The following is a 52,962-nucleotide window of genomic DNA, read 5'->3' on the forward strand; positions in this document are numbered from 1 at the left end:
GAAGAACCATCAAGCTGCCAAATAGCCGGTCTCTTCACCTTGCTGACTTCAGACAAGCAAGGGAAATCACCTACAAGCTCGGAAGTCGTCAAACACGCGGAGGATCAACAAGCACCAAACACACGTGCTGATTCATCCACCATCAAAAGTCATGCTCGCCACGTGACACCGCTCGTGGTTCAAATCTGATCAAGTTCAAGCCTCTACAGCCCTTGATCATCCGTCGTCTTCAAGTTGTCTTCAACAAAGTAAATCCTCTACAAGTTCTTCATCAAGCTCGTGGAGAATCAACAAGCACCAAACGCACGTGCTGGTTCATCCCCTACCAAAGCCGAAGAACACTCATCACGTGACAGAACTAGTGGCTTAAATCCGATCAAGATCAATCTTCTACAGCCCTTGGTCAATCGTCTTCCTCAAATCGTCAACATAGCAAGAAGCTCACACTACAACCATTCGATTCAAGATCAAGTGCTCGCCACCCTTGGATCAAATCAACGTCAGAGATCGAATCAGAGGAGAATTTTGTGAAAGAGCATCTACAGAGATTGTAACCCGCATTTAAATTAATAAAATTATTATTTTGTACACGTGTCCTTCTTTAATTCGTTGCAGGATTTTTCGTGTTTACAAAAACATGCCCAACAAAGTCAGAAAGCCTCAATAAGTTTATGTGAACAAAGTTGATTTGGACAAAAAAGGCCTAAAAAAAGGAGAAAATTAGCTTTAAACCCAATTTTACAATGATTTATTAGGTTAAACCCAATCACTTTTTCTTTTCAATCTACACCAAATCCACATCATGAAACATTCTTTACTCAGTAGATTGTTCAATTAATACAATTTTCATCCACTTTTGTGTTCCCATTGTACCCTTTAGTAGTTTGTAGAAAGTCATATGGAAAGAGTTAATCATATGGCTTAATTCGTGCATGCTTTGATTTCAAATTTTTATTTTCAAAACTTTTATATATAGCACCATGATTTCAAACTATAGAGATACTAGTTCATGTTCCTTAAGACTAGAAAAATTTCAAATTATTGTCGTGAATTTGTGTATCACCTATGCATTCGTGATCATATTATATTTCTAATTTTTGGCTTTTAAAAGTGTGGTATCTACTAATAAGGTATGTTATTCATTAGATTTAGTTTTTTCAAATCTTTTCTTTTTTCATCATTCTGCCCTGTATCTTGTGGTAAAGTATCTTGTTCTAAGTTTGAACTTTTCCTTTTGTATATTGTCATATTAATTTGATGGTTGTTCATTCCCAATTATTACCTATAGGTGTATGCATATAGCAATGAGTTAGAGATTGAACCTAAGAAATATGGTAAAATCGCAATGATATATAGAATATCTAAGAAAGAGGTTGATGTGAAAAATGAATCATAGGTTGATATGAAAATTCCTATAAGTGAGGTTAGTTAAACATACGCGTCTAATCTTTATGTTGTAATTAGGAAAAAAAAATTCTATTAGCTAGGTTAAAAACTTAAGCCTCTACCTTTAAGTCAAGTTGCAAGTAAATGCATGGATGAAAAACATAAATCTAGAGTTGTGTTGCAAAACACAACAGATAAGAACAACTAATACTAACTAGTTGAGTTTCTGAACACAAAATCTACCTTTAAAATAGAATTTTTTTTTTTTTTTTTTTTTTTTTTTGTTTAAAAAAAAACCCCACCCTTGATGGGGCTCGAACTCCTGACCTCTTATATATGAGACCAAAGCCTTACCACCCCACCAAACAAAAAGTTTAAATTGCCAAAAAGTAAATTCTAAATTCATTTAAATCTATAAAACATTTGAATTAACAAATGTGCAAGGAAAAACTCCATAATTCTAGCCATAATGATGAGTAGAAGGAAAATTGCTGGAATAATGGGACTAATAAAAAAATCTACAATTAAGGTATTTAAAATCTACAATTAAGGTATTTAAAGAGGACGTTAATCTTACTAGTTGACTTATGTTTATCAGATTTAAATAGTGGCAATATGTGTAATTTTTAGAAAAAAAGAAAGGTAATATTTTATCCTAGTTGGCATAATTGGATGTAGATTGAAAAAAAAATAATTGATGGGTTTTTTCCACTGAATTTTATAGGAATTGGGTCTATAATGAATTTCTCCTAAAAAAAGCCCTCAATTTCACTAGGCTCAAACTTTGGACTAAGAAGCCTCAAGTTTTTTAAGTCTTTAATTAAACATTGGGCCATAAAGTCATATACCAGGCATTTCTAGGACATAAACAGTTCATAAGGATCTAGATTAAGTGAGGTATTCTCAAGAGTGAGGCCCAAGGCGATTGCCTTAGTTGTCTTGCCCACGGGTCGGTCCTGTCGGAAACAATACTATTTCAGAACACAGACAAGCACGCGCGCGCAAGCGCATACACACACACAAATGACCTCCTTACTTTAAGAATTAGAGGCTTTAGATTCTCATGCAAGAATTGTGTATACGAAAAATCAACCAAAGCCATAATCATTTGGTCGTTCAAAATTGTGTAAACAAATGTAGTTCGTTAGATAAAATTAAAACGACACTGTGCTTATCGAATGGTTAAAAGTTTTCTGATTTGGGTAGGATTCATATGTGTGTATGTAACTAGAGAACGAATGGTACGGTTTAGATTATTAAACTACATGCTAAAAATAAAAACATCCTTACACTTCAAGTTTAAGGAGGCCCTCTCTAGATCCTCCCCCATATAGAGGCCCGTTCTAGATAATGAATGGTTTATATATGTTATTAAAATTATACTTTTAAATGTTTTACTGTAGTTCGTTTTGTATGGTCAGATTATATGCCTCATGTATGGCTTTGATCATCTTCAGTGTTGACTTAGGGAGATGTCTGAAGCCTCACAAATCAGTTGTTGAGTTAAGAAAATAGATCGTAACTACAGTGTGAGCATGACTCCTTCATTCTCTCTGCCTTTCTTCATCTGTTATCACAGCAATTATCTACTACCGCATTAATCATATTTGTTGTTGTGAAATTGTGTGAGTACAGAAAATAGGTCGTAGCTACAGTGTGAGCATGACTCCTTCATTCTCTCTGCCTATCTTCATTTACTACACTGCATGAAATTATCTGCTACCGCAGTCATCATATTTGCTGTTGTGAAATTGTGTGAGTGCATAGGATCCATCAAGCACTAACATGGTATCATAGCTCTAATATGATCTAAGAGTTTGGGGCTTATTGTGATTCAATTAGGGAGATTTCAAACAGTGAAGTTCTAGAATCAATTTCATCAAAATCATGGCTGGCACAAGTAGCAGCACGTGATATAGGTACTATGATCTTCAACAGTGAGAACTATGACTTCTGGAGAATCAAGATGGGAACAATTTTCATCTCACATGATCTTTAGAGTTTTGTCAAAGAAGACTACATTGTGACTATGGGAACAATTTTCATCTCACATGATCTTTAGAGTTTTGTCAAAGAAGACTACATTGTGCCTGTAGGCGTAGATGCTCTTACCGCAGCAAAGTAATTGGTTTTGAAGAGCAACATCCGAAAAGGGATGCTAAAGCCCTCGCTGTGATTTAAGGTATAGTGACTGATGATGCTTTCCGCATTTCAAATGAGGAGACATCAAACGCTACTTGTAACAAGAAACCAGAGGTACAACAAAGGTTAGAGCAATAAAATTTCAGTTTTTAAGAAGGAATTTTGAATATACCCAAATGAAAAAGGATGAATTTCTTAAAGATTATTTGACTAGGCTCAGTTTTGTTGTAAATTAAATGAAATCATACGGTGAAGTTATCCCAGAGAAAAGGATAGTTCAAAATATTCTTCTCGGTTTGACTGAAAAGTATGAAACGATAGTTGCATTAATCATTAAAGAAACAAAAGATATGAAGACCTTGAGTGAAGAGGCTGTTATAACATCTCTCAAAACTTTTGATCAGAGATTAGAAACACATGCAAAGAATAAAACAAAGAGTGTTTTTCAATATCTTAACAGTGGTTCAAGAGAGAATCAGAGTGGTTCTAATCAAGATATAAGTAGTTTTTTCCAAGTTTAAAAAGAACTGGAAAGGAAAAGGCAAAAAATGGGATAGAAAGACTAATACGTCAATAAAGAATACTGACAGCATTAGCATTAGTAGTTCTTCTCTGCCAGAGTGCAAGGTTTGTAGAAAATACCAAAGTGGTATCTATTGGTTCAAAGGTAAGCCTAAATGCTCAAAGTGTGAAAGGTTTGGGCATGTACAAAAACACTATAACTTCAACAATAATGATTAATTACTTAGAACAAGTAAATGGTGATGGCACACTTTTTTGTGCTTGTCATACAACATCTATTGAACAAAATGACAATGTGTGGTACATTGATAGCGGCTGCAGTAGCCACACAACAACAAACATGTCTATCCTAATTGATTTTGATCCTTTCATGACTTCAACAGTGAAGATGATAAATGAAGAATTGGTTAAAGCATGTGGGAAATGCACTCTCCTTGAGACCAAGAAGGGGAGAAGACTTATCAAAGAAGTGATGTTGGTTTCACGTTTCGATCAAAATTTGTTCAGTGTTGGTGAGATGATAGAGAATGGCTCATATGTCAAATTTGGAAATGAAGTAGTCAGTATGTATGCAGCAGACATGAGCTTCAAGAATCTTCCTGCGAGAGTGGGAGTGCAAGGGAATAGACATTTCCCCTCATTATGAAATATTCAACTTTCATAGCAGTGAAAGTGGATGTGATGGAATCATCATGGTTATGACACAGGAGACAGCTTGGTCCTTTAAATTTTCAGCGCTTAAAGAAATTACAGCAGCAAGATATGATTTTCAGTCTGCCATCGATTCAAGAAGCTGGAGAAGTATGTGATGGTTATGCACTTGAAAAACAACACAGTGAATTAAAAGAGAAGGCATAGAGAGCTTCCAAACGATTCGAGCTCATCCACTCTGATGTGTGTGGTCCTATGCAGGCAACAACTTGTGCCGACAACAAGTACTTTCTGATCTTTGTGGATGATTATTCAAGAATGGTCTGGTTATATTTCCTGAGGCACAAATCAGAGATATTCAATGTGTTCAAGAAATTTAAAATAATTATGGAGAAGCAAAGTGGCCTACATAGCAAGAAACTAAGACATGACCGTGGTGGTGAGTATAACTCACACGAGTTTGGTAATTTCTGTGAAGATATGGGAAGATATGGGTCTTACCTTTGAACTTGTCCATTTAATACGGGTATTGTGTACACACTTAGATGGAAAATACCTGGTTTCGTGAAAACACAAGTCTCATGTCTGATGAGGATAGAATCCAGAGTGATCCCAATACGATTAACCTCTATGACTTCCCATATTAGAGACTTGCTCAATCACATAATAATCCAACCAATTTAATGAACCCAAATTGGGTCCATGATTGGAGAAAAGGTTGGTGAATCAATTAATGAATGAACCCAAATCTGAGTCCATGATGGCGACATAACTGATACCATGTTAAACAGCGGCAAGCGTGGCCCGTGGCTCACCATTATACCAATACTGTCCCTACTTAACCACCCGTTAGGTGTTGAGTTTTGATCATAAAAGGCCTCGGTACAATTTGGTAAGAGCCACCCACTTATAAGTTACATTATCTTTGTCACTATTTCAATGTGGGATCTTTCCTTTCCAACAGTAATTGACAAAGTTATCACTTATTTATAGACTTCGCTTGTAATTAATAATATGTATGTTAATTTACCAAGTTACCTAATTAGCCAAGTTCAGCTTCAAAAAACTGATATATATCATAGAGGTTCACAAGTTCATTTCACTTGTAGTACCACTAGTACAGTTGTCTCATATTTTTCTGTCCTTGCTTGTAGTCACGGCTAGGATGTTGGAGTCATGATTGTTGGCGTGAGTCACTCTCCATAATTGTAGGAATTGTAGTATAATTAGGATTGTATAGTTAAGGAGGATATCATGTAGTTAAGGGGGAGAATATCACGGTGTAATTAGTTTCCTATTAGGAATGTGTATACTTTGTATATATACTCCATCTTTGGAGAAGATCAATATGTCAGAAATTCCCAAACTTTTTCTTTGTCTTTGTTCTGTTTGACTTGGTATCAGAGCAGAGATCCGTCTGGACTCTGTTCGTTTGTTTCCGCTGCAAACTTGTCATTGTACTCTTTAAGAGTTTGTCCTTTGTCTTCTTCCTCTGTTCCTTTTTCCCTAAAACCCTAAAGTTTGCAATACCTTGCCGTCAGCCTCTCCTTCCTTAGCCGTGTCAAATTTTGTGGTTTGTGTTGCTGCTTGAAGAAGAAGAATGGCAGATTTGTCCCTTAGTTCGTTGTTCAACAGTCAGGTGACTTGCAACTATTGTAAAACTGTTGGCCACTACAAGAGTCAATGCCCCAAGTTGCTAAGACTCAACTTCAATAACTCTGGTTGGAAAAGAAGTAACAATGATCAGAAAAGAAAGGCGGCAATCCAACTGGTGGAGGAGCAAGAACCTAATTTCTATGATATAGAGGGTCAAGATCAAACTAAGGGTAATGTTTCCCTAACTCAGGAGAATTGAGGTAAATTAAATTGGTGTCGCTTTAAATGTTTCTGGCTTTACTGGTAGTAATACATGGATAATTGATTCTGGTACGTTTGATCATATGACCTATGATAAGTCTTTCTTCGTCACGTTGTCCTCCCCATCCATAACACATGTCTCTAATGCCAATGGTGAGTCCTTTCCGATCTTAGGAATTGGGTCAGTCCAGGTTACACCGTCCATTACTCTTTATAATGTCCTTTATGTACCCTCTTTATCTCATCATCTTTTGTCTGTGTCTCAATTAAACACACAAAACAAATGCTCTGGCACCTTTTATCCTATGTATGTTATCTTTCAGTATCTGTGTACTCGGGTGATAATTGGCAAGGGAGATCTGAGAGAGAGACTGTTTCACTTGGATTGCATGTACGGAGGACCAACACAATCACCATCAAGTCCACAAGGTCCTATTGCCCTGACATTGAGTTCTGATCGGATGAATGAATTGTGGTTGTGGCATCGCCGTTTGGGCCACCCATCCTTTGGTGTCATGAAGAAGTCCATGCCTTCCCTTTTTTTGGGAATAAGTGATTCTAGTCTACATTGTGAAACCTGTTCTTTAGCCAAGAGTCATAGGTCTAGTTATCCTTCTAGCTATCAGTCTAGTACAATGCCTTTTGAATTAATTCATTCCGATTTATGGGGACTGTTTGGCTCCAATTTTGCTGCAGCTGGTCAACAGTCTCTTTTCTTGCGCGGGCGTGCCAGCACCGTTCGGGTGCGGTCGTCGGGGGTGTCCCTTGACCTGACTTCTATCAAGCGATTGTGGACGAGGAGAGCACCAACCTCGTCGTGGGATTCTTTGTGCCTCGTGGTGAGGACTTTGCTGAAGTTTCTTCTTGTTCACAAGTCGATACTCAATATTGCAGATTGAGCAGAGCGAAATCACCGGGAAGTATTGAGATCTTGCTAAATCGTGACTTTAGCTTGGCTGGGTTGCTAGGGCGTTACCCTTGCTTGGCTGGTTTTGTAACCGTTGTGGTCGCGGCACTACCGTCGGCTCCCGAGGAGACTAGGACCGAAGCACGTTGACAGAGGGTTTGGTGGCACTGAAAGTCGGCTTCTGAGAAGACTAGGACTAGGAGTGTGATCACCGGTAAGAGAAAGAGAAGGAGAGGAGTTGCTCTTAGAGAGGTTGCTCTAGAGAGAACTTAGATCATCTTAGAGATGTTTTGATGTTGTGTTGTGAATGTGTTAGAATGAGAGGAGAAGGTATTTATATAGGGAAGAAAAAGAAGAGTGAAATGATGAGTGGAAGAAAAATAATGAAAGTAGATCTAAGTTCACTTGTAAAATATGGAAAAGATAGAGAAAAGATGAAATGAAAGCAAAGCATGAAGGTGCAGCAACATGGAAGTGGTGATGATCTATTAAAGAGATTGTAGAAGAAAAATATATCCAAGGAAAAAGAGAAAAGCATCTAGCTTTCTTCATGTGGGTAGGAAACATGAACATGTGAATATTGAGCTGGTTTTAGGTCAGTTTCTGCCCCTTTATTCCTTCAATTATTTCTCCAACAATACTTCATTATATGCCTTCGACTTCTTCATATGAAATGTTCCACTATGAGTGTAGATCATCCTGACAAATTTTCAGATTTTTATTCCATGTGGTTGGGCCGAAAATGCTGCTGGACCTCTTACAGGTCCAGTTTTCCAGTTTTGCTTCTGTAGAAAATTGGGCTGATTGTTTGAAGGCCTTCCACTCAAAAAAAGCTCTGGCACTCTTCATAAGAAATGATCCTTGGGCTGTCTAGAATGGATCTGCAGAGTTTCAGCTCATTTCAAGTTCATTTAATCAGTCTGCCGCCCCTCCTTCCTTGTTTAGCTCGGTTTCTCCTAGCCGAAGTAGGAAAATGTGCTAAAGTTGACTTTTCATGTTTCCATGCTTTCATAGTAGGCTTTATTTAGCCTCTAAATATATATTTCGAGCTTGTCGACAATATATAGCTTGAGCCACTGACATTGGCTCAATTTCTCCAAGACGTGCCTTGTCAGGCCAAAATGCTCATTTTGGGTCCAAACAGGGACCTTCCAAAAATTCAACTCTTTCAGGAATGCGTTATTTTGTTTTATTCATTGATGACTTCACTAGATTAACTTGGGTTGTTTTGCTTAAGTCAAAAGATGCAGTTTTCTCTGCCTTTACAGCCTTCCATAATCTTGTTCGTACCCAATATGGTGCTCGTATTAAGGTCTTTCGGTCTGATAATGGGGGGGAGTTTGTTAATCATTCATTTCGTGATTACTTCCAATCTCATGGAATTGTTCACCAAACCACTTGCCCATAAACACCAGAACAGAATGGGGTCTATGAGCGGAAGAATCGTCATTTGTTAGACATGGATCGCGCCCTTCTCCTTAGTGCCAATATGCCTAAATACCTTTGGGGAGAGGCAGTGTTGTGTGCCTCCCATCTTATTAATCGTCTCCCATCTTCCTCTCTTCAAGGTCGTAATCCATTCGAGGTATTGTCTAGTTATGTCTCTATCCCATCTCTTAATACCCTTCCTCCTCGTGTCTTTGGTTGTGCAGCCTATGTCCATCTCTATAAGAACCAACGTTCTAAATCAGATGCAAGGGCTCTCAAATGTCTCTTTGTCGGGTATGGGACTCAGCAGAAAGGATACAAGTGTTATCATCCTCCCTCTCAACAATTTTATGTCACCATGGATGTGACATTCAGTGAGGATACATGTTATTTTCCACCTCCTACGACTCATAGTCAGGGGGAGCACGGTGTTTTTTATGAAGGACAGTGCCAAACAGGGCCAACAATCGATCGCTTTATCTCAAATGATCGATCGGTTAATGAAGAGGAAGTGTCCAATGCCCCAGGAACCAACGACACTCTTGCAGAAATAGAAAAGGAAATTGCCGAACAAAGCGTTGCGAGTTCTGAAACAGAAAAGGAAATTGCTGAATCGTCTAGCCTTCGCCATGCAACTGCCGAATAGAGCATTACAAGTTTCGAAACAGAAAAGGCAATTACTGAATCGTCTACTCTTCGCCATGCAACTGCCGAACAGAGCATTGTGAATTCCGAAATAGAAAAGACAATTGCCGAATCGTCTACCCTTCAAGAAAAAGCTTCTAATCATTCAGTCTCTCCTTCTCCATCAGTGGTCTCCCCTATTCAATCTTCATCTGAGGTACGTAGTAGTTTGCCTTTGTCCCATAACCTACCTTTGTCTGATAGTGTTACTCCTTTAACTGATTCTACACATGTTCCAACATGAGTCTTACCAGAACGGTCCAATCGTGGCCAGCCTACCAAGAAATATGAACCAAGTTTGTGTGCTAAGACCAAATATCCTGTAGCTAATTATGTGTCTACTCATAGGTTGTCTAAACCATATGTAGTCTTTGTGAATCAATTATCTTCTGTGTCACTTCCTAGTAAAGTGCAGGATGCAATGAAGGATGAGAAGTGGGCAAAAGCAATGGCTGTGGAGATGGATGCACTTGAAAAAAATCAAACGTGGGGGTTAGTATCACTATCTCCTGGAAAGAAAACAGTTCGGTGCCGATGGGTGTATACAGTGAAGCACAATTCAGATGGTTCGGTGGACAGATATAAGGCAAGGCTAGTAGCGAAGGGTTATACCCATAAGTATGGTGTGGACTATGATGAAACTTTTGCACCAGTAGCAAAGATCAATACAATCCGGGTACTTCTGTCTCTAGCTGCTAATCTTGATTGGCCTCTGCAACAATTTGATGTTAAAAATACCTTTGCATGGTGATTTGAATGAAGAAGTATACATGGACTTGCCTCCGGGATATGATACTTCCACTAGAGTCAGTTAAGGTGGTGTGTTATTTAAGGAAGTCCCTATATGGCCTCAAACAATCTCCAAAAGCTTGGTTTGGTCGATTCACGACATTCATGAGGAGGATTGGGTACAGGCAGAGCAATTCAGATCATACCCTATTCCTTAAGCATCAGAAGGGTAAAGTTACATCTTTAATTATTTATGTGGATGACATGGTGGTGACAGGTAATGATCTTGAGGAGATTAAGAAGTTGCAGAGTGCATTGTCAGCAAAATTTGAAATGAAAGACTTGGGGAGTTTGAAACATTTCTTGGGAATTGAAGTTGCTAGAGGAAAAGATTGTATTATGTTGAGCCAGCGAAAGTATGTCCTTGACTTATTAGCAGAGACAAGTATGCTCGATTGCCAACCAGCTGACACACCCATTGAGCAAAACCATCGGTTAGCTGAGTATCCAGATCAAGTGGCCACAAATAAGGCAAGATATCAGAGGTTAGTTGGAAGACTAATTTATTTGTCACACACTCGACCAGACTTAGCTTATGCAGTTAGTGTTGTGAGTCAGTTCATGCATAATCCTAGTAAGGCTCATATGGAAGCTGTAGTTCGGATCTTGAGGTACTTGAAGTCTGCTCCTGGAAGGGGGTTGGTGTTTTCTAAGCATAGGCATTTGGATGTTTTGGGATATACAGATGCAGACTGGGCATGTTGTATAACTGATCGACGGTCCACTTCCGGATAGTTTACGTTTTTAGGTGGGAATTTAGTTACTTGGAAGAGTAAGAAGCAGAAGGTGGTGGCTCGTTCTAGTGCTGAAGCAGAATATAGAGGAATGGCTCGTGGAGTTTGTGAGATGTTGTGGTTAAGGCACTTGTTGAGGGATTTGGGGTTCAAGCAGAAGAAAGCCATGCTCTTATTTTGTGATAACAAATCTGCAGTTGAAATTGCTCATAATCCTGTCCAACATGATCACACAAAACATGTGGAGGTTGATAGACACTTCATCAAAGAGAAGCTGGATCAACAAATCATCTCTTTTCCTTTCGTACCTACTGAGGAGCAGTTGGCGGACATTCTTACAAAGGCAGTTTTTAGCAAGGGGTTTTGTGACTCACTTGACAAGTTGGGCATCCGTGATCTGTATGCTCCAACTTGAGGGGGAGTGTTGGCGTGAGTCACTCTCCATAATTGTAGGAATTGTAGTATAATTAGGATTGTATAGTTAAGGAGGATATCATGTAGTTAAGGGGGAGACTATCACGGTGTAATTAGTTTCCTATTAGGAATGTGTATATAGTGGCGGAGCCAGAAATTAATTTCTACTGGGGCACTTGAAAGTTAAAAAAAAAAAAAAGAATTTAAACTTAGAATATATTAAAATTTTAATAAAAATAAAAGATTAAAAAGATCAATTTTTTTAAAATTACATATTTTATTAATCAAACATTTAATTACGTTCAACTACATGAAAGGATAGTGTTAATGTTTTTGTGTTGAGAAGCTAGAATGGTACTAATGTTATGAAAAGGAAGAAATAAAAAAAAGGTTGACAAATTGTGGCTGGTACCAAACGCTCGAACCTGGGACCATGCTCAAGTACTTGGATGCCTCCACCACTGCATCACAACAACTTTTCGTGCAAAATGAAACCAGAAACATATATAATGAAGATCTGACTGGGGCACGGGACCCACAGTGCCCCAATGTGGCTCCGCCTCTGTGTGTATACTTTGTATATATACTCCATCTTTGGAGAAGATCAATACATCAGAAATTCTCAAACGTATTTTTTCTTTATCTTTGTTCTGTTTGACTATGACATGTACTTAATGAAATGAAACCAACCACTTTTTCAATAGGCATGCATGGTGCTAAAGGGTAGCGGCATTAGACCCGCAGCCCTTGAAACTTGCAGGGTTTATATATCACCATATGTTGGAAATTGGACCTTTCTGAGGTTCCCCTTCATTAATCTCCAAAACAAGTGCAAAAGTCAGAAAATATCACCCTTATGGCACGTTTACTTACTTGGAATGGAAAATAATTATGAATCGGAGACAAGTGGAATGGGAGAAGAAAGGAATCAGTATTGATTCCGGAGGAATGATTCCTAAACCCATCTCCCCCCTTCATAATCGAATTCCTGAGTATTCAGGAATCGATTCCTGATAAATAGGTGGGACCTACACCAATTCCCATTCCTTCATGTGTTAGTAAACACATGAATTCTTTTACCTGGAATCATTCCGATTCCTTTATGTGTTAGTAAACACAGGGGTATTTTTACTCCGTAATCATTCTATTACATTCCATTCCATTCCATTACATTCTATTCCATTCCAAGTAAGTAAACGTGCCCTTAGTTAAATAGAAGTTTGAAGTTCATCTTAAAAGAAGCTAATAGGGGTTCTGAACTGGCGTCGGTTCCTATCCTACAAATCCTATGACGAGGCAAGTTTGAAGAAGAAAAGAGTGTCGCACTTGTTTTTATTTATTCTTAGCCTTGTACTGTTTATTACCACACTTGGGCAAGAAAAATGATGGAGTAGAAAGAAAATGATTATGGAAGCTTTGTGCCACATAATCATGTCAAACTTTTTTTTTTTTCCAAACAATTAGTGAGGGGCAGAGATCTTGTTTGCTGGATTTACATAATATCCCGACATAATCATTTTGTAATTCCCAACATATGCTTCTATTAGTTTCCTAAAATGTAGTCTTAGTCACTAACTATCTAACTATGACTTTTGATCTCTAGTCTTCCGTGTATTCTTTGAATTAAAGGAAAAAGAGGAGAGAAAGAAAAGGACATTACAAAAATATGGGTGAGTATCCCAGTGACTGGCTACCTAATTCATATATAAATATAACAGAATTACTACTACAACTCGAGTTAAACTATCTGTTTAAGTAAGTTCTAACAGAATAGCAGTTAGAGATGCTGGTGTTATTGGTGGACGAATCAAACCTTTCATTTTAGATCGAGATGACTCAAACCAACCATCTAACAACATTGGTCTACCCGACTAAACTACCATTTCGATCGTGACCTTCACAGGGTGTGGACTATATAAACACTGTACCTTAACGGTAAATTAGGTTGTTAAATTGACCATTATTTTAGTTTATAGTTACTTAACGAGATCGATCCAACTCTTTATATATTCTAGTTCTTTATTATTTGGTTTAATTATAAGGGTTTAGAGATTACTTTACTTTATGACAAATCAAAACCATTAATTCAGCCATTTCAATTCCTTTTCCTTTTTGGACCGACAAGAGATATTTTTTTTTTCTTATTTCTCTTTTGAGAGAGATAAAACTTTCACTGTTCAACCATTTAGAAAGAATACATTAAGGGAGACAAGAATTAATTCCCGAGAGAATTAATAGTTACATACATATGAGCTAAAAATTTCATAACCACGAGAATTACCCATTTTTACTGGCTATTAAGTTCAAGTGCTCTCGGTAGTCTCGAGAAATACTCATAATCAATAGCATGAAAAGTACGTACTACTCCATCTTCCGCACAATTTCTCAAAAGTATTGAAGCTAACGAAGCACTTGCAAATACACTAGTCCGCACATTGACAACAAGAACATGATGATGATAATATAATTAATCCATGAATAACACCATGACCTTGTAGGTTATATTTCAAAAGTTTTTTCTCATTCATCTCTTCATTCCTACATTCATCTTTCTACTTTAAATAAATAAACATGCAAGAATAATTCCATAAAAATGGATAATATATGAGGAATTAATGGATTTGATTTGTGCGTGTAAACGAAACGAACAGCGGTCAAATTGGTGAAAATCCTAAAGTTCAGAAAGAAGACTTGTAAAGCAAACCTTCATTATTGATCGATCTTAATCGGTACTCGGTAGCATTGGCGAGTGGATGCAACAGTGCAACAACTGCTCCTATAGCTAGAGCTGAACTAATTAAGTTCATCAATCAAAAACGTAATCTGCATTCCAACCTCAAACAACAAACCTGTATTTTCCCATATATAAAAGCATCCCCCATCTATCACTTTGTCACTCATTAATCCAATATCTCGATATCCAAACTAAAGCTTAAGCAAAGCATACGACGCTGGCTAGTTCTCAATGGAGGCACTCAATAGCATTTTCCTACTAGGCCTTTGCCTTCTCTTTGCTTCATCGGCAATGTCGACCTTGGCCGATCCCAAAGCTCACCACCATGAATTTGTTGTAAGTTCTTTCTCTATTATTTAGTTCATTCTATTCTTTTCCTTCTTATTCAGATACTAATTAACCGTGCAATGGAACTAATATAGATCCAAGCAACACCAGTGAAGAGGCTGTGCAAGATCCACAACACCATCACAGTGAATGGACAGTTCCCTGGACCAACCTTGGAAGTAAACAATGGCGACACTCTGGTCGTCAAAGTCACTAACAAAGCTCGATATAATGTCACCATTCACTGGTAAATATATCTGATCGAACCGAATTACAATAACGAGTTCGGTTAATAACCACATAATATATTTGCATGCATAGACATTATCAGTTATTGACATGAAAAATGTATACACTTCAGGCATGGCATTCGGCAAATGAGAACCGGATGGGCGGATGGGCCCGAGTTTGTTACTCAATGTCCTATTAGACCAGGAGGGAGTTACACCTACCGGTTCACAGTCCAAGGTCAAGAAGGTACTCTCTGGTGGCACGCTCATAGCTCATGGCTTAGAGCCACCGTGTATGGAGCACTTATTATTCATCCGAAACAAGGAGACTCGTATCCATTCACTAAACCGAATCGTCAAGCAACACTTCTTCTTGGTGAGTGGTGGGATGGTAACCCTATTGACGTGGTGAGGAGGGCGACTCGCACAGGAGCGGCTCCAAATGTTTCTAACGCATATACCATTAACGGTCAACCCGGAGATCTTTACAGTTGCTCCAGCAAAGGTTTGATTCAAACTCTCATTGGTGAATATGCTCGTTCACCCTAAGGTGAACATAAAAATTGTCCCATTGAATATATATTCTAAATAAATCATGATAGAGTTACGCAATCAAGTACTGAAAGTTGAACAGATGAAATGCAACTTATTATAATTCTTAACTTATTATTTCTATGCATGCAGGCACCGTCATAGTTCCAATAGACTCTGGTGAGACCAACCTACTGAGAGTGATAAACGCCGCCCTCAACCAACCTCTTTTCTTCTCCGTCGCCAACCATAAACTGACTGTGGTTGGTGCTGATGCCTCGTACACCAAGCCTTTCACCACCAATGTTCTCATGCTAGGCCCAGGCCAGACTACTGATGTTTTAATCACCGGGGACCAGCCACCATCTCGATACTACTTGGCGGCGAGTGCCTATTTTAGTGCACAAAATGCTGCATTTGACAACACCACCACCACAGCCATTCTTGAATACAAGTCCGTTCGTTGCAACACTACAAGTTGCAAAAAGGGTAAAACAGTAATTAAACCCACAATGCCAAAGCTGCCAGCTTTCAATGACACAAACACCGCATCTGCCTTCACTAAGAGCTTCAGAAGCCCTAGAAAAGTCGAAGTCCCAACTGAAATCGACGAGAACCTCTTCTTCACAATCGGTCTCGGACTCAACAAATGCCCCAAGCACTTTCAATCTAGAAGATGCCAAGGCCCCAATGGCACGCGCTTCACTGCTAGCATGAACAATGTCTCATTTGTGCTTCCAAACAACTTGTCAATTCTCCAAGCTTACCAGCAAAACATTCCTGGAGTTTACACTAGTGATTTTCCAGCCAACCCGCCACAGAAGTTTGATTATACTGGGAATGTCAGCCGCTCGCTTTGGCAACCCAGTTCTGGAACAAAGGCATACAAGTTGAAGTACGGGTCTAGGGTGCAGGTGGTGTTACAAGACACAAGTATTGTCACACCCGAGAACCATCCCATTCATCTCCACGGTTATGATTTCTACATCCTTGCAGAGGGTTTTGGAAATTTCAACCCCAAGACTGATACTAAAATGTTTAATCTTGTTGATCCACCTCTAAGGAACACGGTCGCGGTGCCCGTAAATGGTTGGGCAGTCATCAGATTTGTAGCTGACAATCCAGGTAAACAATTCCTCACAATCTTGGGTTACATAAATATATGAATTCAATGACTTAATACTCACACATGCCTATTTAACCCAAATATATAGGTGCTTGGATGATGCATTGTCACTTGGATGTTCATATCAACTGGGGTTTGGCCATGGTTTTCTTGGTGGACAATGGAGTTGGAGAGCTGCAATCAATAGAGCCACCGCCAGTGGATTATCCTCTGTGTTCCTAAGATCAACGATCATCAATTAAAGGGAGTTAGGATTTCATTCTTTTTTCCCCCCTAAATTCAGGGTGTACGCAGTTCGTGGTTTTTGCTGTGTTGTTTTTGATACTTGTAGCTGTTTTAAGAAGATAGTCATGGGGTTGCAGAACTCCGTACTACATTACTTTAGACGTCGAACACAGATGTGTGAGTTTTGATTCATAGATGTTTCCCTTCAAGGGCAGTGATAATGAAGATCAGATCGAGTTCAATGATATTATGACTTGAAAATTAGTACGATGTTGTAGTATACATGAATCATATTGTAGTATATATGAGTCATAGTATAAATGTCTATATCATGTATAGGATATGTACTTGAGTATAAAGAGAGGTGCTTAAGTGTAAAGATGGGTATAGTGACTTATATGATAAGCTTTATGCCAAAGGGGAACAAGCATGGTTATCTCCATCATCACAGCCACAATGCCACAATGTAAAGCTAGAAATAGAGCTGTCATCAAAGTTGTATCATTCTTTAAGCATCTCACACCTCAATTGTATTCCTATAAATACCTCCTTGTATGAGATGAATAAACACACTTGAATCTCCATTCTCTCTGCAACATTACTCTCTCTCTCTCTCTGTTAATTTATGCTTGTCCTTAAACACGTTATCAGCACGAGATTGCTCTAGATTTAGAATCGAAATTGACAAGAGTAGAGGAAGTTCATCAAGCAATCGAAGTCATTTTTCCAAACCTACAAAAAACCTCCAAACCCTAGCTCATATCAAAGCCATTGATCCAAGAAGCCCAGAACCGGCCTCAGAATTGCCGGAACCGGCCGGAAACCACCTGAACCGGCCGCCGGAAGTTTTTGAACCGCTGCGCAGCAGCTGCCGAGCTGCTGCCGAAGACCTGCCGAGCTGCTGCCGAAGACCTGCCGAGCCCCTGCCTAGCAGCTGCGCAGCAGCTGCTGAGACACCTGCCGAGCAGCTGTCGACAGATCTGTCGGGCACTTTTTCCGGCCACTTTCCGGACACTTTTCCGGCGACTTTCCGGACACTTTCCGGACACTTTTCCGGCGACTTTCCGGACACTTTTCCGGCGACTTTCCGGGCACTTTTCCGACAACTTTCCGGCGACTTTCGGGACACTTTTCCGGCCACTTTCCAGACACTTTTCTTGCCACTTTCCGGTGACTTTTCGGACAATTTTCCAGTGACTTTTCAGTCACCTCCGACAACCTTTTCCGGACAAATTTTCCGGCGACACTATTTCAATGTATTTCTTATTAAAAGTTCCTGTTTTTGAATTTGTATTCCTTTTCTCTTCTTTTCAGGGACTTGTAATTAAAAAGCGGAATTATAGAAATTCACGCTAAACGAACTAAGAGCGTTCGTAATCTATGAACTAAGAGTGTTCATAATATTCGGACTAAGAGCGTCCGCAAGCATCAATTTATGACCATATTAAACGTGGGTTCGATTACTTAATAAGCGGAATTGTGGAGATTCGCGCTAAACGAACTAAGAGCGTTCGTGATCAATGAACTAAGAATGTTCATAATATTCGGACTAAGAGCGTCCGCAAGCATCGATTTTTGAACTAAAAGCGGAATCGTGGGGATTCACGCTAAACGAACTAAGAGCGTTCGTAATCAATAAACTAAGAGTGTTCATAATGTTCGGACTAAGAGCGTCCGCAAACATCATTGTTTTGGTCTAATCCAAATATTCTTGGAAATTGATTTCTTGGTAGCATAGCTTGGAAATCTTATTATTTTAGTTTTCGTGGAAGTTTAAACTCCGAAACTAATATATCTTCTCTTCTTATTTTTTAGGATGTCGAATGAACCTAGACTCGACTTTCCAATGCTTGACTCAACAGGCTCGGAATACCATGGCTGGGTAACCGACGTTGAGAACCATCTCACTGCGAGTGGGATATTGCCCATAATCCAGGCACCTGACCAGGGCCTTGTGTTCCAACGAACACCCACAAAGCATGCTCAAGCACTTATCTTGATGCGACGCCACATGGATAAATCTCTCAGATTAGAGTACATGTCGATCAAGGATGCAAGAGACCTATGAGTAGCGCTAGAAGAGCGCTTTGGCAATATCCACAACGATGTGGATCAATTGAGCATTGGTTCAAGCAATGCCATGCAAGTACCCAACTAGCTGCAAGCTACAAGGAGTATAGGCAATTGAGAGAGCAAGAAACAAATCTTGCTGAAGATGAAGATATAAATCTTGCTGAAGATGAAGATGGTGAAGATATCACTCTCACCACTGAGGACTTCAAAGCTGCAGATAAAGAGCACGAGGATGCCGCAGACTTTGATTAGAATAGTCCTTTCTATTTTCCAAGAATGGCAAATGTGCCTTAGTCAAATGACAATTGTATTAAAACTCTTTCTCATGTGGCGCATCCAATGTAGTATGATGTCTAGGAAAGTAATTGAGATCGGGGTACTTAAGCGAGCCTCGCTCCACCAACATCTCTCTACTTTCCTGGTCATATTTCATTGGAGTTACCAAACGGATTGAGTAACTACAATTTGTCTAAAGTTTGATTTTATTATGGAATAGACTTTGGAAAACTTTGATGTAATCATTGGCTATTTTCCTTATTAATAAAGTGTCGCATTATTATTCAATGTCATGGACATGTGTTAAATTCCGAACTTTATATAAAGAGCCAATAGTTTTCATGTGGAAACACATTGTGAGAATGGACAAGAATTCCTTTGCATTACCTCTAATGACTACGGACATAAACGAGTATTAGAGAAACTTATGTGTCACTCTAGTGGGTTGTATGCAACCACTATTCGAGCCATTGAATCAAACCATGTCATAAGAGATGACTTATGGGATTCTGACACATATAGGCTTTGGCAAGACCGTTTGGGATATCCAGGTCGTGATATGATGTTCCGTATATTAAAGACTTCACGAACATCCATTCCTCAAAACGAAAAGAAGTACGAACCAAAGATTGGTCCAAAGAGTTACTTCGTTTTGCAAAGCTTGCTCTTTAGCAAAGATAGGATCGAGACCATCCTATGCAAAGGACACTAAATAAAATATACCATTCTTGCAAAGAATCCTTGCAAAGAATCCAAGGTGATATTTGTGGACCTATTCAACCAACTTGCGGACGTTTAAATATCTCATGATGTTGGTTGACACGCAAACACACTGATCACGTGTTGTGCTATTATCCACTCGTAAAAGCTATGTATACTATACTCCTAGCACAAATCATATGACAACGGGCTCACCCCCCGTCATCCTTAGGTCAATTGGGTTTGCCTATGCTAGAGAGTTTTACATCGAAGACTTTCGATGGTTATTGCAAAGGGACTGATGTTGGACATCACATTCCCATAAACACGCCCAAAAGGTCTCGCGGACATAACTACGATGGTAGTTCGGACATTGGTGATGCGCACCAATATACTTATATCCGCTTGGGGTGATGCAATATCACATACAACTATGCTAATTTCTCTACGACCTACCGCCACTCAATGTATATATGCGTTACAGCTAGTGACTGGGTACAAATATTTTGTACTTACGCACATTCGAGTGAGTCATTTATGTGCCAATGTGAGCCATTTATGTGCCAATTGCGCCGCCACAGCGCCTATGGTAGGTCCTTAAAAACAAGTGAGCAACTTAGTTGGAATTGAGACTCCAACAATCGTCCGCCACTTAATGCCCTTGCAAGGCGATCTCCTTACCGTTTGATTTACGGATGTCACTTTGATGAGACAGTCTTCCCGTCGTTAGGGGGAGATAAGAACACAAACTGTTCAGCAGGAACGACAGGAAATGTCGTAGTCTGTCCCCACTATGTCTCATCTCGATCCCTATTAAAGTGACGAGATCACACACATTTGCTGCAAAAATGCCTGCAAGGAAGGACGTCCCTATAAGAGGACGTAGCGCCACCCTACACAGAGTTAGGCAAGGCGCCAACGCCATAGAAAGTGGCACTCTGGCGTTACAGGCCATGGCCCCAGCTAGGATGCGTGGGAAGCCCGTGGATTCGAAGGATATTTTGGCATCCTTAGATCATCGACACTCAACATCCGTCTCATGAGTATCTTCTGGATTATGGTTATCGTTGGGGGACGCCTCAACGTCAGAACCTATTCCTGAGAATATAGAGCTCTATGAAAATTACACTAGTGTACATAAGACGTGGAATAGAAACTCCATCATAATTGATGATGTAGTTGCGCATTTTGTTGCGCATGAGTTTGTTGAGACCGATGATATCGAACTACGCTCCGTTGAAGCATGAATACCAACGTAGAGAAATTTTGCCTAAATGGAAAGATGCGATCCAGGTTAAACGAAGAGGAAGGTCTTTGAGCCAGTGATGCCAACACTTCCTTACATAAAACCTATTGACTAATGGGTCTTCGTTAGAAAGCGTGTTGAGAAAAAGAGATGGCAATCTCGCCTTATGGCGCAAGACTTCTCACAAAACGCCCTGGAATTGACTACGATGAGACATATTATCTCGTAATGGATGTCATTGCACTCCACTACCCTGTCAGTTTGGTAGTTTCCAAATAACTGAACATGCAGCTTATAAATGTGGTCACTACGTATCTCTATGGGGATCTAGATACGGAATATACATGAAAGTTCATAGTGAAACTTTAGTTACCCAAATCAAGTGGCTCTAGACCACGGAGCGCGTTTACAATAGAATTGAAACGCTCACTAAAAGTGACTACTTGATTGGGAAGGGATATGCCCGCGCGTTTCCATAAACAAGTTTCGGATTCTATCGCGGTTTTCATGTTGGACATGATCTTCATTAGAAGCCCTTAAAGAGTTAAGGGAAACCGCTGAACACTTAAAATCCGAGTTTGAGATGAAGGATTTTTGGAGAACACGATTATGCCTCGGTTTGGAACTTGAGCATCGTGTTGATAGATGCTTAGGCATTTTGACAAAGGTCAAGCCTTCAAGCACCCCATAATCATTCGTAGTCTTGATCCTGAAAAGGATCCTCTTCGTCTGAAGGATGATCAGACGAAGATGTGCAAGAGGCAGAAGTGCGAATAGGCGCATTATTGTACTTAGCTCAATGCACAAGACTGGACATCTCGTTTTGACATAAACTTGTTAGCTAAAGGTATAGCTCTGCGCCAACGCGACGCCATTGGATTGGTGTAAAAGATATCTTTCGATACTTGAGATGTACGATCGATATGGGCTTATTCTAGCCCTATAAAAAGATGATGGATTCAGATCCATCACACACCAGAAATGCCGCCAAACACTGGCCTGCGTTTTCTATCCCTACCCCAAAATGACATAAGTGTTTTTGGAAGGTTTTGCTGATATTTGGTATCTGTTGACCCATACAAAGGCCTTCCCAGACTGGTAAAGTGTTCACCATGGGTAAGACCGCGATATCTTGAAGGTCTACAGAATAGACCTTAGTCGCTATATCTTCGAACAATGCAGAGATTATTGCTCTTCACGAAGTAGTTCGTGAATGTATATGGACTGGATCCATAGTTACGCATGTTCGAACAGTTATGGTTTGAAGTCTACCACAGATGAGCCTACAAGCATTTAAGATAATGCTGCTTATTTTGAAACAAATGAAGCAAGGCTGCATCAAAAGCGACAACATCAAGCATAAAATCAGCAATAACAGACTCTCCTCAAAGATCAATCAGAGGGGGAGATGTCTACATATATGGTCTCAAAACGTGAAGAGTGTGTTGTGCTCTTTTTCCCTTTCGACCGAGGTTATTTTTGTCCCACATGGTTTTTATTACTCGGCAAGGTTTTTAATGAGGCAACGAGAGAAGCACCACGTTTGGGAGACACAAAGGAGATGTTGAAATCAGGGGGAGTATCCAGAAGCATACCCACTTGACCATCGTGTACTCTTTTTCTCCTTCGACCAAGGTTATTTTGTCCCACTGGGTTTTGTTACCTGGCAAGGTTTTAACGAGGCACATCTTTAGCATGGTCGCCCCACTTATACTACATCCTGAAGATGTTTTGATTCAACATATATGCTTTTGCTCATCTTTTCCCTTCGACCACGGTTTTTTCCCACTGGGTTTTCCGGGCAAGGTTTTGTTGCAGCAACTCTATTTGCATCCCTCTCGTAGACATATTACCTACTTATGATGCTGATAAGAAGACTCCACTTATCTCCAAAGCTGTGATATTACTACTCCACACTCAACGCGCGTTGTGCTCTTTTTCTCCTTCGACCAAGGTTGTTTTTTCCCACAGGGTTTTATTACTTGACAAGGTTTTTAACGAGGCAATTTCGAAGCGCACGGCCTAGACAATGCTATTAAACATGAAATATCCAAGGGGGAGTGTTGTAGTATACATGAATCATATTGTAGTATATATGAGTCATAGTATAAATGTCTATATCATGTATAGGATATGTACTTGAGTATAAAGAGAGGTGCTTAGTGTAAAGATGGGTATAGTGACTTATATGATAAGCTTTATGCCAAAGGGGAACAAGCATGGTTATCTCCATCATCACAGCCACAATGCCACAATGTAAAGCTAGAAATAGAGCTGTCATCAAAGTTGTATCATTCTTTAAGCATCTCACACCTCAATTGTATTCCTATAAATACCTCCTTGTATGAGATGAATAAACACACTTGAATCTCCATTCTCTCTGCAACATTACTCTCTCTCTCTCTCTGTTAATTTATGCTTGTCCTTAAACATACGATAAACAGTCGAATATATAGATGCCCTAGTTGGTAGCTTGTACATAAATGGTAATTAAACATCAAGCCTACGTATCCACAGGGCTACTTATTATTACTAGCTAGCGTTTCAGTTCGAGGGAGAAAAAAAGGCCAACCACTTCAAGTCACTCAACCAAAATTCGGTTCCCTAAAATGTCGATTAATCCTTTTCCAAAAAAAAAAAATGTCGATTAATCTTATAAGATTAAACCAATTGTGGGGAGGGATGATTAAATTTTTGAACTACTCATAACTTTTTAAATTAAAATAAATGTCAATTGACATGTGCGGAGAACATGTTAAAGGGTTAGTACTTGATTAAGTAATAAGAAAAAGTCTCATACTTAATCAAGCACTAAACGACATTTTAGGGAACTTGGGAGCAAATTATTTACTCATGTCTCATCCATTGATTAAGCAAGAACTACTAAAATAGACTGACGTTTGTGTGTCGAAAAACATGAGACAATTGAGCACAAGCATGTAGGACAAAGGATGTATGCAGCTGGGAGAACTTTCAACTACATACTTATCTAACACAACAGCAAGTTGAGCACAAGCATGTGGGAGAAAGGATGTACTCAAAATTCAAAACAACCAAACTAAGTGAAGGGACATCAAATTTATTCACCACTTTTATTTTGTAGTGATATCACCGCCCTATTAAAACTTATCATGTCATATAGAATTAATCTAATACTTGAAATATCTTTTTTTAATAAAGCATCATGATTAACTATAATTATGTGTTGCTCACCAAATACGGTTGTTTCTGCTCCTAGGGTTTTGAAGTTTGGTGGTGGCCCCTCTACCTCTGGTGGCGCCTTCTCTTTCTCTGCTCAGACTACTCGAGAGTTACCTATGCCTTCTTCTTCACTGCTGAAAAAGAAGAAGCCAGTTATTCGTCGGCTAGAGCGATCATCTTCTGAAATTGCTTCTTAGGATACCGTGCACATCACGACGGAGATGGAAGGTATGGCTCAAGAGGTTTCGGAGCCGAACAAGGTTAGTGGGTTGTCCTCGGTGGAACTTTTTGACCCGAGTTCTCAAGATCCAGCTATTACTCCTGCCATGCAAACTGGTCAGAAGCAAACCTTGCTTTACAAGAAAAGAGGTCGAGAAGAGGTAATTGTTCCTTCCCCTAAGAAATTCAAAACTATTTTTGGTGGTAAGCTTCTCACTTTCCATGCGGAAGCTTTTGGTTTGGCTGAAGTTGAGGATGATGTCGCCCTGTTGACATTGAAGAAGAGGTCGGGAAGATCGCTGGGAAGCAAGAACAAGGGTCCCAGGTCTCAAAAGAAGGTTGGTTTGACCCCTTTGCGTTTTACCTATCCTTCTACTACTACTGCTCAGGAGGTTGGCCCTAAAGCTAAGGGCAAGGGGAAACTCTAGGTTTCCTGTTTCTGTGCCTACCTTTGATTTAGAGTCTGATGCTATGTAAGTTAGCTTCTCTACTCGTACACCAATTGAGGTCTCTAGGCGAGTAGGGTTGCTAAGGGTTGCTAAAGCAAGAGCTTAGATAGTCTTGGGTTTTTTTCTCATTTGGTTAGGCACTCTAATAAGTGTGCGTATTTTACAATGAGAGTCACTTGTCATTTGTTTGGCGGTTTGTGCCATCTAGTATGGTTGGTATGAAACAACATGTGATGTATATGCCTTCTGGCCATGGATAAATTAATGAAGTTATCTATTTCTCAAAAAAAAAAATATATATATAATTATGTTTTATAACACTTGACAGTTTTATATTGAGTGGTGGTATCACCTCTAAAGTATTGGTGGTGAGCAAATTTGAATCCTAAATGAAGAGAGCCAAAAGTGATGACAAATGGAACATCTTATGGGAAGCTCAAGATCTTGGCTTCTCCTTTTTCTGCTTGAAGAGTGCCAAAAGTGATATTCCAGAAACCTTCACGACCTTGAAATGGACTCCACGAATAGCACCAACAGAATGCCCCCGTACGACCAAATCTAGCACTGAGCACCTCGTCATTCTCTTCAATGTAGTTTAGGCAACCATCATTTGGCACAAAGGCAGCAATCTGCTTCTTTCCATTTTTGATAAGCTGAACTCGAGCACACTTTCTGATGGCAGAGTTAGGCTGCTTAGCTTCTATACCAATTTTCTCAAGAACAATGCCTTTTGCATGGGAAGATCCAACAAATGGTTTCTTCCACTCATTTTCAAGATGCGATGACCAAATTCAACTAATGTCGCCTGCAACACACACACACACACAGAATTGGTGATAGAAATTGAATCTGAGTGGCATGCTTTGTAATTTTATAATTGAGCTAAACGTAAAACAATTATTTCACGTTTAAATTGGGTGAGTGTGAATTCTAATTTGTTGGTGGAGTGAGTGAGAGTATTTTTGGCATTGGGACAAGGTCCCATGTTTTTATCCCTCATAAAGCCACCAACATATAAGAAATATTAATATTTTATAAAAGAGCCACCGTACTTTTATTTTTCATTATTTACAAAAATACCACTACATTCACACAACTAATGTTATTAATCGAAAAACTACTACTAACAACTAAAAAGAATACTGTCAACAAATCGAAAAGTTGTTATCAATGAACTGAAAATCTATTGTCGTTCTTCAAAAAAATTTCCGTTAGTTAGTTGACAATAGCTATTTGAAAGAAGGTAATGAATTTTCTAATGAATAACAATAACTTTTCTGAAAATTGATAACACTTAAGAATGACAGATGAATGTTGTTCAAACTGTATTATGGGCAACAGTTATAGACTAAAATTTTGTGGTTTTCATGATTCTTAATTAGATGACGAGAAAACATTTGTTTCTGTTGTTTGAGTATATCAATTCTAAAGATCAGTTTAATTGATTTTTGGCATGATAATTGGCTTAATGGTTTAGTTGTTGATAAATTGCGTATTGACCATCAACTTGGCAAGTTATTATGTGCCAAAGTTTCTGATTTCATCAAAGATGGCTCTTGGTTTTGCTCTACTAATTTATTTGCTGATCTTGCTACACTTTGGTCAGAAATTTCAGCTATTAGACTTCCTTATTCAGACATGGAGGATAGGCTAGTGTGGTTGGATTCTTCTGATGGGAACTTATCTTTATCTATAGCCTATGAGTTGAAGAGGAGTAAACAAGCAATTGTTCCTCGGGATAGATGGGTTTGGCGTCAGTGTTTTCGCCCTCGAAACTATGTTACGTTATGGAAATTTCTTCACTGTAAGCTTTTAACATATGATCTCTTGCTTCAGCGAGGCTTTTCTTTTGCTTCTATGTGCTCTCTCTATCATGCATCTGTTGAGACAGCCCACCACCTTTTTTTTGAGTGCTATTTCTCTATGAAGGTCTGGTCCGCAATTTTATCTTGGTTTAAAGTCACTACTCTTTTCTTGGATATATACGCTTTCTTCTCTTACCCGCTACAACATGGTTTTGGTACTCAATTGCAATTGCTATGGTGGGGAATGATGGGAGCTGGCTTCTACTCTCTTTGAAAATCTAGAAATTCTATTCGTTTTGATGAGCATCGCTTAACTGTTGATTATTTGATTCGCTCTATCAAGCTGCAAATTCGAGAGGTTTACTCTTGGGGTTTTGGAATAATGTGTAACTCAGTAGATGAGCTTTGTATTTTTAGTGCTCTTGGAATCAGTGGTAGAGCCTCAAGAACACATCAAATACGTGAAGTAAATTGGCTTGCTCCTTGTGCTTTTCAATTAAAGGTTAATACTGATGATGCTGCTCATGGGACGCTAGGGCTTACAGGCTGTGGAGGTATTTTTCGTGATCACTTGGGCAATTGTATGGGTTGTTTTGCTGGTTCCATGGGTATTGCTACTGCCCTAGAAGCAGAGCTTCAAGCCATTATTCATGCAGTTACAATAGCATCAGGAAAAGGATGGACTTCTCTCTGGATTGAGTGTGATTCAGCGGTAGCAATTCACTTTCTTGCCAATAAAAATTGCTCAGTCCCTTGGCGTCTATCTGTTGATTGGGTCAATTGTTGTACCATTCTCTCCTCTATGCAGATGCGATTTTCACATATTTATCGAGAAGGGAATCAAGTGGTTGACTGCTTAGCTAACTATGGGGTGGATCATGAGGGGCATTATTGGTGGGACTCTTGCCCTCCTTGTGTTTCGGCTGCCTTTGTTCACAATCTGCAAGGTTTACCGAATTTCGTATTAGCTAATTCTGTGGTGCTTTATAGACTTCATGAAAAGGTGAGCTTGGGTTATGGTGGTTTCTGCTGCATGGTTGCTGATGAACTATAGGTGTGTTCCATATATGTGGTTGCTGTATGTGTGGTCACATATATTTGCATGGTTACTGCATGTCCTTCTTCTATCCATCAGTTTGTAACTATTTCTTAGTGCTCACTTTGAGTACTTTACTTCATTTTGTTCTCAGAGAGGTTTTGGTTTATGTCCCCCTCTCTCTTCTTGTATTTTCTTTTCTTTTATTAATAACATAAAATAGAGGGATGGGCGGTGGGTTCCCGGTTGCGATGGCCCCCTTTCTTTCGAGATTGTGGGTGGGTGTCAGTCACCCCAAATCGGCTACCGCAGAGGAACTAATATCGCCTAATCCTCTATTTAATTTTTTTGAAAAAAATTCTAAAGATTAGTTGACCAAAAAAAAAAGCAACTCCTTAAAAGCACTCAAAGTATTTGTTTAAATTTATCTTTAAAAGGTACATAAAATTTATAAATTTACATCTGCAGTGAATGAATTTGACATACCAATTTTTTTTTTTCGTTAAATCATAAGTTTAATTAAATTAGAAGGAGACATACAATAAACATAGGTCAAGTGCAAAATCAATTTGGACAAACTGAAAAAATTAGAAATGAAATAATAAATTTTACGGTCACATATCATTGGATTTAAATTTAATGGTTGAACTTAATGTATTTAGAACGTTTTAATCTTTAACATTGAATTTAAATCCCATAGTAGGCCGGTGACTTAGTGTTCTAGAGTTATTATAATTTTTCTTTAAATGGCAGATAGTGAATAATGGAGAAAGTCATTTATTTTACAAAGTTGACCTAATTGGTAAAAAAATTTGTGAAAAACAGCTAGTCCTTTTTTGCTTCCAGCTCACAAGTACGTAACGTACAACTATGGTTGTTGTAATAACCTCATTGTGATTCTGTTTGTTTCTTGAAATTAAAGACGGCTCATTAATGAGAATAAAAGAACACTAACAAATTTAAGAGGGAGACATAACTAATAAGACATATATGAGACTTAAGCAAAAAAGAACTATAAAAAAATAGCAAAATAAAAGTAAAATGCACCACTATTTTGCTCTAAACTTTATTTATTTTTAAGAAGACATGTATACTGTCACATTATTGGGTGAAGAGCTGCTTGTCCATTCTCTCAAGTCTCAAGTACTGCTAATTCCAGCAAATGCGAAAACTTGCATTTCCGAGTCTATGGCGCTTCCTTCCTGTGTGAAGGTGAACTTACTGAAGTCCTTATAGTCAAAGTCCTTGAGAATTCGTGGATGTTCATCATCCACTAGCTCCTTTGCTGCGTTGATGATGGTACCCTCTAATGGACTTCCAAATGCTCCCAAAGAATATCGCTCTTTTTCTCCTGAAATCATCACCCTGTGCTTAAGGCGATGCATTCTTCCATTACTCCATGCCTGCAAGTCATTGAGACATTAATGTTCATCATTCAAGTTGTATCAGTTATGAGTTAAGAAGCTAACTCTATAATTTGTACCAGAAGAGGATCTCCAACAATAAAGAGGTAGGAGGTGGGAGATAAAGACAACTTGACCCATTGCCCATCCTTGGTTTCAAATTCAAGCCCTGAAACTTGATCATCACAAAGGATTGTGCTCACTAGTTTGTCAGTGTGAGGAGTGAGCCCATAGTGCCCATTTGCGTACTGTCCCGATGGAGGTGCATCGTATTTCATCACGCGTAGCAACGTCTTACAAGCAATAATCGAATTCAGTTTCTCTCCCAACCCATAACTATCAAGGATCATCATTTCGATCATTTCCTTCAGCTCATCCATCTTCTTCACCATGGTAACTACAGTGTTACTGTGGGAACACAACGACATCATCATCAAAACAAAACGAAAGGAGACTACATAATGGCATAAAGATTTGACATGTTATATATGAACACTAAGGTTTAGTACGTGGAAGGGCCCTATATATGAACACGAATGGTTCAAGTTGGGCCCTATATACGAACACAAATGGATACAATCTGCTCATGGTAAAACTGCATTTGGATTCGATGTAGTTTTGTCTTAAACAAATGGTCCAGCGACTACACTAAGGTTTAGTGGAAGGGCCCTATATATGAACACGAATGGTTCAAGTTGGACGAACCGACTTTGTCCAACTTGAACCGTTCCGCAAGTTGAAATGCCCTATATATGAACACGAATGGTTCAGGTTGGACGAATTGAATCTGTCCAACCTGAACCGTTAGTGTTTATAATTGTAAATCGCAGTTATGAATGCCTTAATAATTATCAATTTGCTTGAAAATTTGCAGAGATGATCTACTTATATAAACCTAAAAACTAAACTGTTACGATGTGAATATGTGATTGAAAAGTGGATCTGATGAGTGATCCCTTAAAATGGCCAAAAAAAGGGGATCTCTCACTAGAAGAGCTTTGAAATACCTAGAAACTAAACGGTTAATATGTGAATATGTGATTGAAAAGTGGGTCTAATGAGCGATCCCTTAAAATGGCCAAAAACGGGGGATCTCTCACTAAAAGAGCCTTGATATACCTAGAAACTAAACGGTTGAGATGTGAATATGTGATTGAAAAGTGGGTCTAATGAGCGATTCTTTAAAATGACCAGAAAATGAGATCTCTCACTAGAAGGGCCCTAATATATATATATATATATATCAGGGCCCTTCCACTAAGGGATCTCTTTTTTTGGTCTTTTATAGGGATAGGCATTAGACAAACCTTTCGATTATATTTACGCATCTCAACCGTTCATTTTTTAGGTCCTAATGTGTAGATCACTTCTGCAAATTTTCAGCCAAATCGGTGATCGTTAAGGGATCCAAAACTACAATTTACACGAACGGACCGAATCTGTCGAACCGGAACCGTTCGTGTTTATAATGGTAAATTGCTGTTTTGGATGCCTTAACGATTATCAAATTGGCTGAAAATTTGCAGAAGTGATCTACAAATTAGGACCTAAAAACTGAACGGTTGAGATGTGAAAATATGATCGAAAAGTTGGTCTAATGCCCTATCCCTAGAAAAGACCAAAAAAAGGGATCCCTCACTAGAAGGGTCTTGATAAGTGCGGACGTCCGCAACCCAGAAAAAGTGCGGACGTTGCTCCTCCGGCATCGGGAAGGCTGTGATCGCTGCTCTGCGGGTGTCGGACGCACCCTCTGGACATCCCGGACGACCTCAAGCAAGCGGCGAAGGCGAAGGTAATCGGAAACTCAGCGGTGTGCGGCGAGCTTGCCGGAAACCATGGAAGCCCATCTAGCTCGACGTCGAACCCTTCGTCGACGACTCCAACCGCTTCTAAACTGCTCCACGTCGTGGCTTGGTTTCGTCCGGCAATAGAAACGCCGCCGTGGCTGCTCGATCGAGGCTGCAGGAGCGACGTCCGCATTTTTTCTGGGTTGCGGATGTCCGCTCTCGAACGGTTTTGTATTTTTGTGTGTGTGTGTATATATATATATATATATATATATATATATATATATGGGCCTGTTGAAGAAAAACGAAAGAGACCATGGAAGTAAATAAAAACTAATTTACCAAAACTGCTCATGACCATCTGGCCACATCAACTCAGTGAAGCTTTTAAAGGACTCATAGTTGGAGGAATCTTCAATGCCAAAGCTCTCATAGAAGGGAGTAGTGGGATACTGTCCATAATAACCATGGAAAGGCTTTGGATTAACATTCTTTTCTTTTGTCTCCACTGGAAGGTTAAAAAGTTGCCTTATCATAGAGAAGGTATCTGCTTTTAACTGCAGGGGTATCTTATCATACGCTATTTCAAAGCAACCATAATTTTCACAAGCCTCTCTAACCCTCTTGCACAAATTGTACCACTTATCAGTTCCGCGATCCAGTTCCGTGGAATTGATTGAGAAATCAATGGCCGGAATCTGGTAATGAGAATCGGAACCCATTTTCTCCTACTTATCCCTTTGTATTCTAGAGTTCCATGCTTTTTGTTTTTTTGATGAGTTGCTTGTTTGTTATCTATCTAAGGGGCTACGGTTCTATTTATATTGCGCAGTTCTTGAGTTATAATGACAGAAATCCTGTTTTTTACGACCAAAAATACCGTTTTCCAAGCTCTCTAGAATCAATGACGAACGAAATCTAGAGGTTAAAGTTTCAAACTTGATGAGATAGATGGAAGCTTAGATTATTGACAACTGCTGTTGTATTTTGAATATCTGATCTTGGGTTTTGAGGTTATTAATTAGACTAGTGGCTGTTCAGAACATCCGAGAATTACTATAAGTCTACAATGTTACATAAGCTTGTCTTTAGAAATTGTAGAACAGATAATAGGCAACCAAAACTCTTGGACTTTTTTTTCCGGATAACATGGAGAATTAACATCACTGATGACATAACATAGGCATGGAAACATTTTTCAATTGGGATCATTCAAATAGTGAACCGCAGAGATGGTAGAATTTGATTAGTTTATCGGATTTCGGAGAAAATTTCACCTCTATCCAGTCTCCATTCTGCACTTAAACAAACTATTGCATGATCCTTGTGACTATTTGATTATTCGTTCTATTCACAACCTTTGATTCAAGTTATTCAACCAATATTGGTGTCCCTTTGTTGCTTTCCTTGCACGTCAAGCTAAAAGAGGTCAAAGAAGCCCAAAAGTTTTTATTTTTGAGTTCAAACCGAGTGGGTGAGACTTGCTGGATATATTAAACATAAAATGGTCTATTTCTTTGTTTTCCAAATTTATCACCACGGTGTTGCATTAGGCCTCATGATTAGTTGCAGATACAAAGTTGTAAAGAGCTAGATAGTACATAACAGCTAGCTAGTCAGCTACTGATTCCTGCAAAAGCTGAAATTTGCATTGCTGAGTCGATGGCCATTGCTTCCGCTGAAAGGCCAAACATACTAAAATCCATATAGTCAAAGTCTTTAAAGATTTGTGGATGTTCTTCATCTACTAACTCCTTTGGTGCCTTGATGATGGTACCCTCTACTGGAACTCCAAATGCTCCTAACGAATATCGTTCTTTTTCTCCACACATCATCACTCGATGCTTTACAGAATGCATTCTTCCATTACTCCATGCCTGCAAGTAAATAAGACAATATCCGTCCACAGACCCAATTAGTCTTCATTTGTGCTAATTAATGTTACGTCAGTTTTTATTATCACCGTCAAATTATAAATTTCGTGCACAAACAGGGAGACGCCTTAACTAAGCTTCAAGTTCAGCCTACTTGAAAGTGTTTAGTTTAATAAGTTGAATGTTTGCTGCAAAAGCATAGTCTTGTTGATTCAATAAATAAAATTCTAGCTTTCGATATGTTCATATCTGTTGAAGGAAAATCAGTTTTGTGTGTGCCTAATCAAACTAGGAATAGTAATAGGAGAGAAGGTTCTAGAATTCCTAATCCTACTCGGATTAGTATATTCCTTGTAACATTAGAATATGTACTTTGTAATCCTTATATATAAGGCTTCTATTCTCAATAATATGTTTACAATTCTCTCTACAATCTATCTCGTATTCTCTTTTACTTAAACACGTTATCAGCATGAGTTCTAACCACAAAACAAAAACCAAAAACCAAAAACCCGGAAACTCCTCTCACCGAGAACTACCGCAGCCCCTAGCCCAGGCTAGCCGAGCCATCCCCTGTAGTCTGCCTCGCGCGCGCCCCGTGCTACGCGCCCCTGCGTTTGCTAGCTGCCCCTCGTGCGCGCCTGCGTTTTGCTGCCCCTGCAGCATCACAGCAGCTTCTGCTGCCCGCGTTCTCTGCTGCCCCTGTAGCCTTGCCGAAATGCAACTAGCACAGCTAGCTCTCGGTCCCATCTTCGGCAGCTCCTATTTTGCTGCTTCCCATACACTTTGCCGCACACCACCGAGCCATCCAAGGCTCCTCCTTCATAAATCAACCATAGTCCAAGCTTCAAATTAACAAGTAAGTATTTACATTAAAGTTCCTGCTTTCCGAATTTAATTCCTCCTTTTCTTCGGGGACTTGCAACCTCCCTTCTTCTTCATCCCACCTTTCTTATAACGTGGGTTCGATTCTTGAGAAAGCGGAATCGTGGGGATTCACGCAATTAAACGAACTAAGAGCGTTCGTTAGACTTCGGACTAAGAGTGTTCGCAAGCATCGATTTATGACCATATAAACATCATTGTTTCGGTCTAATCCAATCATTCTTGGAAATCGATTTCTTGGTAGCATAGCTCAGAAATCTTATTATCTATTAGTTGTCGTGGAAGTTTTTACTCCGAGACTAATATATTTCTTCTTCTTATTTCAGGATGTCAAGGCTTGACTTTCCTATCCTTGACTCAACTGGCTAGGAATATCATAGTTGGGTCACGGATGTTGAGAACCATCTCACTTCAAAAGGGATCCTACCTGTAATTCAGACACCAAACCCAGATCTCCGGCCTATTCGAGCGTACGGCTACGAATAATGCCACCGCCCTTATCTTGATAAGGCGCCACATGGATAAATCACTCTGATTGGAGTCAATGGCAATCAAGGATGCTAAAGAATTATGGGTTGCGCTAGAAGAGCGATTTGGTAATGTCAAGGATACCCTCCTCCCCGACTTGAAAGTTCAATAGAGCAATCTACGATTCGCCGACTTCAAGTCTGTAGCTGAATATCATTAAGAAGTTCTACGCCTCAAAACCATGTTGGGGTTCTGTGGACAACCTGTCACAGAGCAAGAACTCATTGAGAAAACTCTCTCCACCTTCCCCGTCTCAGCTATTTTGCTATCAAAGCAATATCGAACCGAATTCAATACTGGACGGATCAGGAGGTTTCATCAGCTAATTAATATTATGTCTGTAGCTGAAAAACATGACAATATCCTCGTGAGGAATTATAATTCAAGGCCTATCAGAACTAAGAGTGTTCATAAGGCGAATTATAATAATGCACCCAAAGGAGGGCGCAAGGAGCAGAACCCTAAAAATAAGGGACACAACAGACGTTTTGGTCCATATAATCGCCCTACAAAGGAAGGAAACCACAAAAATGGAGCGGGAGCATGTGGCAACAAAGGCCAACGTGGGAGAGGGGGACACAAGGTCGCCGGCCATAGAGGTGGCGCCATTGTCCATCAAGGACGTCAATCTCGTCCTCATGCACAAGATGCATCTCAATTCAAGGGAGGAAATCGTAATGATGCATGTCATAGATGTGGATCTATTGAACATTGGTTCAAGCAATGCAATGCAAGCAAACAATTAGTTGCACATTACAAGGCATATAGAGACTTCAAAGAGTATGAAGCCCATTTTGCCGAAGAAGAAGAAGAAGAAGATGGTGATGATGCCAACGTCAATCTCACCATAGCGGACTTCAAATCTGACAAGGAATTGCACAAGGATGCTGCATATTTTGATTAGTGTAGTCCTCTATTTTTCCAAGAATTATGTAATGGAAATTATGCCTTAGTCAATAAATGACATTTTGTATTAATTCTATCTTATGTGGCGCACCTAATTAAATATGATGTCTAGGAAAGTAATTGAGATTAGTGGTACTTAAGAGAGCCTCACTCCACCGACATCTCTCTCAACCTCCCTGCAGGTCATATTTGATTAGAGTTACCAAACTGATAGAGTGACTACGATTTGTCTACGATTTGATTTGTATGTTGGATTAGATTTTGGTCAAGAAACTTTGATGTAATCATTGGCTATTATTAATAAAGTATCGATTTATTTTATTCAATGTCTTGGACATGTTTTAATTTCGAACTTTATTATTTTTCAGTATGTTTCCCGGAGAGCTAGAATGCCTCGTGGATAGTGCAACTACACATACCATCCTTCGAAATAGGCAACTATTTTTATGGATGAGCCTTCTCGATCTTCTGTGACTACGATGGCTGGATCATCTCAATTGATTCATGGTCGAGGACCAGCCCAATTTATGTTGCCAAATGGCTCGACTTTAAATGTCACCGAAGCTCTTTATGCTCCTAGGGCAGGAAGAACCCTATTGAGCTTCAAATATATAAGAGCCAATGGTTTTCATGCGGAAACGCATTGTGAGAATGGACAAGAGTTCCTTTGGATCACCTCTAATGACTACGGACATAAAAGAGTCTTAGAGAAACTTATGTGTCGCTCTAGTGGGTTGTATGCAACCACTATTCGCATAATTGAATCCAATCATGTTATGAGAGATGATTTATGGGATTCTGACACATATAGGCTTTGGCATGACCGTTTGGGACACCCGGGCAGGTCGTGATATGATGATCCGTATATTAAAGACTTCACACGGACATCCATTTTTCAGAACGAAAAGCAGTAAAACTCGAAATTTGGATCAAGGAGGAGCACCTGCGCCTCACGACGCCTTCCCCCTTCAAGTCCGGCCACCACAGGTCAGCGCCGCCATCCCCCTGCGGCCCAAGGGTGGCTTTGACGCCACCTCTGCTCCCTTGACTCCAATTTCTACTTCTAAAGTCCATTGTGACTTCGTGGCTCAACCAAAATCTTCATTGGTTGTTTCTAAAGCCCATCATTCGTTCTGCAAAGCCTGCTCTTTAGCAAAATTAGGATCGAGACCATCCTATGCAAAGGACACTAAAGAAAATATACCATTCTTGCAAAGAATCCAAGGTGATATTTGTGGACCTATTCAACCACCATGCGGACCATTTAGATATTTTATGGTGTTGGTTGATACATCGACACGCTGGTCACATGTCATGCTATTGTCCACAAGGAACGCTGCATTTGCTGAACTCCTAGCACAAATAATTAAGTTAAGGGCTCACCACCCTGATCATCCTATTAAGTCTATAAGATTAGACAACGTTGGGGAGTTTACATCAAAAACTTTTGATGGTTATTACATGTCCATTGGGATTGATGTTGAACATCCAGTTCCTCATGTTCACACCCAAAATGGTCTCGCAGAAGTCGCCATTAAACGACTACAAATGGTCGTTAGGGCATTGGTAATGCGCACCAATCTCCCTATTTCTGCTTGGGGCTATGCAATATTGCATGCACCTGTGCTTATTCGTCTGAGGTCCACTGCCACTCAACCCTTTTCTGCGTCCCAGATGGTGACTAGGTATAAGCCTAATGTCTCACACTTACGCATATTTGGGTGTACAGTTTATGTGCCAATTGCGCCGCTACAGCGCACTAAAATGGGTCCTCAACGACGATTAGGCATTTATGTTGGATATGATTCTCCAACAATTATCTGCTACATAGAACCCTTGACAGGCGATCTCTTTACCACTCGATTTGCGGATTGTCACTTCGATGAGACAGTCTTCCCGTCGTTAGGGGGAGATAAGAACATTAATGTTCAACAGGAACGACAGGAATTGTCGTGGTCTGTCCCCACTCTGTCTCATGTTGATCCCCAAACCGCACAGTCCGAAATTGAAGTGCGGAGAATTCTCGATCTTCAGAACGTAGCAGAATCGATGCCTGATGCATTTTCTGATATCGCTGAAGTGACGAGATCACACATACCTGCTGCAAACGTGCCTGCAAGGATTGATGTCCCTAAAACTATAAGGCATGACACCACCTCAAGAGTACATGAGCATGGCGCCAACGTCCCCTATATGGGTGACACAGTGGCTAGGCCCATGGCTCCTGCCAGGAAGCGCGGGAGGCCCATAGGTTCGATGGATTCTCGCCCAAGAAAGAAAGCGAGTTTGGCACAAAATAATCCATTAATCATTGATGTAAATAATCCATCGCATGAGAATATTCCGGATTATGGTTATGTCCAAGAGACATCATTGGGGGACGCTCCAATGTCAGAACCAACTCCAGAAAATAGAGAGATCTCCATGAATTACACTAATGTACATGAGATGATGGATAGAAATTCTATGGCGATTGATGATGCATTTGCATATCATATTGCAAAAGGAATTATAGAATACGATGATATCGAACCTCGCTCTGTCGAAGAATGTCAAGGAAGAGCAGATTGGCCTAAATGGAAAGATGTGATCCAGGCTGAATTAGATTCACTAGCAAAGAGACAGGTATTTGGGCCTATAGCGCAGACACCACTAGATGTAAAACCTGTAAATGGGTCTTTGTTAGAAAGCGTAATGAGAAAAATGAGGTTGTTAGATATAAAACCCGCCTCGTGGCGCAAGGTTTCTCACAACGCCCTGGAATCGACTACGAGAAGACATATTCTCCCGTAATGGACGTTATAACGTTCCACTACCTTGTCAGTTTGGTAGTTTCTGAAAAACTTGACATGCAGCTTATGGATGTGGTTACAGCATATCTCTATGGGGATCTAGATTCAGAGATATACATGAAGGTCCCAGATGGACTTCAATTACCCAAATCAAATGGCTCTAAACCACGGAGCGCGTTTTCAATAAGATTAAAACGCTCACTATATGGATTAAAACAATCCGGGCGGATGTGGTATAACCGTCTAAGTGACTACTTGATTGGGAAGGGATATATTAATAATGAAATATGTCCATGCGTGTTCATTAAAAGAACAAGTTCCGGATTTGCAATCGTAGCAGTTTATGTCGATGACATGAACCTAATTGGAACTCTAGATGAGTTAAAGGAAACTGCTAAATACTTGAAATCCGAATTTGAGATGAAAGATCTTGGGAAAACATGGTTTTGTCTCGGTTTAGAACTCGAGCACCGTAGTGATGGGATTTGGATCCATCAGTCTACATATACTCAGAAAATTCTAAGGCGCTTTCATGAAGATAAAGCAAAGCCTGTGAGTACTCCTATGATCGGTCGTAGTCTTGAGCCCGAAAAAGATCCGTTTCGTCCAAAGGATGAGGACGAAGGACCATTAGAGGACGAAGTGCCCTATTTAAGTGAAATAGGCGCATTATTGTACTTAGCTCAATGCACAAGACCGGATATCTCATTTGCAGTGAACTTGTTAGCTAGATATAGCTCTGCGCCAACACGCCGCCATTGGATTGGTATAAAGACAATCTTTCGATACCTAAGAGGTACGATTGATATGGGCTTATTTTATCCCTACAGAGAGAAGAGGAATGACAGAAGAATGGGATCGGACCCCATTAGGCATGGAGCCACAGTCCACCATGACAATTTGGCCGGCCATATTGCCGCTAACGCCGCCACCACCACCATGGGTGGTCGGCCTCACCCTATCCCCCTCCATCAAAACGACAATGATGTTTTGATGGGTTTTGCTGATGCAGGGTACCTCTCTGACCCTCACAAAGGTCGCTCCCAAACAGGTTATGTCTTTACCATGGGAAGCACTGCGATATCTTGGAGGTCTACAAAGCAGACCCTTGTTACTACTTCCTCAAATCATGCATATATTCCTGAATGTTCTTAATAATTATACTTGCTCTTCACGTTCTGTATCTTTCTGTATCTATTGCTTAAGTATCAAGCATGATAAGATTTAGTTTGTATAGGACTCAAACTCTCTGTATAAATACTGTAATATATGATCGAAGCCTGTGTGCTATTGATTCTATTCACTCTGCTTCTTATAGGAAGCATCAGTACTTTAAATCACAAAATAGGAATAAACGTAATGTTAGCTATTTTGCTAATGCATAAAGTAAAGAGAGAAAGCTACAACAGAACATTACCAGAACTGGTCATGACCATCAGGCCACATTATTTGTGCGAAGCATGTAAGGGATTCATAGTTGGAGGCATCTTCAACGCCAATGCTCTCGTACAAGGGAGCATGGGGGAACTGTCCGTAATAACCATGGTAAGGCTTTGGATTGATATTTTTCTTCTTTGTCTCAAGTTGAAGACCAAAAAGTTGCCTTGTCGCTGAGAAGAACTCTGCTCTTATCTTAACCCCAGAGGTATCTTATCATTATATATAAGTCCAATTTAGTTGAACTTCCATGGCTGGAATCCGGTAATGAGAGTCTGAACCCATTTTCTGGTGACTGATTGCTTCTCTGTTAGAGAGTTTTATTTATATTGCATAGTTCTTGAAGTGACAATGATATACAACCAAACATCCCATTTCCATGTTGTCTAAAACATCCCAAACTGGAATCAAGGACCAAATCAGAGGCCGTCTGAATAATGTTCAAAATTAAAATTGATAGGGAGAGCTGGAAGCTTAGATCATTATATCTACCAATATACTTGTTAAGGAAATTAGAATCCCTCCCGTCAAGGCTCACAGAGCAGACCGATAGAAAAGTAACAAACCACAAGACAAGCAACAAGAGAACACCGAGATTTAACAAGGTTCAGCATAAATCTATGCCTACGTCCTCCCGCGAGATACATGTTCTTCACTATGAGAATAATTACAGTACAAGATACAATTGAGCTAAATCACCATAACACAAACCCATAACCCTTGTACACCCACACTCATAGAATTTCCCAAGAACTCACTCTCACACAAGAGCTGTATTCACTCTTGAAATCTCTGCTCCCTTACCCAAGAGATATACACTCTCTTGTCGATGATCGCATGCACCGACCATGCCTTGGTTTACTACCCTTGCCCTCTATATATAGGCACCCCAATTATAATCCAATTGGTAGTAGGAAAACCAAACCTTCTTGTACAGGAGAAAGATCCTATTCCTGATAGGAATAAACTTTGACATCAACCATGTCCAATTAGGAAGACTAACCAGGTCCAACTAGGACTTGCCTTTCCTAATTAATTCTCATCACATCCTAACAATCTCCACCTTGATGAGAATGTCGTGCAAAATTCCCTTGCACCATCTTTAACCATTGGCCTTTTTTGTACCAGCAACACATAGCCTGAATCAATTGTGGTCCTCCCTTATTCGCAACGGCCAATTCTATGTGTAACTGCACTAAGTCAACTATCAATAGTTGACTCTGAAGAGGGACCTAAAAACAACCCCTTACCTTGCAGGATTTCCTTCTCACCATCATCTGAACTCGGAAACTTGTCAATGACGTCTCTGCTGTACCCGCAAACGAGACTCGCCTATGCGCACTCCTGTTTCCCATTATCCATCGAGGTCTGACATACCAGATGATACCTACCACACTGTTCTCCCTGTATGAGGACCGTATCGCCATGTGTGATTTTTCCGGCTCCACCTGCTATAAACACTTATAGCCCTTGGAAACCAACTAGCTCCTGAATATCAAATTCCTCTGTAACTTTGGGACATTGTCACACCACCCAAGGTACGCCAATCCCAAATCTAATATCCAGTCAAAGAACATATCTCACCTATGGAGATTGTGAGAGCATCTCCATATGAAAATCGGTTTCTACTACAGCAATGCCATCCAAGCCTTTCGCTTCATATGACCCTAGTCATGACACTTGTAGCATCCCTGCCTTTGGATTTACACCTACTATGATCACTAAATCTCCAACAGTTTTCCGTGCATTATCCGTTGTCTTCTCCGGTTTCACATCCTTTCCCTTCAACACTTTACTAAGCCCAATTGAACTAGGATGTCTTTCACTCACTTATACCCAAAGAGTGAAACTTCTGTTTCTGTCAAACTACTCCACCTCAAACTATGAGGCAATACCTGAAGCCATGACGAACAACCATGATCAACATGCAAACCTTCGGCGAACAAAAACCATGAACGGCGAACAAGCACGATCGCTGACACCACGAACCACCTTGGTGAGATATACACTCTTACCAACCATCATTCCCTTGAATCATATCCTGGTCTCTTGCAACTCCACCTTTGATTAGAATTTTTCTTGAGTCTGGCTCGCACCACCTAGCCTCCGAGTCACTCCACCTATCGACTACCTTCGATTGGGACTTTCTTGAGTTTTTGACCCACTTCACATTGCTAGAAATTTTCCCCGAGCTGGCTCCACCTAATGCACTTTTGAGCTAACGCCTTAACCATCTAACTGACTCCACCTTGAATGATGAGGTGTCCCAGCCGAACCTTCAGCTCTGATACCACTTGTTAAGGAAATTAGAATCCCTCCCGTCAAGGCTCACAGAGTAGACCGAAAGAAAAGTAACAAACCACAAGACAAGCAACAAGAGAACACCGAGATTTTACGAGGTTCAGCATAATTACAGTATGAGAACCTGTTCTTCACTATGAGAATAATTACAGTACAAGATACAATTGAGCTAAATCACCATAACCCAAACCCATAACCCTTGTACACCCACACTCATAGAATTTCCCAAGAACTCACTCTCACCCAAGAGCTGTATTCACTCTTGAAATCTCTGCTCCCTTACCCAAGAGATATACACTCTCTTGTCGATGATCGCATGCACCGACCATGCCTTGGTTTACTACCCATGCCCTCTATATATAGGCACCCCAATTATAATCCAATTGGTAGTAGGAAAACCAAACCTTCTTGTACAGGAGAAAGATCCTATTCCTGATAGGAATAAACTTTGACATCAACTATGTCCAATTAGGAAGACTAACCAAGTCCAACTAGGACTTTTTCCTAATTAATTCTTATCACATTCTAACAATACTGTGATCTTGGGCATCAAATTTTATTGAAAACGACAAGGTAAGAAGCAATTACTGTTGCAACATCCCAACTGAAAATATAGTAAACGAAATTGTGTAACAAAAAAGGGCTCTGCAGAATAATGCAGAATGGACTTGCCTTGTAATGACGATCAGTGAAGTAGATAAAGTTACTCCCACAGTCGCACTACAGCTCAACTCATATTCCAGGTATTAAGGTTAAAAAATTACAACAAAGTGTTTAGGATACATCACTAGGAAACAGATGAAAAATGTATAGAGGAGGTTCAAATTCCAGCACTAGCTATCAGTAACAAATACAATAGATACTTATGCTACCGGAAAGTTGTTTTAGTACAAATTAACAGCCGTTAATATTGTTTTGCTCTTTCTTTGTTTCACTTTGTTACATTCCTCGCACGTTAAGTTAAAGAGGTAAATATACGTTGCGATATTTACTTATTTAGTTCCAGTAAGTAGTAGAGCAATAACTCAACAATAGCCAGAGTTCAGTTCTCATTTCTGCCTCTCCTACGTTATCGCCCCTGGAGAATAATAATAATAATAATAACAGAGGTAAACATACGGATAATCAGTTACCAGGTCTGAATCCTGGCACTGGAAAATCTTTTATTCACCAGAAAAGGGAAATGGCAGATACAAAGTTTTTAGCAGTAAGGAAAAAAAGGGGAGAAAAAAAAAACTGATCCTTCTTTACTAGGGTGTGAACTTATGCTATCAAGTGCTAAGTCCAGCAAATACAAACACTTGTTTTGCTGAGTCTATGACCCTTCATTCGGCTGAGTAGGAGAAATCAGAAAATTCCATATAGTCAAAGTCCTTGAGAATTTGGGGATGTTCTTCATCTACCAACTCCTTTGGTGCCTTGATGATGGTACCCTCTACTGGAACTGCAAATGCTCCTAGAGAATATCTTTCGTTTTCTCCACACATCATGACTCAATGATTCACTGGATGCATGCTCCCATTGCTCCATGCCTGCAAGCCACCATGGACATTGGACAATAACACATGACTACTCAAGGTCTTGTATACACGTTTGGTCTAATTAATTTACCCAAGTTATAAATCATTTAATTGTAATCTGTACCATAAGAGGATCTCCAACAATAAATATAAAGGAGTTAGGAGATAGAGAAAACTTGATCCATTGTCCATCCTTGGCTTGATATTCAAGTCCTGAAACTTGATCATCACAAATGACTGTGCTTAATAATTTGTCAGTGTGAGCATGAAGCCCCTGCATGTACTCCCCAGATGGAGATGAGCTGTATTTCATTATTCGAAGCAGTACGTGATTGACATGCGATGATTGAATTCGATTTCTCTCCTAAACCATAACTATCAAGAATCATCAGTTCAATCATAACCTTAAGCTCATCCAGCTGCTTTATCATATCAACTACAGTCTGACTGCATCAACAAGAAAGAAATATATAGTATTAACCAAAAATCGAATGACAAATTCAAGATTATAGATGTGGAAATAGGTTAAACAATGAAAACATTATACATGCAATTACCAAAACTGGTCATGACCATTTGGCCACATTAGTTCTGTGAAGTTTCTCAGAGTCATAGTTGGAGGCATCTTCAAGTCCAAAGCTCTCAAACAATGGAATACTTGCATACTGCCCAAAGTAACCATGGTAAGGCTTTGGATTCATATTCTCCTGCTTGATCTGAACCGGAAGGCTAAAAAGGTGCCTTATCATAGAGAAGGTCTCAGCTCTTAACTGCAGAGGTGTCTTATCATACACTATTTCAAAACAACCATAACATTCACATGCCTCTCAAACCCTCTTGCACAATTGATACCACTTGTCAGTTCCTCGGTCTATTTCTAATGAATTGAGTGAGAACTCTATGCTCGGAATTTGGTTTTGAAAATCTGAACCCATTTCCTACTGTTTCTCCTGGAGAGGAGTATTGTATCTCAAATGTAGCAGTTCCTTTGTGTTTCTGATGAAGACCTTTTTTGTTGGTGTTTTATTTATAAATACTGCACAGCTCTTGAAGTGACAATGATATATAACCAAATACTGAATTTTCAAGTGTTTAAAAGTCTCTCAGCTGGTATCAATGACCGGATGAGATGCTATTTTGGTCTGTAATTATCAACTCCTTAAAGGATCTTAGGTTTTGAAGACATGGTGGCTGTTCAGAAAATCCAAGAACAGTATAAGCTCAGATACATATACCAATCACATAAAACAAGTATATGTAAGAAATAGAGTTTAGACACAAGCTACCAACAATATTATAATTTCCGAACAATAGAGTTCTGCTAAAATCAGAAATTGATATAGCATTGGCATCCGAATAGTTAACAGTAGGAATCACTCAAACAGTATAAAGTAACCACAAAAGATAGACTGTGATAAATTTTCGGAGGAAATTACTCTTCTTTTCATAACTTTAGTTCAACATTTTCTGTTTCTGATGTCTTCAGTTAGTGTTAAACATAACTTATAATTACATTAACTAGAAGCCTCAATTTTATTGACAAAACATGCCCAACAAAGTCAGAAAGCCTCAATAAGTTTAAGTGAACAAAGTTGATTTGGACAAAAAAGGCCTAAAAAAAGGAAAAAATTAGCTTTAAACCCAATTTTACAATGATTTATTAGGTTAAACCCAATCACTTTTTGTTTTCAATCTACACCAAATCCACATCATGAAACATTCTTTACTCAGTAGATTGTTCAATTAATACAATTTTCATCCACTTTTGTGTTCCCATTGTACCCTTTAGTAGTTTGTAGAAAGTCATATGGAAAGAGTTAATCATATGGCTTAATTCGTACATGCTTTGATTTCAAATTTCTTTTTTTTAATACTTTTATATATAGCACCATGATTTCAAACTATAGAGATACTAGTTCATGTTCCTTAAGACCAGAAAAATTTCAAATTATTGTCGTGAATTTGTGTATCACCTATGCATTCGTGATCATATTCTATTTCTAATTTTTGGCTTTTAAAAGTGTGGTATCTACTAATAAGGTATGTTATTCATTAGATTTAGTTTTTTCAAATCTTTTCTTTTTTCATCATTCTGCCCTGTATCTTTTGGTAAAGTATCTTGTTCTAAGTTTGAACTTTTCCTTTTGTATATTGTCATATTAATTTGATGGTTGTTCATTCCCAATTATTACCTATAGGTGTATGCATATAGCGATGAGTTAGAGATTGAACCTAAGAAATATGGTAAAATCGCAATGATATATAGAATATCTAAGAAAGAGGTTGATGTGAAAAATGAATCATAGGTTGATATGAAAATTCCTATAAGTGAGGTTAGTTAAACATACGCGTCTAATCTTTATGTTGTAATTAGGAAAAAAAAGTTCTATTAGCTAGGTTAAAAACTTAAGCCTCTACCTTTAAGTCAAGTTGCAAGTAAATGCATGGATGAAAAACATAAATCTAGAGTTGTGTTGCAAAACACAACAGATAACAACAACTAATACTAACTAGTTGAGTTTCAGAACACAAAATCTACCTTTAAAATAGAAAGTTTAAATTGCCAAAAAGTAAATTCTAAATTTATTTAAATCTATAAAACATTTGAATTAAAAAATGTGCAAGGAAAAACTCCATAATTCTAGCCATAATGATGAGTAGAAGGAAAATTGCTGGAATAATGGGACTAATAAAAAAATCTACAATTAAGGTATTTAAAGAGGACGTTATTACTTTCCGGTATGTCACCACCTTTGTAAAGCGAATAGAGTAGCCAAATGTGCACTCTTCGCTAATTGGTGCTTTTTAGAATACATATCCTTAGTTGAGACGCATGTTATTATCTCGAGTGATTCTCTTACTGCTGTTTATGATTTGGGGTTAGGCTATATGTCCCCCCCCCCCCCCCAATGTATTCTATGGTTTCATTAATGACTAAGGCTTAAGGGCAGCCAATTTGGCCCTTCCTCAAAAAAAAAAAAAAAAAAAAAAAAAAAGAGGACGTTAATCTTACTAGTTGACTTATGTTTATCAGATTTAAATAGTGGCAATATGTGTAATTTTAAGAAAAAAAGAAAGGCAATATTTTATCCTAGTTGGCATAATTGGATGTAGATTGAAAAATAATAATTTATGGGTTTTTTCCACTGAATTTTATAGGAATTGGGTCTATAATGAATTTCCCCTAAAAAAAAGCCCTCAATTTCACTAGGCTCAAACTTTGGACTAAGAAGCCTCAAGTTTTTTTTAGTCTTTAATTAAACATTGGGCCATAAAGTCATATACCAGGCATTTCTAGGACATAAACAGTTCATAAGGATCTAGATTAAGTGAGGCATTCTCAAGAGTGAGGCCCTAGGCGATTGCCTTAGTTGTCTTGCCCACGGGTCGGTCCTGTCGGAAACAATACTATTTCAGAACACAGACAAGCACGCGCGCGCAAGCGCACACACATACACAAATGACCTCCTTACTTTAAGAATTTGAGGCTTTAGATTCTCATGCAAGAATTGTGTATATGAAAAATCAACCAAAGCCATAATCATTTGGTCGTTCAAAATTGTGTAAACAAATGTAGTTCATTAGATAAAATTAAAACGACACTGTGCTTATCAAATGGTTAAAAGTTTTCTGATTTGGGTAGGATTCATATGTGTGTATGTAACTAGAGAACGAATGGTACGGTTTAGATTATTAAACTACATGCTAAAAATAAAAACATCCTTACACTTCAAGTTTAAGGAGGCTCTCTCTAGATCCTCCCCCATATAGAGGCCCGTTCTAGATAATGAATGGTTTATATATGTTATTAAAATTATACTTTTAAATGTTTTACTGTAGTTCGTTTTGTATGGTCAGATTATATGCCTCATGTATGGCTCTGATCATCTTCAGTGTTGACTTAGGGAGATGTCCGAAGCCTCACAAATCAGTTGTTGAGTTAAGAAAATAGATCGTAACTACAGTGTGAGCATGACTCCTTCATTCTCTCTGCCTTTCTTCATCTGTTATCACAGCAATTATCTACTACCGCATTAATCATATTTGTTGTTGTGAAATTGTGTGAGTACAGAAAATAGGTCGTAGCTATACAGTGTGAGCATGACTCCTTCATTCTCTCTGCCTATCTTCATTTACTACACTGCATGCAATTATCTGCTACCACAGTCATCATATTTGCTGTTGTGAAATTGTGTGAGTGCATAGGATCCATCAAGCATTAACATGGTATCATAGCTCTAATATGATCTAAGAGTTTGGGGCTTATTGTGATTCAATTAGGGAGATTTCAAACAGTTAAGTTCTAGAATCAATTTCATCAAAATCATGGCTGACACAAGTAGCAGCACGTGATATAGGTACTATGATCTTCAACAGTGAGAACTATGACTTCTGGAGAATCAAGATGGGAACAATTTTCATCTCACATGATCTTTAGAGTTTTGTCAAAGAAGACTACATTGTGCCTGTAGGCGTAGATGCTCTTACCGCAGCAGAGTAATTGGTTTTGAAGAGCAACATCCGAAAAGGGATGCTAAAGCCCTCGCTATGATTTAAGGTATAGTGACCGATGATGCTTTCCGCATTTCAAATGAGGAGACATCAAACGCTACTTGCAAGAAGAATCTAGAGGTACAACAAAGGTTAGAGCAATAAAATTTCAATTTTTAAGAAGGAATTTTGAATATACCCAAATGAAAAAGGATGAATTTCTTAAAGATTATTTGACTAGGCTCAGTTTTGTTGTAAATTAAATGAAATCATACGGTGAAGTTATCCCAGAGAAAAGGATAGTTCAAAATATTCTTCTCGGTTTGACTGAAAAGTATGAAACGATAGTTGCATTAATCATTAAAGAAACAAAAGATATGAAGACCTTGAGTGAAGAGGCTGTTATAACATCTCTCAAAACTTTTGATCAGAGATTAGAAACACATGCTAAGAATAAAACAAAGAGTGTTTTTCAATATCTTAACATTGGTTCAAGAGAGAATCAGAGTGGTTCTAATCAAGATATAAGTAGCTTTTTCCAAGTTTAAAAAGAACTGGAAAGGAAAAGGAAAAAAATGGGATAGAAAGACTAATACGTCAATAAAGAATACTGACAGCATTAGCATTAGTAGTTCTTCTCTGCCAGAGTGCAAGGTTTGTAGAAAATACCAAAGTGGTATCTATTGGTTCAAAGGTAAGCCTAAATGCTCAAAGTGTGAAAGGTTTGGGCATGTACAAAAACACTATAACTTCAACAATAATGATTAATTACTTAGAACAAGTAAATGGTGATGGCACATTTTTTTTGCTTGTCATACAACATCTATTGAACAGAATGACAATGTGCGGTACATTGATAGCGGCTGCAGTAGCCACACAACAACAAAGATGTCTATCCTAATTGATTTTGATCCTTCCATGACTTCAACAGTGAAGATGAGAAATGAAGAATTGGTTAAAGCATGTGGGAAATGTACTCTCCTTGAGACCAAGAAGGGGAGAAGACTTATCAAAGAAGTGATGTTGGTTTCACGTTTCGATCAAAATTTGTTCAGTGTTGGTGAGATGATAGAGATTGGCTCATATGTCAAATTTGGAAATGAAGTAGTTAGTATGTATGCAGCAGACATGAGCTTCAAGAATCTTCCTGCGAGAGTGGGAGTGCAAGGGAATAGACATTTCCCCTCATTATGAAATATTCAACTTTCATAGCAGTGAAAGTGGATGTGATGGAATCATCATGGTTATGACACAGGAGACAGCTTGGTCCTTTAAATTTTCAGCGCTTAAAGAAATTACAGCAGCAAGATATGATTTTCAGTCTGCCATCAATTCAAGAAGCTGAGTCCATGATGGCGACATAACTGATACCATGTTAAACAGCGGCAAGCGTGGCCCGTGGCCCACCATTATACCGATACTGTCCCAACTTAACCACCCGTTAGGTGTTGGGTTTTGATCATAAAAGGCCTCGGTACAATTTGGTAAGAGCCACCCACTTATAAGTTATATTATATTTGTCACTATTACAATGTGGGATCTTTCCTTTCCAACAGTAATTGACAAAATTATCACTTATTTATAGACTTCGCTTGTAATTAATAATATGTATGTTAATTTCCCAAGTTACCTAATTAGCCAAGTTCAGCTTCAAAAAACTAATATATATCATAGAGGTTCACAAGTTAATTTCACTTGTAGTACCACTAGTACAGTTGTCTCATATTTTTTTGTCCTTGCTTGTAGTCACGGCTAGGATGTTGGAGTCATGACTGTTGGCGTGCACTACCAGAAAAATGGTCTTTTACGGCCCACAAAGAGCGCCGTAAAAGACAAATTACAGCACACAAAAACGCGCCGTAAATGGCCATGCCGTAAAAGACAAAACTATTTTACGGCATGTTTCCAGAAAGCCGTAAAAGACCCCACCGACACGCCGTGAAAGACATAAAAGAGCGCCGTAAAAGTGTTTTAGAAATTCTTAGTTTCGATTTTGAAACATTAAAATGCGCCATAAATGACTCAAATGTGCGCCGTAAAAGAAGGGGGTACATTTACAGCACACATACATACACGCCGTAAATGATGATTAAAAAATTTTAAAAAAAAAATCCAAAAGTTCACAATTTATATATTTCATGTTGCTATATTTTTGTTGGTAAAATAAACTTCATTAATCTATTTATTGTACATCATATAAAATTTGCTTTCAAGCAAAGAGAAATCCATAGCAAGCAAAAACAATCTTGGGATAATCTGAGCCGATCTCAACCGCATTTTTCTGTAAGCATGCCCCTCATCTCCCTGAAGATCAACAAGTGATGTCTCAAATACTCTCTGCTTGAGTCCTTCTGAAGCAATCTATTGACAATTAATCCAGAGTTGTTAAAAGTGTGAACTATGTTGACAATTACAAAGAAATAAATTCAATGGTCTCACCCAAGTGATACCATATTGGTTGTACATGGACTTTACCTCTTTGCTTTGGATGGAGACGAGGGCTTTAAACTGAGCTCGCCTAAATAATGCTTCATTATGTTCCAGAACAGAGTTCAATATCTGGAAACATACAGTTTCTTAGTATCAACAATTACATGTCAAATCAAACAGCATCAGCAATATACATTTATTGAAAAACTAAAAGACAAGGTGCATAGGAGAGAAACATTTTCAACTATTCATCTAAGAATACCTTTCCAATTGAATAAGCCATTGGGTAGCAAATAATCATCAAAATTCAGACAAGCCATACAAAGTTGGAACCCACAGCAAGTCCATATCTAATGCAGCATATTGCTTGGGGAATAACCTGGAAAAGCAAACTCCAAATCAAATTCTGATTCGCCCCATCCACAAACGCATATAAAGGTTAGAAGTTAGAACCGCAATGCCATATCATGAAAATAAACTTACCTCTCTGAAAAACAGGACAAAAGTCACAGAGAGGATTATAGCAACAATTGAGACTACACTAATCTATAACAAGATTAGCAAAATCAAGATACACATGCAAGATTAGCAAAATCAAGATGCTATGCACAAATAAAGACACCAGACCAGAAATTAGCAAATGCAATCACTGAAGCCTGGGGTGATTGTATTCTAATATGGGAAAAGTCATCCCAACTCATCTGTTCCAGAAATCCCCTTAAAAAAATTTCTATTTGAGCCTTCAAGTGATCATTTCCCTGCTTCAATCTGAGAGTATTGGAAGAAAGCCAAAATATGAACTTCAAAACAATCAATGTAAAAGTGCAGCAATGACAACCACATATTGATGTAATTAAAGTAGAGAACCAATTATGTCTATTTCAAACCCCACATGCAAGATAATTCTAGACAATTATTATGGTTCATTCAAGTCATGAAGTTGGTCTAAGTTAGACAAATTGCATCTTAAGTAAGCAATTAACTTACCATGTTGAGCTTTGGCATTGTCCACGTACACTATGCTGCGAACCCAAAATCACCTACGCAGAAGCAACATGAAATTTTAATGAACACAGAAGATTAAATAACAACTAAACTAATGAACACAAAACAGATTCACTACTCTGACCAGAAACCAAAACGAAAATAAAAACCTAACCTAAACTACTCAGATATCAATGAAATTTTATAGACACTAAGCTAACATACTAAACTGGATACTGGTAAATTTTTTGGGATTTTGGAGATCATTTGCTCTGCTAATTAATTAAAAGAAATTTTCAGGGATACAAAAGTTACCGGGAACAAGGCAACATAGTAATCTTGGAGTGTAAGCACACTGTTCCAGGAAAAAGGCACCCATTTCCCAGAAGCCAACAGACAACCATTGCAGCAAACCTCCCCTTCCATAATCATAACAAATGCATATCAGAAACTTCTTGATAAACAAATAGAGGTAGTGAGCTACACTAAAAGCAACTTCATTCTAGTTCGAGGACCGGAGAAAGTTCACAAACCTGAATCTGTGGCTGTCCATAATCATCAAGGTCAGCCATGAACTCTTGCTTCCGATTTCAACCAGCTCCCTACAAGTTAAGCACAGTCACGTATACAAGAGAAGACATGTGGAAATCATTTATCAACAACTAGTTTAAATTAAATAGATTCTCTTCAAAGATACCATATGTGATTATTTGGCTTTAAAGTCTCTGCTGAGTTTGATTAGTATTAAAACAAGACTGACATCAAATTCCAGTGAGCCTAACATAAACAAATCATACATAGTCAACCCCAGATTCATCAATGATTAAAGTAATATTGCTCTTCAAATCCAATCTTGCAAGGCCACAAAAACGTTATGCACTGGTTTTGACAGGCAGGAGTTTAGGTTCACTTAGAGAAGTTAATATTCTCCCAACCCAATTCGTAAATCAGCATATAAATTGCACTGTGGATTCCTCTGCACCTAAATTTTCAATCTTTTTCGTTCAGGAAGCAACAAAACTGATAAAATCCCCATCAATGATTTGACTTTTCCTCACCTCTGTGGCATGTGCACAAACAAGAGACGGACAACACGTGGATACAACGTTATCAAAAACAGACATCCATGAAAGATTGGTAAATGGAACTGAGAACTATTCCAATCAAAATTACAAGAATTGAAGCCCTGGAAATGGAATTTGTACCATATGGATCCCCTGGTCGCGGATCTGGAACTCATACTAGGACGGCCGCCGGAAAACCTTAGCGGTTTGGTAAATTTAGGGGGAATTGGGATTGGGGTTTTTGTTTCTGAGTGAAATTGAGCGAGCTGAAGTGAACGAGTCCGAAACGAAACGGCGGCCATCATCGAAGGTGGAGCCGCTGTCGAAGACGTAGTTGTCGACGGGAGAGAAGGCAGAGAGGGCGAGGGAGAGGGTAGAGAAAGAGCGTGAGGCTTGGGTAAGGAAACGCCATCGAAAATTAGAGAGTGGAAGATCCGACGATTACATGGGTAGGTGATTTTGGATTTTTGGGTGTTACCGATGATGGATAGAGAGGCAGGACGAGAGGGAGCACCTCCATTTTGGGAGAGTTTTTTTTCCCCCTTTTTCTGAGCGGAGGGCGAATCTCGTGGTTTTCAACTTTTCATAGCAAACTTCCGGTATATAGACTATAGGGGGAAATTAGAATTTGAGCGAAAAATAATAGCGGGCTCGTCCAAATTTTTGACATTTACGACGCACATGAAAACTCGCCGTAAAAGATTAAATTAGAAATTCTTTTACGGCACACATGAAAAACATGCCGTAAAAGATCAGAAAGAGAAGTCTTTTAAGGCGCATATTCATTGTGCGCCGTAAATATAATGTGACATTTACGGCACACATCATATGCACGCCACGCCGTAAAAGATGAGTCTTTTACAGCGCAC

General features: G+C 39.0%; 4 protein-coding genes and 1 pseudogene across 8 annotated transcripts; 1 reads left to right on the top strand and 4 right to left on the bottom strand.

Moving 5' to 3' along the window:
• Positions 1 to 14,398: 14,398 nt before the first annotated feature.
• LOC133716017 (laccase-12-like) lies at positions 14,399 to 17,295 on the top strand. The gene is made up of 5 exons (XM_062142745.1): positions 14,399 to 14,584; positions 14,671 to 14,822; positions 14,937 to 15,310; positions 15,490 to 16,461; positions 16,551 to 17,295. Exons 1-5 carry the CDS (start codon positions 14,480 to 14,482, stop codon positions 16,682 to 16,684), a joined length of 1,737 nt encoding a protein of 578 aa, XP_061998729.1. The 5' UTR covers positions 14,399 to 14,479; the 3' UTR covers positions 16,685 to 17,295.
• Positions 17,296 to 28,636: 11,341 nt separating this feature from the next.
• Positions 28,637 to 31,649, bottom strand: LOC133718791 (probable 2-oxoglutarate-dependent dioxygenase AOP1). The gene is made up of 3 exons (XM_062145670.1): positions 31,224 to 31,649; positions 29,175 to 29,502; positions 28,637 to 29,094 (listed from the first exon to the last, which is right to left on the bottom strand). Exons 1-3 carry the CDS (start codon positions 31,601 to 31,603, stop codon positions 28,831 to 28,833), a joined length of 972 nt encoding a protein of 323 aa, XP_062001654.1. The 5' UTR covers positions 31,604 to 31,649; the 3' UTR covers positions 28,637 to 28,830.
• Positions 31,650 to 32,497: 848 nt separating this feature from the next.
• Positions 32,498 to 40,730, bottom strand: LOC133716461 (probable 2-oxoglutarate-dependent dioxygenase AOP1.2). The gene is made up of 2 exons (XM_062143170.1): positions 40,554 to 40,730; positions 32,498 to 32,758 (listed from the first exon to the last, which is right to left on the bottom strand). The coding sequence occupies exons 1-2, from the start codon at positions 40,728 to 40,730 to the stop codon at positions 32,498 to 32,500; spliced, it is 438 nt and encodes a 145-aa protein (XP_061999154.1).
• A 2,145-nt stretch (positions 40,731 to 42,875) lies between these two features.
• On the bottom strand, positions 42,876 to 44,059 carry LOC133716462 (probable 2-oxoglutarate-dependent dioxygenase AOP1; annotated as a pseudogene).
• Positions 44,060 to 49,724: 5,665 nt separating this feature from the next.
• LOC133715723 (uncharacterized) lies at positions 49,725 to 52,682 on the bottom strand. Of its 5 annotated transcripts, none has more exons than XR_009849190.1 (7): positions 52,235 to 52,682; positions 51,563 to 51,631; positions 51,345 to 51,448; positions 51,033 to 51,085; positions 50,308 to 50,424; positions 50,091 to 50,174; positions 49,725 to 49,976 (listed from the first exon to the last, which is right to left on the bottom strand). XR_009849190.1 is itself a non-coding variant. In XM_062142338.1 (5 exons), the coding sequence occupies exons 1-4, from the start codon at positions 52,396 to 52,398 to the stop codon at positions 51,063 to 51,065; spliced, it is 360 nt and encodes a 119-aa protein (XP_061998322.1). In that variant the 5' UTR covers positions 52,399 to 52,682; the 3' UTR covers positions 50,431 to 50,803; positions 51,033 to 51,062. The 5 variants fall into 5 exon arrangements, 3 of the variants coding, with proteins under 3 accessions (XP_061998322.1, XP_061998321.1, XP_061998320.1); XR_009849191.1 differs by lacking the exon at positions 52,235 to 52,682 and adding an exon at positions 52,088 to 52,225; XM_062142338.1 differs by lacking the exons at positions 49,725 to 49,976; positions 50,091 to 50,174; positions 50,308 to 50,424 and adding an exon at positions 50,431 to 50,803.
• Between the last annotated feature and the right edge of the window lie 280 nt (positions 52,683 to 52,962).

The sequence above is a fragment of the Rosa rugosa genome, chromosome 6, assembly GCF_958449725.1.
Source record: "Rosa rugosa chromosome 6, drRosRugo1.1, whole genome shotgun sequence".
Taxonomy (NCBI): domain Eukaryota; kingdom Viridiplantae; phylum Streptophyta; class Magnoliopsida; order Rosales; family Rosaceae; genus Rosa; species Rosa rugosa.

Excerpts from the sequence above, each read along its gene's own strand:
- LOC133716017 (XM_062142745.1), top strand. The coding sequence starts at position 14,480 with ATGGAGGCACTCAATAGCATTTTCCTACTAGGCCTTTGCCTTCTCTTT. Across the intron at positions 15,311-15,489 it reads TTACAGTTGCTCCAGCAAAG|GCACCGTCATAGTTCCAATA; the intron begins GTTTGATTCAAA and ends CTATGCATGCAG. Across the intron at positions 16,462-16,550 it reads ATTTGTAGCTGACAATCCAG|GTGCTTGGATGATGCATTGT; the intron begins GTAAACAATTCC and ends CCAAATATATAG.
- LOC133718791 (XM_062145670.1), bottom strand. The coding sequence starts at position 31,603 with ATGGGTTCCGATTCTCATTACCAGATTCCGGCCATTGATTTCTCAATC. Across the intron at positions 29,503-31,223 it reads GATGGTCATGAGCAGTTTTG|TAACACTGTAGTTACCATGG; the intron begins GTAAATTAGTTT and ends GTGTTCCCACAG. Across the intron at positions 29,095-29,174 it reads TTGTTGGAGATCCTCTTCTG|GCATGGAGTAATGGAAGAAT; the intron begins GTACAAATTATA and ends AATGACTTGCAG.
- LOC133716461 (XM_062143170.1), bottom strand. The coding sequence starts at position 40,730 with ATGGCGATACGGTCCTCATACAGGGAGAACAGTGTGGTAGGTATCATC. Across the intron at positions 32,759-40,553 it reads TGAGAAGGAAATCCTGCAAG|GCATGGAGTAATGGAAGAAT; the intron begins GTAAGGGGTTGT and ends ATTTACTTGCAG.
- LOC133715723 (XM_062142338.1), bottom strand. The coding sequence starts at position 52,398 with ATGATGGCCGCCGTTTCGTTTCGGACTCGTTCACTTCAGCTCGCTCAA. Across the intron at positions 51,632-52,234 it reads GCGACCAGGGGATCCATATG|GGAGCTGGTTGAAATCGGAA; the intron begins GTACAAATTCCA and ends CTTAACTTGTAG. Across the intron at positions 51,086-51,344 it reads ACTATGTTGCCTTGTTCCCG|GTGATTTTGGGTTCGCAGCA; the intron begins GTAACTTTTGTA and ends GCTTCTGCGTAG.